Here is a 72,089-nt window from a genome sequence, read left to right on the forward strand (position 1 = left end):
GGATAGCATGAGCAGCAAACTCCTTCCCACAGTGAGCTATGAAGACAATGCGGGTTTCTTGAAACTCAGAAACTTTCGCAACCGGAAGACGCATAAAGAAAACCTAACATTTCTGCAAAGAGATGGATCATCGCTAAAATGCTTGAAAGAATAATTGAGAAATGGAAAAATATGAAGTTTGTGTAGTTACCTGTCTTGTTCAATGAGGTGGAGTCTTTCAACCAAGAAATTACAGTATTCTTCAATCATCGCATACATACCCAACATATTCTCCTTTTTGATCACATTTCAAAACAAATAATTAATCAGAGAGAACTCTATTCCTACTTAGCTAATTATATATAGATCACCTGACTTGTTAAAAGGAAAAGAAAAATAAGCATATATATATGCACACACACTCAAAGGAGAGCATGTTGATGGTGACCAAGTTGAAGAACATGGTGAAACAATATGAGAGTGAAGTAAGTTTTTATCTTGCTTACATGAGAGGAGAAAGCAACCGACTGCCCTTTTTGTTTTCCCTTACTGAAAAATCATATTCACCCTTACTAATGCTCCCATGAATTGTCCTGGGCAAGTTAAATAGCATTCGAAATCCCTGAAGCACTCCTTGAATAGATCTAATCTTCTTTGTGTAAGCCTGTTTACATAAACAAAAAATCCAAGCAATCACTATTCATCCAAAAAGACATGAACCTATTTACATATAAACCAAAACAAATCAGATTAGTTATTTGGAAACATGAATCAGTAGAATAGCTAACAATGCTTAAGTCATAAGAACCATACCAATAATTTTTTTGTCCAAATCTGAAGTTAGCAATTCTAACAACAAGAGAAAATAAGAATGATCTATAAAGTGCAAGCAAATAGTAAGAAACCAAAGCGAACAACAACAAAAGAAATAATATCAAAAGAAGAGGGAACACAAAGTTTACCTCTAAAGTTTTTTTTTTTTTTTTGAGGAAAATGCTTGTAATTTCATTAGAAGAAAAAAGAAGTACAACAAGCAAAATGTAATGAATAAAACCTCACACAATTACAGGCTAAAACCAGTAAAATATCCACGAATGGATGAAAATGACTACACAAAGAGCAAAAAAACCCATAAAAGGCATAAAAAACACACAACAACAATAGAACATATATTTCTCGTAAATCCAAATCAGCAATCCAAACTTCATCATTTAGACAATTCTGAACATTCGGATTTGAGTCCTTTTTTGTTGTAACCATGTAGATTTATTGATCTGCGTACAAGATAAACCATTTCTGCTCTTCTTAAATCCGAAAAAAGCATAAGCGACAGAAAAAATAGAGAGCAGATAAAGAGTTTCTATAAAATATATGAACACTAGTACAGAAATAGCCTATGGCCACGGTCGTTTACCGTCATTAGCCACGGTTGTACGACCGTGTCCAAAGGGGGGCGTGGGAAATGTTTGGCGTCTTTAGCAATGGTTGTTCGACCGTGGCAAAAAGGGCATTAGAGTCGGTTTTTACATATAACCGACTCTAACGCCTTACATTTTTTCCACGGTTGTTACAAAAAACCATGGCTAAAAGGGCCTTTAGCCACGGTTGTTTGTAACAATTGACTCTAATGCTCTGATCACTAGAGTCGGTTGTTGTAACAACCGACTCTAATGCTCTGATCATTAGAGTCGGTTGTTCTAACAACCATGGCTGATGTCAATTACATTAGAGTCGGTTGTTACAAAGAACCGACCCTAATGTTATTGTTTTTAGCAATTTTACATCAGCAGATTCAAATTTAACCTACTATATTTTCTTTTCCTACTGTATTACAGTAATTAACGGTAAACGATATTTGTTACCCGTAACGTTTACCGTAATCAAAATTTTTAAATATGATTGACAACGTATTAAAGAGAATTGAAAACAGGTCAAATATCTTTAGATGTAGGCCATACTAATCCTAAAACAGATCAAATATCTTTAGATGTTGGCCATACTAATCCCTCGAGGACATTGCATTACTTCCACAGTCTACGAATACAATACAACAGAATTACACTTTGTCCTTGCCTGCACCAAAACAAACCATAACCAATTTGACTACCAACAATACGTAAATATTGATAATGCATCCTCCTATATATTTAACAAGCACAAAAACCTCTAAATTGCAGTTTCAACAAGCTCAAGTTCAAACTTCAAACCACAAACATATATTTATAGCTTCACTAGAAAAATATCACCACTTGCATAAAGCATCATTCATAAATTACACTGAAACTAGCGTGTCATGCTTAAATTCTTACACCTTTCATTTCTGCTACATAGTAATTGTCTGTTCTGAAACTGAAGCCAAACCTTGCATCAATCTAACAATTTCAGTTGTATCATCCAGATAATATTTAGCCTTACTTGGTTTGTTCCCAATAGTACATGCAAATACCCCTGCCCTTGGAGCAATTGATGCCTCTGCCATTGAACTTATTATTACCTTAAACATATCTTCATCCGATCTGCCATCTCCTATGCACAATACAAAATCGGGCGATGATCCCCTTCCTTGCATCATTGAAAGTAACCTTTCACCACCAGCCCCTTGCTTACTCCCTACATTGTATACTTCTTATTAGAATCAACTCCAATAGTATAATGCATGAAAAAAAAAATGGTAATGGCTCCACTCGAATATCAGCCTACAAATTTACACTCAACCATTTACCAAATTCACATTAATGATAACGGCTCCACTCAAATATCAGCCTACACATGATTACATCATAGAGTAGGGAAAAATTGAAAACTTTATTAAAAAAAAATATCTGGTGCAAACCTGAGGTTTAACTTCCACTGTATTTTGACCACTCTTGACTGTTACAGGTTCGCTAAGACGCTCTCGATATGATCTAGAAGTTCTTTAACTTGGCACGAACCAAAATCTGGATTTGCATCCTCATACGACCATACCAGTGAAGTTTCCTTATCCTCAATAGTGGACCCATCAGTTGTTTCAGTATAAAGTTGCATCACCAGTTCTGCAATCTGCTTCCAAGCTGTGTCTGTTACAGGCACATATGTTTCCCATTCGGAGTCTCGCATTAGCCTGAAATCAAATGATATTCAAATCATATTGCAAGTCCAATAATAATGATAAGTTTAAAAATTCAAACCAATAGACCTAAGGAAGTAGCCATGTTCTGCAGCTAATCCTAGATTCTCACACTGAGAAAACCATTCAGTAAGAGTTTTACAGCTACTAGCACTAAGGAAAACAATATTATTCTCATCTCTACATAAGTTATTTAGGATGTCAATTGTTTTAGGAGGCAGGCTCTTATCAATCGAAGCCTGAGGCACATGAAAGCTCCCATTCAGCTACAAACGGAAACCTAACCACTCATTTCTAAAAGACCGAATTGTCATCGCCCATGATATGCTTTCGAGAAGTGATGAATACTGGATATTTAGTAATAGAGTCAAGGCGAATTAGTTCTCGAGATGTTGCAAGAAAGTATATCCCTACAACAGAAGATAAAGAGCTTATTAGTACTTTATGACAAAGTAAACTCCAATACAGGCACTTAAAAGTATCAATAAAAAAAAATGAATATTGTCTACAAGATTATCTGAAGGTTTTTTTTGGGACATATTCTAATTGATCTCATATACAGCAGGTACACAACAAATACTGGTGTTCTTTTCTTGAAGAAACTGCAGAGCATAGGTAAAATGAGGCATCATACCCTGTACCAAAAGTTCAGCCAACCGAGTGGAATTAACAGGAATCCAGTCGGCCAAGCATATTGACATATGATAATGATGATGATGGGCAGCGTGATGTACATGGCAACTGTAATGCTTAAAACAAAGGGTGTGAAAAGATCGACATTGGATTGATCGGAAGAAGCTTGAAAAGCAAACAAAAGAAGTACAGAAAGTCAATTTATTGTTATTAGTCTGAGCATCTTTTACAGTATCAGGTACTAAATAACTATAAGCAAATAAGATAATATAATTGTCAATTTATCAGGTTTTCACTTCAAATGGTCACATAACATGTAATAATACACCAAACAACAAGAATTCTAACATATACGCGAAATATAATGTATATTATTAAAACATGGAAACTAGAGTTCAATATAAACATGTTCAATGAACTAGGATACCAGGACTATATTTTACACTTCAATTTTCATAGTTAAAAGCATTGAATTTCTTGTTTTTTAATGAAATGTTCACTTAAATGTTCAGGAGAAGATAAGATGAACTGATCCAAATTAGTCCTATGTCATACTCATACCTATCAAACATTAAAATTCTTTTCCCAACAAATTTGAACTCAGTTTAACAATACGAGTTTACAACATACATAAAAATAAAATTAACAAACTAAGCATAGATTCCACCTAAATGAAAGGGTAATTACCCTTCCATCCATGGCCTTATGTGCTTCATCCTCTGAATTAAAAGTTATGAACCCAAATCTTTTAGGCTTTTGAGTTATTGGGTCCCGCACTAACCTAGCTAGATTTACACCAAATTTAATCAATAGTGCATTCATTGAAATTCCGAAAGTGCAAGGTTACCTTCCCTTACAACTCCAAATGGTGAAAATAATTTTTCTAATTTCCGATTCATCGTGTAGGGGGATAATCCTATTGACAAAGCAAAGCATTAACTGAAAAAGAAGTTAAAGAGAGTTAAACTTATAGACAGAGAAAGGAGACATTACTGCTAACAAAGAGTTGCGTACCGAGCCTTTTCGCCATTTTCTTCGAGTGAGTTATCGGAGCTTTGTCAAAGCTGTTCGGCGTTAGGCTGTGTTTCGTAAGAAGATCGACTCCTTACAGGCTTCAAACAACCCTCTCTCACTCTCTTTCTGGACAATTTCACCTCTGCTGCTCACATCATCAGCCTATGGCGATGACACGAACTGAGGCAAGAGGTGAGACTATTGGAGAGCTGCAATTGGCGTTCAGGTCATGTGTGGAGAGCCACAAAGAGAGGCAAATCGTGTTCATGTGAGGTGGACAACCGAGAATAGAGGAGATAATGTTAGGGATTGGGTTAGGCAGGCATAGAGGTGAAGGGTTTAGGATGGAAGCCGAGAAGAATTGAACTCTTAGGTTTAGGGTATGGATCTTAATTGAAAAGCTTCTATAATTAATCATCTTTGGAGTCGGTTTTATATGAATGTGGTCGACGGAATATGGTCGACGAAATGTGGACTGAAGGTGGTTGCTGATGAGTCTGACGGTGAAGGAAGGGAATCAACGAATCCATTACTGCGGCTAGATGAGAAAGAGATATTCTGTAAAATGTTGAATTAGGGTTGTCCCCGTATATTAGTAATTTAGTATTAAATAATAAATTTTAATAATATTTATAAAAACCGTACCCAATTCTAAAATTTAAAATAATTGGAGACAATAAATAATGTGGGTACCCAATATGAATTTAAAAATAAGATTTGAGGTCAAATTTTTTAATTTGTCCCCCAAGTTTGTACCCAAAGGTCAGTTTTTTTATAGTGCATATAATAACCCTTGGTCTTTTTTTCCCACAGATAGAAAAATAATGCCAAGCTTCAATTGCCAGCTTGAATCAGGTATCAACATGTTGAAGTTGGGGATTTATTTACTTGGTAAAATTCATAACTTTCATAATTGGTCACTATTACTTAATATCCACATTATTTTTGTTTCAATTGGAGGTATATTTTTCTATTGATGTTGTGTTTCTTAAACTCTGTGTAAAGTAAAGCTTATTCAGAATCCAAAAGGTTTGCCAACTCTTTCTTTCCTTTATATAACAGACGAAAGACACTAGATTTAGAAGAATCTCTTCTTCAATCGGTAATTTCCTTTCTAATAGATAAATGTTATTTCTTTATCTTATTGCTGCTTATTTAGTGTTTCTGTTGCTGATTATAAATTTGATTGTTCATAAATGTTATGAAGGTGTTGCCTATGTCCATGGAGCAAGCCTGAGATTTTATGGCTGAGGTTTATGGCTGAGGTTCAGGAGACTTTGTTTGCATTTTTCTTTTTCATTTTGTTCTCCTTTCTCAAGTTGAATTTTTGCATATAAATATGTATATAGTTTATGATATGTGGAATCTTAATTGGGTTTGTGCTATAGGACAAAGCTGGACATTCCTTTCCAGAAGAATGGTTTATTCAGTATTTGTTATCTAAAAGGTCTGGTTAAATTGGATTCAAGAATGACTAAGATGTTGGAGTTTACGGAGAAAGTGTTGGTTGAAAAAGTTGGAGATTTGTTTCATAGAAGAAGCCCTTATCCAATTAATTTGGACAATCAGAAGTTAAATGAGCCAATGAGTAAAGGGAAATAAAGTCACGAAGATATGGAAATTGGGAGTTAAAGGATTTATATTTGTGCTTAATTAATTCGAACGGTCTTTTATTGTGTAAAGATAAAAGAGGTGGTTGTTTGGAAAAGTAATAATTTTGTATCATGAAGATTAAGATGTATTAATATTGATTTGAAGAAAGAGAATTTAGTACCTAATTACATACATTGACGTGCTTTAAATGATGATAGAAACTGAATCAAGTTATTAAACTAACATGTGTTTGTTTGAGGTTACAAACATGACGAAAAAACTTTACAATTTAAGAATGTGTTTGGATGCACATATTGCCAATTTTCTTTTTTCATGCTGAATTAGAATATTTTAGTTGTTTATTTTACTTTTTCCTAGCCGATTAAGCGTTGTTACTGTTTCTTTGCTGTAGCTTTACTCTAGAAAGCACAATAGCAGGGAATGTGAAGTGGAAAGGAAAGAACTGAACCTCTACAATTGTAGATGATAATTACACGGACAAAGTAAAAAGTGGAAATGAAAGAACTGAAGCTGCAATTACAAGCCAGCCATGATTGGTTTGAACCAATGAAGGTCTTATGGGATTTGGTTCGTGCATATATAAAGATGAAAGCAATACAATCTTTCATACTCAATTGCAATCTCATTCTAATCTTGAAGATCTACACACATACCCAATAAATATTTGGGATAATGTACCAAAATAAGTCTATGGATTTTAGGGTAGTGTCAATTTAGGCTCAACGTACAAAATAGAATAAATATAGATTTAATAATTTAAGTCACGATAACGGAACGAGACACGTAATATATTACTCCGTTAAGTTCTGCCAATTATACGTGGAGGGAGAAATCAAAACTTAACGGAGTAATAGGAATGACGTGTCCAATCCGTTATCGAGACCTAAATTGGTACTTTTTTTAATCATTAAGCCTATATTGATACTATTTTGTACGTGGCGCCTAAATTGATACTTCTCCAAAAATCATAGACTTATTTTGATACCTTATCCCTAAATATTTTAGACAACTTCACAACAATAATTTGTAATTAACTTATATATCTTAAACATAATCGATGTTTCGAAACTCTGATATAACAGTCAAATCAGTCTTTTCAATTTTTTTTTGTAACAAAAGTCTAAACTTAATCTTGCTTAGAAATGTTAAAGTTAAATTTGGATCATCTTATACTGTAGGTCAAATAATACCAGGGTTATTAAGAAGTTATTGAAAAATAATAACTTAATTTCACTCAATTGTTGGGGTAAAATTGCATATTTTAGAAAGTATAAGTAAATTAATCCTGACTGTAAAGTTTAGGGATATTTTTACATCTTATCCCTTTATTTTTAAACTACACTTTTAATGTAATTATATATTTTATATTTTTCTTTAGTTGCATTAATGTCAGAGACAAAATTGTATTTTGGAGCCATTACTTTTTTGAGATTCAAAGTACATATGTTTGGAATGAAATTCCAAAAAAAAAAAAACGTAATAAAATAATGAACCCATAAATAGTATATATAGATTTATATTTCAAGAGTTATTTTAAAATTAAAATTGGTAAATTTTATATACGGATGATTTTTTAGATAGATTGATGTTTATCTTTTTTTTTTAATTTAAATTTATTATTTTTCACAAGTTTAATCCATATTGACAGTTATATTTTTTTTAATAAAATTATCTTTTTCTATTAGATTGATTAAGTGGGAAGTAAAGTCCAAAAAAGATAGGAAATCTAACTAATATATATCTTAATCACATGTTTGATAGATTGATGTTTATCTTTTTTTTTAATTTAAATTTATTATTTATCTACATTGATGGTTATGGTTTTTTTAGGCAAAAAATATTATTAGGCCCTTAATCTTTCATTTTTTGGTTTATTAAGTCATTGATCTTTTATTTGGATACATTACACCCCTGATCATTTATTCTTGGTTTCATTAAGCCACTGATGACCTAATTAGTAAGTTTTGAACATTTAATTCAGTTAAAAATACGTTATTAACTTCACCTGTATTTGAAATTATTAAAAAAAAAATTTTAACAGTTTGAATTAACGTTTTTACAGTTTTTCTATAACCACATTACACGTCCAAAACTGCTTTCTAACAGTGAAAAAGTATAAATTTCGAATGTAGGTGTAATGAATAACAGTCTGTTAACCAAATTTTATGTTCAAAATTATTTTTTTGGTCATCAAGGGCTTAATGAGACAAAAAATAAATGATCAGGGACTTAATGTATCTAAATAAAAAATCAAGAGCTTAATGGACCAAAAAATAAAAGATCAGGAGCCTAATAATGCTTTTTACCTTTTTTTAATAAAATTAATCTTTTCCTATTAGATTAATTAAGTAGGAAGTCTTTCAAAGTCCAAAAAATTAGGAAATCTAACTAATATATATGAAAAGATAATCTGATGCACATCCATCTTTTCCTATTAGATTGATTAAGTGGGAAGTCTTTCAAAGTCCAAAAAATTAGGAAATCTAACTAATATATGAAAAGATAATCCGATATTTTATTTATTGCAACAAAATTTATACTTACACACTGGCTTCTCAACTGCTCCTTTCCACGTTATATTTTAAACATTTACTTTCACCACTTCCTAACTCTTCTTTCCCCACTCCCTTAATCTCCGACCTCTCTCAATTATGCACCCTCCTTGCTCAACTTCTTCTTCTCTACATATCCCATTAACGGAAGAACATATGCTGTCCCTTGAATGGTGTTCCCTTCCCTATACCCCCAATCATTAAATTACATGTAGAAAATTTATCCTAATCAGTATTTAAATTTATTAAATCTGTTAACCACAATTAACTCTGGTTAACCAACTTTTACGATCCACGTCTTTGTCTCTCTCACAGTAGAGTCTTCTTCTTGTGTTGTTTGAATTATGCAAACACGATTTTGCTTTGATTGAAAACATAGTCCTATGCCATTTTTCTTCTGCTCCCAAAATCAGTAATAGGGAGAGGAAGAGAAAGAGAAAGACCTAATCCTGAATTCAAACAGAAATTGTGTATTATGATAATTCTATTCATGAAGCTGCAATTCTGGATTATATATATTAATTTTTCATCTTTGGTTTAACGATGAAGTTTATTCCATTAACTCTAATTACTTTTGTTCCTTCTCCCCTTTTCTAAAATTGCAGACAATGAGCAAAATGGCGTTTCAGAATTAAATAGCCAAAAGAATTAAATAGCCAAATTTCCATCTTTAAACCCAATTAACTGAATGATACCCCTTTTCTCCATGTTAAACACTTTACTCTCCACATGGTTGATCTTTCTCTAGAGAAAAATGGAGTTTCAGAATTAAAAGAAAAGAAGAAGACTCCACCAAGAGAGACAAAGACGTGGATAGTAAAATTTGGTTAGAAACAGTGTTAAGAAAACATGGTTAACCAGAGTTAATTGTGGTTAACAGATTTAATAAATTTAAATACTGATTAGGATAAATTTTCCATATGTAATTTATTGATTGGAGGACATGGAAGGGGACACCATTCAAGGAACATCAGATTTTCTTTCCCCATTAACTGCTAATTGGATTTCTTGCTTTAATCTCTTCGATTTTTGCATGTGCTCGCCATCCCTCTCTTTCCCTGAGTGTTTCAGATTCAACTCTAATACTTGCTTTTCTTTCGGTTCATCCATAAGTGATTGAATTTTCTTAAGTTTTGTCTGTAGATATGATTTTTTTATGTCTTTGATTTCTTACTTTCCATTATGTTTTGTTGTTCTTGCAGTATGAAAATGAAGATTCTCTCACCATTCGGGTTTATCTGTAAGTGCTTTTCCATTCAATTTCCTTATGATCTGTAACTCTTCAAAAGGTAATTTTTATTTTCTCCTAAAAGTTTCTTATGTGCATCCATTTTCTCAGAAATTTTAAATAGTTACTTTGTTTTTCTTTTTATGTTTCCCAGTAATCCCCTAATCACGATGATAACTCCTTTGTTTGTATATGCTCCCTTGATTCCCTAACATATTTCTCACCCATCCACTTAATTCCTCAACTGGTACACTCTACTTTGTTACTCGCTCTGTATTCATCAAATGCTAAGGCCTCTGAATTCTTTTTTATTGCAGCAGGAACAGTTACAAATCATTGAGGTTCATGGTCCACTTAATCTCATTTGGGATTCACTTACTGCGTTTGGTCAATATACTACATTTTCATTAATTGGGTACTGGGTCTATTTTTTATTGTTTCAATTTTTGCAGTTTCTAATAGGAAGATTTAGTTTTCGATCTTTCATTTATATATTCTCATTCTTGAATCAAGGTCCATGGGCTCTACATCTAGTTTTCTTTCCTCAATCTGCTATTTTAGAAATCCTCCTAATTTGTATTTCTAAATGACTTGATTTGGAAAATTTAAAAATGGAGAAATCAGAACTAATTAATTATATATATATATATATGATTTATTTATTTATTACGTTATTCGGTCTGACCAATCCGAGTCATCCAATCCGATCAAATGACCCTTGATCCAATCACAAATCTGGTTTGATGTTCCATCCGGTTCTAATAACATTGATATATATAATAAGTCTGAATCAACCAGTCCGAATCAACCGATTGAACCTATCGACCCTTAATTCAATTGTCAATCTGGTTCGACTTTCAGACCGGTTTTTAAAACATTGATCAAAACACATAATAAATAATTATACTAATGGAATCTTTATATATACAAAATTGATAAATCATATACTAACAATACCTGTGCAATGCACGGGCCTGTATGAGATTATAAAAAATGGTAAGTTACACATCCAACATGAATTTGTTACTTTACACATGTATAAGATTTATCAACAAAATTTTAAAATTATCACATTTTTAAAATTATAACCTACTTTATACAAAACGTGATAACCCTTTTAAAATGAGTTTATTAAAAAATAATGGATACTTAGTTGTAAAATAAATTCTAAAACTGACTTCCTATGTAATTTCCTAGAAAATAATGTTTGATTTTTTTTTAAAATGTTGAGTTCAAATCCATAAATAATCTAGATAAGTAATCCAAACTAGCCCAAACTCTTATTGGACCAGATAAATAATCCAAACTAGCCCAAACTTTATTCTCAACATTTACATGAAGCCCATCCAAAAAGTTCAAAACCTTCACCTGCTATCCTGCTATGTTTTTATTTAGCAGACAAATAAGTTTATCTTCATTATTTAATGGCTTAAACCATATGCCCCCAATATTTGAATATGTTGAAATTGTACGATAACATAGGAAAATTAATAAATAAGCCTATCAATTAATAGATAGCTAAGATCATAGATATTTACAACAACATATGAAAATTAACAAATAAGCCTTTAAGCTTCTAACTTTTTTTTTTTTTGAAATTTAAAAATAGCAGTAATTAACATGAATGAGATTTTTTTTTTTTTTTGCAGAATGTTTCCAAATGACCAATCTCTCGCAATATTGGAACAAACTCGTCTTGTTAGATTGAAGAGGAAAAACAAGTTGACTGAGAAACGCTCACACAATAAAATTTTAAAAACTAATACGTCACAAACTGGTAATTTTAATAATTTAAATATATTGAATTAAGTCTATGATTGTTTTGTTATTATTAAGTCAATTTTGTTAATTGCTTTTTTAGATTAACAATCTTCAATATATTTATTTATAGTTGCAGATCTCTCCAATGTCGGCTCATCAACTAGACAATTATGTTAGAGATAATATCAGTATTATCTCTACAGATAATTATCTGCTCACTAAATAGAATTGTAGTCTATTCACAAGTCTATTAAGTGTGCAGAGATAAGATTCTAGTCTATCTAGAATTAGGTCTTAGAGTTGTATCTAAACTATACAACTAATTAGGGTTTAGCAGAAACCTAATTACTATAGATTTATATGTCTGTAATATAAATACACGAGATTTATACGAACCCTAATTAAGGGAAATCATTCAATCATCTCTCTCTCTCTAAGTATTTCGGCTCTCTCTATCTCTCTCAATCCGAAACACATTCAACATGGTATCACGAGCAGGAAACGGTTCCACTCCGCCTGGCTCGGCTTCCGCATCAATCCCGTTTAATTCCCTTAATCAATCGACATCACTGTCTCAACCGATGTCGTCGATTTTTCTGTCCGATTCAGAACCACTATCGGCAAATAATCAGCATACGGTGGTATCCCCGGCCGTGATCATGTCAATTGCGGAAACAGTAGAAGCCGCGAGCTTCGTTACTCTGCCACCAGTTACAGCAGCAGCTCGGTCGAACTCTAACCGAAGCTTTGCCACGGAATACACCGTGGATACGGCGTCTGCGTCGTCGCTTCAGCCGTCGTCTGGCTGGAGGTTCGACTCTCCGTTCACCGCCGCACCAATGTCGACAGTTACCTCCACGTACCTGTTCGAAAATTATGATGGAGGAAGTTTTCCTTGGCCGCGGCAGCAAGAACAGATACCGCGGGTTACTGTACAGCAGCCATCTCCACCATTGTTTCATCCTCCAGGTAATTTTTCGCAACCCGTTACAAGGCCTGGCTTTGGACCTCCCCCGTCCTATCATAGTTCTCAATTGCCCTCTACCTTTTGCACTCAATCTAATGATCAATTCTATGTGCATCCACCTCTAACCCGCCCCTCAAATCACATTGGTACCTCTAATTACCAAACCTACTCCACACCGAGCAGTGAGTCTGTTCATCAACCCCGTCCTCAATCCATGCATACACAGACTCACATAAAACTAACACCAAATAATTATAAAGCATGGAGGATGGCCATTGTGTCTACCCTCAAACATCATCACTATTTTGACCACATCACAAGCAATACACCACCACCACCCAAATTTCTATCTAGGGGAGGTTTTCTGTCAAACAACAATGATGTTATACTCAATCCAGCCTACACTGTGTGGGATGAATTAGAAAATGATGTGATGTCCCTGCTATTACATTCAATTACAGAGGAAGTTTAAGAAATTATTACTTGCTTTCATTATTCACATGACATCTGGGTTGCACTTGAAAACGTGTATGGCGTCATTACTGATGATAAACAGTTCCAATTAAGCATTCAGTTACATGAGTTTGAACAAAATGAGTTACCAATTGGTGAATATATGCAAAAACTTAAAGCTATACTTGATGATCTGGCTGCATCTGGCAATCCATATCCCATGCATCTTCTACCGTCATTACTTTACAAGAATGTTGGGGATCCTTTCAAATCATGCATTCAGAATTTAATGACTCAGAAGGGGATCCATATTGATTACTATCAATTGTTGAGCAAGTTAAAAACCGTTGAAGGGATGATTAACTCCACAAAAAAATCTGCTTTCACACTTCCGGCATCACAATTGAGTTCGCATGAAGCAAATGTGTCATCTGTCTCCTCTTCCACGAATGCAAAATCCAAAACGAAAAAGAGGAGAAGCGGCAAATGTTTTAACTGTGGTGATCTTGATCATTGGGCGGATAAATGCAAGAGGCCAAAAGGATTTGCAACACGTCAATCGCAACCCAATGCTCAGGCTTATATGGCATGGCACAACCCTGTAGACCCATTCAGTGGGCCGCCGTAACCCTGGTATCCGGACACGGGCGCCACCAATCACATGATGGCTCAGCCAAGTCAACTACAACAAATGCACCCTTACCCGGGCAATGATACGGTTCAATTTGGAAATGGGCAAGGTTTGCAAATTTCTCATCTTGGTCAATCTCATATCAAACATCTTAAAATCTCTGATATTTTATTGGTACCCAAGCTTACTAAATCATTATTGTCGGTTCAGAAATTCACTCGTGATAATGCATGTTTCTTTGAATTTTGGCCTAACCATTTTCTTGTGAAGGATCAAACTACTGGGGCAATCCTGTTGCGCGGTCCGAGTAAGGATGGGCTCTATGTGCTTCCACCCAACTTGAAAGAGGCGCTAGTCGGAGAGAAGGTTTCCTTCGAGCGGTGGCATGCACGGCTTGGTCATTGTCAGAATCAGACAGTCAGTAGAATTCTGAAAGACAATAATTTATCTTCTTCTGCACCTACCAATAATTGCTCCTTTTGTCCTTTAGGAAAATTATCTCAAACTTCTTTACCTTCAATTGTTCGTTCTAGTACTTTTCGATTTGAAAATTTACATTTGGATGTTTGGGGCCCTGCCCCTATTCTCTCCTTTAATGGACATCGTTATTTTTTTATTATCATTGATGAATTTACTCGCTTTAGTTGGTTATTTTGTCTTAAAAATAAAAGTGAAGTAGCTCAAATATTTCAAAACTTTCTTGCAATGATTAGAAATCAGTATGATGCCAAAGTTAAAAACTTCTACTCAGATTTTGGGGGTGAGTTTCAAAAACTCCAGCCGTTTCTCCATGAACATGGGATTGTACACAAGATTGCATGTCCTCACACACATGCTCAAAATGGCATCGCTGAACGAAAAATTCGACATGTAGTAGACACATGTCTCACCATGTTAGCCAATGCTAACTTACCCCTTAAATCTGGAATTATGCCATGGTTCATAGTGTACGCATGATCAATATTCTTCCTACCAAAACACTTAGGAATCGCTCTCCTTTCTTTATGTTGTTTCGCAAGCAACCTGCTTACTCGTTCCTTCGAATATTTGGTAGTGGCATTTATCCACTTCTACGACCCTATAACAAAAACAAATTTGATTTTCGTTTCAAACTCTGTGTTTATCTTGGACCGTCATCCAATCACTCGGGCGAGTTATGTTTAGACATATCCACAGGAAGAATTTACATCTGTAAATTTGTCAAGCATGATGAAGGGGTCTTCCCGGCAGCTCAATCGGTCAATCCGCCTCTTTCTACTAGCGCAGGGTTGGAAGCAACAACACTAGAACTACCTTCACTCCTCGGACCGTATCCAGGTATTCCTCGATCCACTAGCTCTGTCCCTCATTCATTACCCTCGTATATTCCTGTGGAACCCATGGTTGGCCACACAAACTCTATTGTCCAGAATGACTATACAAATCTGGCTCCGTCCGTTGCCAATTTGTCTTTTGAAGATCAGCAGTATGCGGCATTGGAACCGCAAGCTGAAAACAACGGCGCTACCGCATCAGACAGTCAGGCAACTATCAGTGCGGCAACACATCACCGCGACGATGTGATGGGGGTCTCGCGGGCTGATCCAACCAGCACCATCCGACATGCCTCGCCGTCTGGCGTTTCGACAGCCGAAAATTGTCATGATACGGCACAAGAGCAGTGCGCGGCTCCAAGAGCAGAAAATTCACAACTCATCGACCAAGAGAACATCGCAACTGCCCCAATGGTGCCTGTGCAAACGCCATCATCACAAGCATCGTCTGCAAACATTGAATCCGACGCTGCACGACGTCACACAATGCAACTTCGGCAAACAACGCTGCACTCTCGAGGTAAATTCGCGGCACTACTAGCAACACATGAAAATGGAGTGATCGATCCTACGTGTTTTAGCAAAGCAAACAAATTACCTGAATGGAGACAAGCTATGTCCGAAGAAATAAAAGCACTTCTTGACAACGACACTTAGAAATTGGTCCCACGGCCCCAAGGAAGACATATCATTACATCTCGCTGGCTCTTCCGCACAAAGAGAAAGTCGGATGGATCCATTGACAGATACAAAGCGCGACTAGTGGCAAGAGGATTCACTCAACAATCGGGCATTGATTACAAAGAAACGTTCAGTCCGGTGGTAAAAGCAACCACCATACGCACAGTTTTGGCCATTGCTGCGTCCAAACGGTGGTTCATTAATCAGCTTGATGTGTCGAATGCATTTCTTCACGAAAATCTCACTGAAACAATCTATATGGAACAACCGCAAGGGTTTCGTGATCCGGATCAAGCTGATCATGTGTGCTTGCTGCAGAAGAGCTTATATGGGCTAAAACAGGCTCCGCGAGAATGGTTCACTCGTCTACGAAACTTCCTTGTCTCTCTTGGATTCAAAATGTCATTGGCTGACAACTCCCTCTTTGTTCACACAAATGGACAAATTCAAACATACATCTTATGTTATGTGGATGATATCCTTATCATAGGTAATTCGCCAGCTCACATTGTCCGTGTAATCTCTTCCATTGAAACTGAATTTCCCATTCGCAATCTGGGACGTGCGGAATAATTCTTGGGTATTGAGATTCAGTATTCAAAAGATGGAATTCACTTGTGTCAAGCAAAATATGCAGCTGACATTCTTGATCGTGTCAACATGGCTGACGCCAAACCAATCACGACATCCATGAGCACCACTCCTACATTATCAAAAAGCCTTGGCACTCCGCTTGCATCAGGAGATGAATATCGGAGCATTGTGGGAGCTCTTCAATACCTTCTTCTCACTCGCCCTGACATTGCATTCGCAGTCAACAAGCTCTGTCAGTTTCTTCACTGTCCCACGGATGAACACTGGAAGAGTGTAAAGCGGGTGCTCCGGTACCTTCAAGGAACTCTTGAATATGGCATACTTATGTCACCCAAACATATTTCGCATATGCATTGCTACTCGGATAGTGATTGGGGAGGATGTCTGGATGACAGACGATCAACGGGAGCGTTCTGTGTCTACATTGGGAATAGCATTGTGTCGTGGCAAACAAGAAAGCAACCCACCATTGCAAGATCGTCCACTGAAAGTGAGTACAAAGCAGTTGCAAATGCAGCAGCGGAATTACTCTGGCTAAAGTCATTGCTGAAAGATCTGGGATTTCACATCCCGCCCCCCGTTCAACTATGGTGTGACAATGTAGGTGCCATTTATCTCACTTCAAATCCTGTATTTCATGCTCGTACAAAACACATTGAGCTGGATTATCACTTTGTACGAGAACAAGTCACAAATGGCTTTCTCAATGTCAGATTCATTCCTACTGATGACCAAGTAGCAGACGTGTTAACCAAGCCGCTACCTAGTCTACGCTTCACGCAGCTACGCTCTAGACTGTTGGTTTCTCCATGGCATCGGCTTGAAGGGGGGTGTTAGAGATAATATCAGTATTATCTCTACAGATAATTATCTGCTCACTAAATAGAATTGTAGTCTATTCACAAGTCTATTAAGTGTGCAGAGATAAGATTCTAGTCTATCTAGAATTAGGTCTTAGAGTTGTATCTAAACTATACAACTAATTAGGGTTTAGCAGAAACCTAATTAATATAGATTTATATGTCTGTAATATAAATACACGAGATTTATACGAACCCTAATTAAGGGAAATCATTCAATCATCTATCTCTCTCTAAGTATTTCGGCTCTTTCTATCTCTCTCAATTCGAAACACATTCAACAAAGTAAATATAATTTATGCACATTATAAATTATAAATCAGCCATTTATAATAAATTTATATATGCACATGTAAAGCTTATTTGACTTTTCTTGTGTGCTAAGCAGACACCAAATCATCTGTTTTTCCTATCACAAGAAAATTCTCACTTGCAAAGCCATGAGGCAAGGATGAAAAGGAAGAATAAATTGCAAGAGAAGCGTTCCATGAACTTAAATTCCAATATAAAGGAGTTTCGATCAAGTAATTAATAGATTTTGAATATATCGATATTTTTACATTTAATTATTCAACCAAATATCTTGCAAGTTAATTAAAATCATTGTGTCAAAATCTTAAACTTATTTTGTATCGTAAATTTTATTTCATATGAGGGTTAAAATGATGCATTATGTTTTATAGATATGTGATTTATTGTTTGAAAGCAATTATAATTATTTGTGAATTAATAAACATTTTTTTTGAGTTGAAGGTGTTTCATCTACGAGTATAAAGAGTTTTCATGCGAATGAAGATAGAAGGATTTATCTACAAGACATTACTAATGGTATTTCATTAATTTTATGTTACGAAGTTATTATTTATTCAAATATTAGTCAATTTCATAATAATTTATAAATTCATATGTAGGAAACATTAATTTCTATTTGTAACCCACTCACCAGTTCGTGAAAAGCGTAACCCAAACACCACCACGTTGGATGGTGTGCATATTACTATTGGTATTACATTTATTGTCCATAAATATATTATTTTCTATTTGTGTTGAAATTAATCACAAAATTTATATGCATCGTTTTAATATTGTATTTGAATGTTTTTATTCTATTGATCAATATACAATATTTAAATACAATAAGTAATATACTTATAATTTTTTTAATAAACTACAAATTATGCAAAATGCAGATATATTGGATTTTGGAGTTCTCGAATATATATGCTCTTTTTGTGGTGCATTATTTTGGTATGAAGAGCGAATTCATAAGCAGCGAAATTCCAGTGTACCTATATTTACATTATGTTGTGGGGTTGGGAAAGTAAAATTACCCTTAATGAGGGATCTCCCAGATACATTACATAATCTTTTGTATGGGAGTGACAGTCGAAGTAAATCATTCATTGAAAATATCAGAGCATATAATATGATGTTCTCCTTTACATCAATGGGTGGTAAGATTGATTCTTCACTGAACAATGGAAATGGACCATATGTCTTCAGACTTAATGGTTAAAATTGCCACTTGATTGGTAGTTTGCTACCACAACATGGATCACAACCAAAGTTTGCACAACTTTACATACATGATACATAGAATGAGATTTCTAACAGAGCGGGATCTTTTTGGTACGTTATTATATGTTTTATCATTACTGTAGAAGAATTAATTTTTGTTTATCTAATTGTTACTTTTTTCAATATATCAATCCAGCTCTCGAAATTCGAAGAAACGTTTTGAAGAATCCATCATTAAGGACCTAAAAGTTATGCTGGACGAGTACAATGTTTTAGCACAGTCATTTAGAGTAGTCAGGAATAGATTGGCTAGTGATGAATATCCAGAGGTAAAATTAAGATTGATTGGAGGTAGGAAAACAGATGGGCGAAGGTACAACATGCCAAGTGCTTCGGAAGTTGCGGGTTTAATAGTTGGAGATGTTGATACTTCAGAAACATGCAGAGACATTATAACCGAGACTAAGAATAGTATGTTGAAGCGTATTAATGAGTTACATCCATCTTATCTGCCTATGCAGTATCCATTGCTTTTTCCATTAGGCCAGGATGGATTTCGAAAAGATATTTTGTTTAACAATAATAAGAATGGAAAAAGGGAAACAATTAGTATGCGGGAGTTTTTCTGTTATCGAATACAACAAAGAAACAATGAACGATCATCTATTTTGAATTCACGGAAGTTGTTTCAGCAATTTTTGGTTGATTCTTACACAATGATAGAGGCCGAAAGGTTGAGCTACATTAGGAACAATCAAAAAAATTTGAGAGAAGATTTATATAAAGGGCTATCAGATGCAATATTGAAAGGCGAAACCAACCCATCCTCAAGTGGGAAAAGAATCATTCTACCATCATCATACGTTGGTGGTGCAAGGTGCGTGTACTCTTAAATTATAAAAAAATTCAAAATTTAGTTAATGTTTTTCAAAAGCTTTTAAATTTCAAATATTACATATAACATTATCCAACAAAATCTTAACTAATATAAGTGTTTGATATTAACCTTAGGTACATGATGCAAAATTATCAAGATGCGATGGCAATATGTCGTTGGACTGGATATCCTGATATTTTCATCACTTTCATATGCAACTCAAAGTGGGTGGAAATACAAAGATTCATTGATAAAGAAGGCTTAAAAGCAGAAGATATACCAGATATAATAACAAAAGTTTTCAAGATAAAGTTGGATAAGTTGGTTCATGACTTGAAAAATGATAAAGTATTTGGAAGGATAAAAGCCCGTAAGTCCTTATTTTTTATAATATTATAATTTAGAACATTTCAATAATGAGTATTCTTACAAATGTTTGTACATGACAAATTTTCCAGTTATGTATACAATTGAATTCCAAAAGCGTGGCCTGCCACATGCACATATGTTGTTGTTCTTGCATCCAGGAGATAAGCATCCGTCGGGAAAAGATATTAACAAGATCATTTCAGCAGAAATTCCAGAACCGGGTGAGAATCCTCAATTACATGAGTTGGTTAAAAAGTTCATGCTTCATGGCCCTTGTGGTGTTTCAAATAACAAATCACCATGCATGAAAGATGGAAAATGTTCCAAGCGCTTTCCAAAGAAATTTAATAAGGAGACAAGTGTTGATGGAAATGGATATCCGTTGTACATGAGAAGAGATAATGGAAGAACAATATTGAAAAACAAAATTCTTCTTGACAATAGATATATTGTGCCATATAATCAGCAGTTGTTATTGAAATATGATGCGCATATTAATGTGGAATGGTGCAATCAACATAGAGCAATCAAATATTTGTTCAAGTACATAAACAAAGGGAATGATCGAATAACTACTGCTTATTACCAACAAAAGGGAAATGCTGGTGATGGCATCGAGGATGAAGTTAAAATGTATTATGATTGTAGATACATTTCTCCTTGTGAGGCAGTATGGAGAATATTTGCATTTCATATTAACTACCGTGAATCGGCTGTTGAAAGACTCAGTTTCCATCTTCCAAATGAACAAAGTATTGTGTTTAATGACGCTGAGCCAATTGATGATGTTGTTAGAAGAGGTAATGACGCTGGAACCATGTTTTTGCAATGGATGAGAGCAAATGAAGAATATACAGAAGCGCGAGAGTTAACTTATGTTGAATTTCCAAATAAGTTTGTGTGGAAAGAAGTGGAAGTAATTGACCCTACATCCAGTATAAAAAAGAAGATCAAGAAATGGTGTCCTAGAAAGCGTGGGCTAAGTGTTGGAAGAATATTTTATGTTCATCCAGGAGCAGGTGAGTTGTATTATCTCAGAATATTGTTGAATATTGTGAAATGCCCAACCAAATATGATGACATAAGAACTGTGAATAATATCTTATACCCTACTTTCAAAGATGCTTGCTTTGCATTGGGTTTACTGGATGATGACAAAGAGTACGTATATGCAATTCAAGAAGCATCCTTCTGGGGAACATGCCATTTTCTTCGTTTATTGTTTACTTCTCTATTGTTCTCAAATTGCATTACAAGTCCGGAATCAGTTTGGAATCAAACATGGCATTTACTTTCCGATGACATCCTATATTGCCAACGAAGGCTCATTAATAACCAAGGTAATACATTTATAATGTATTGCTGTAATTTATCTATACTTATATTTAAATTCAAAAATTCCACATAAAAACATAGTAGGATTGATATCAACATTGCATTGTTTATTTAGAAAATCAAAATGAATCAAATATATGATAATAGAAATGAAAACTATGATCCAATAAATAACACTTTTATTTTCTGTATCATGTTTTGTTTTTTAGATTTGCAAATGGATGATGAGCAGTTAAAAAACTTCACACTTTCTGATATAGAGAAAAATTTGAATAGAAATGGGAAAAGCTTAAGAGATTACCCTTCATTAACATTCCCAGATGCATGCCTAATTGAGGAAGGAAGAAATAGTCTCATTCAAGATGAACTTAGTTATGATAGAGAGTTGTTGGAAGAAGAAAGTGACCATCTTATATTGTCTTTAAATAATGATCAAAAAATGGTGTTCGAAACAATTATCAAGGAAATTGGATCGAAAAATGGTGGTTTCTTTTTTGTTTATGGATTTGGAGGAACTGGGAAGACATTCATATGGAGGACTTTGTCATCTTTCCTTAGAGCTAAAGGTGATATTGTCCTAACAATAGCATCAAGTGGAATTGCGTCTCTCCTTATGCCTGGTGGTTGAACTGCACATTCTCGATTTGGTATACCCATACTAATCACTGAAGATTCTACTTGTAACATCAAACAAGGAAGCCCATTAGCTGAACTACTCATTAAAGCACAACTTATTATATGGGATGAGGCTCCTATGGTTCATAAACATTGTTTTGAAGCATTTGATAGGACTTTACGTGATATCATGCGCTTCCAAAATAGTAATAGCATGGCTTTGCCTTTTGGTGGAAAGGTTGTTGTTTTGGGTGGAGATTTCAGACAAATATTGCTTGTTATTCCAAAAGCTAGCAGACAGAACATAGTATCATCTATAATAAATTCATCTTACTTGTGGAGATATTGTAAAGTACTTCAGTTAACCGAGAACATGAGGCTTCAAAATCGAGATTCAAATACTGATACAAAAGAATTAAGATCTTTTTCTGAATGGATCTTAAGCATTGGTGATGGAACAATTGGTGGGGAAAATGACAGAGAAGCTACATTTGATATACCCGAAGAATTACTCATCAAAGATGTTGATGATCCTATTGGAGCCATTGTCAAAAGTACATATCCAAGTATCATTGAAAACATTCAAGATCCAATATACTTACAAGAACGTGCAATTCTTGCACCTACATTGGATATTGTTAACAAGGTGAATGAGTATATGTTGTCTGGATGGCCAGGAGAAGAAATATGTTACTTGAGTTCAGATTCTATCTGCAAAGTTGAAAGTCATTCAAATAGTCATGAAGATGTGTATACTCCTGAATTTTTTAATACTATTAATTCTTCAGGATTGCCGAATCACAAGTTGACATTAAAGATTGGAATACATGTTATGCTACTTCGTAATATTGATCAGACTCTTGGGCTATGTAATAGTACCCGATTGGTGGTAACACAATTGGAAAAACATGTGATTGAAGCATCGAAAATTATAGGTTGTAACATTGGACAGAAGGTTTTCATACCTCGGCTTACTTTGACTCCATCAGACATCAAATTGCCATTTCGATTTCAACGAAGACAATATCCCTTAGTTGTTTGCTTTGCTATGACTATCAATAAAAGTCAAGGCCAATCACTTGCACATGTTGGATTATATCTTCCACGTCTTGTTTTTAGCCATGGTCAAATGTAGGTTACGGTTTCAAGAGTCACAGCAAAAAAGGATTGAAAATTCTTATTTGTGACGATGAAGATAATACATCTAATTGTACCCAAAATGTAGTGTTTAAAGAAGTATTTAATAATATAGACTGATTCTTAAAATACAATTTATTGAATTACTTTTATTTAGTGTACAAATAATTTTAAATTATTGTTTAAATAAATAAATTTAAAAAATTTATACATGAATAATTTTAATAGATAACATAATTGATTTTATAATTTATTTTTTAAAAAATAAAATCTGTGCATTGCACGGGTCTACAGCTAGTATATACTAGAAAACACCTATTAAACATGTTTTTTCCGTATTTTTATTCACTAGTACAGAAATGCTCACTTGTGTCGCACCTCTTGTGTCGCGCTTGAAGAGAGAGCGACACAACAGAGTAACTAGTGTCGCGCGTTCTGTAAACGCGACACAACTAAGTATTCTGTGTCATCACTTGTGTCATGCTTGAAGAGCGTGCGTCACAAATGAGTTACTTCTTGTATCGCTTGTCTTATAGTGTGACACAAGAGCAAGCTTGTGACGCGCATTTACCAAAACGACACAATGAGTGTGTTATTTTTGTGACACGCTTTTATAAAAGCGACACAAGTAGTGTGTTATCTTTATGTCGCTCCTTTTTAAAAGTGCGACACAACTAACTCGTTTTCTTTTATCACGTTTTCTCGTTTTTCTGCTTGTCCATTTTCCATCCTTTTCTTTTTTCGTATTTTTTTCATTTTCCACATTTATTTCCATTTGTCACATTTTTTCTTATTTTCACGTTTTTTTTGTATTCTCTTCCTTTTTTTTCTAAATTTGATACTATTGAAAAAATTAGATTTAGTGTGAATTTAAATAAAATTGATTGGATTATTTAATCTAACTAAAAAATCGGTTTGAGTGAAATTGGTCCTTGGATTGATTGTTAAAAACCAATACAATCTAACTCTATTTATGGATTGAATTTATTTACAACCAGTCCATGAATTTCTTTCTTTATTGAATTGGATTGGTTTTCTTTATCCAATAACCATTGAAATTGATCCATTAACACCCATAGATGCAAGTCTGCCACCATAGGATGCTACGTAGTATCTTTCACTTAATAATCATTACTTATATGTAAGCACAATAGTCGAATTGCTTGGCATGTTCCGGGAGGAAAGTACGGAGCAATTCTCGATCTATTATGTCAGCCGAGTCTTTCGAGATGCTAAGAGCAGATACCCCAGATTGGAGAAGTTGGCATACATAATGGTAATGACCTCACAGAAGCTCAGACACTACTTTTAGAGCCACACAATCATCGTCCGGACAGACTCCCCACTCCTTTAGGTGCTGCAAAGACCAAAGATATCCGAGAGACTAGAATAATGGACCCTCAATATGAAGGAGTTCGACAACTAGTATGAGTAACGAAAAGCTTTCAAGTCTGAGACATTAACATATTTTTTGGTCGAAATCTTGAATTATAAGTATATGCTTTTTTATGTAGCTCTACTCATAATTTTATACTTTATAAAATATTTTTCATTCATTTCTTAATGAAATAGATTCTATGTTGTTAAATTAAATTTCTACAACAACAACAAAGCCTTAGTCCCGAAATGATTCGGGGTCGGCTAACATGAACCATCATATAAAACCGTGAAATCAAGTCGTGTCAGCGACACAAATTCGCTCCCTCCACTCCATCCTATCCACTACAATTATATAAAAATTATAAATTAATTACTATATATTAGAGCAATTATGTTTATATTGAAGAAAAAGCATAAAATTGGAAAAAGGTAAATGTTTTACAATTCTAATTTATAAATTATCGTAAAGGGTAATATTTTTAATTTAAACTTTATCTAGTTTAATTTGATAATTCAATCTGACATAATGATTAAAAAATTGACAGAAACAAAATTGATGGATTATGTATTTATTTCAATGATGAAGAATGGATTACAACGGGTTTTCAATAGAATTCGACTTACTAGAATAATATGATTTCTATTTTTATTGTATATGTACCTTTTATGGCTCTTTATAGTCGTTTTATTGCTTTTTGTAGTCTCTTTTTCCTTTATGGATTTTGTACTAGATGTAGCCTGTATGTGTGTGAGGTTTTTATTCCTCTTAATTTTCGTATTGTATTTGTACTTTTAAATCTAATGAAATGATATCTGATATTTTTATAAAAAAAATGAATAACACGTTGTTAATCGAGTTTTATATTCAAATATGACTTTTCTAGTTTATCAAAGGCTTACTATGAACAAAAATAAGAAATCAGAGGCTTAATGGTTGAAGTGAAAAATTATGAGGCTAATCCATCAAAATTATAATCATCAGTAGTCTCAAGATGTTTTACAAAAATAAAGTTAATAAACCACCATATAACCACGTTGTGGTATCTTCTTAATGGTAGCCCATACAAGATCGAAATACAATGGAAATTGTGCTATAGCAAAAAAGGTGACTGGCAAGCAAGTCACTGCATAAACTGGAAAAGCTGCAAACTTAAGTTCATCTTTTAGGACAAAAAAATGTCCAGCACAAAATGACACCAATATGGCGGCGATTGAAATGAACAATGATGTTAAACCTACCAAAAGCCTCCTCGGTAAAATTTTACCAAAATCCTTTTCTTGGTACCGTGAAGTCAAAATCGCAAGAAACATCACAACTGCAGTTACTGAGAAGCATAATGCCACTAGAGATGCAATAGCAAATGCATTAAATGCAGGCTGCTTTTCCAAGGTTGGTGTACCTTTTTTCTCATCAACCCCACCTGGAACGGTGGATGATGTGGCAAAGGCCACTGTGGCAATTAGTGCAGCCACAACAGAGCATGATTCAGAGGTATGTGTTAGCCATTCACCGCCACTTTGAAGTAATTCCTTATGTGTTTCAGTGAATATGTCTTTAGCTGTCTGGCTATGGTGGTTGTAACGAGAAAAGAAATTGTGAGGCATAGAGTTTTTGACAAACTGCATGAATATTTTTAATTTGTCAATGTAAAATTAGAATTTTTATTCTTATAAAATTACCAATATATATGTACATACCTCATACCACTTGATCTCCCATTGCATTTGTAAAGCAGCGCCAGGAATGCGCCAAGGCTTATAATTGCCAAGCCTGGCAGCAAGGTGGAGTGCGCTATTGCCTTCTTTGTCTGTTCTACGAAAAATGCTATCTTTCATTACTTTTCTCTCTAGCAAAAGTTGATAGACATGAGGTTGTCTATTTTCCACTGCCAGTAACACAATATTCTTTTTCTCTGAGTTTATGTCATGAATTGCAACTGGGAATTTTTCTAATATTTTCTCTACTATTTCAGTTATTCCATTCTTTGCTGCTAGTAAAATTGGCGACTCTTTCATTGCTGTTTTAACCGTCTCTGGCTTTTCTGTCGCCATTAGTACTATATTATCTCTATCCAAATTCTTTTCTCTTAATAAAGGGTAATATTCTAAGATCTTTTCTACAACTTGACTCACACCTTTCTTTTCTGGATATAATACAAGAGTCTCCTTCTTCGCCATCTTATTATGATCCCCTGAAAATAAAAATAAAACATTTTGAGGCCTTTATCTTTTCTATTTTTACATACTCGAGCTTTCAATTTAACATGTTGATTTAACTTTGAATCAATTATAATCACATAAACTACGCTCATAGTTAATAGGTAAAAGTAAACAAACAAAGAAACAAACACAAAAAGATTAAGATCAATATGTTTTTTTTTTCAATAAATAATGCACAATATATACCTGTGTCGAGGAATTCAGTACTATTTTCGGGTTGTTGGTTAAGTTTGTTGTCTATGTTGTTGTGTTGTGTTTGATCCCATATATCCATGTTGTGTTGAATCTCACCTCCAATTCCAAACGTGTAGGGAACTTCATCGTTAGGAATTGTAAGTTGGGGACTTTTGCCGGTATGCTCATACTCGTACATTACAGCACGTTGAAGAACTTCCTCCATAATCTGCACACACCATGTGTGTTTTTCTTTCTTGTCTCGCAACTTTTTTATCTCCAATGACCCTTACGTTCATAGAATTGCAAATGTTTAAGGATAGGAATTATTATTTTTATCCATAAGTAAATATGTGGATTAAGATTTTTTTTTTGTTTTTTAATTAATTTGATTAATCAATTTGAGACTCATCAAACATTTTTTGGACAGATCATTTCCAAGTATAATTATTGTCTATACTTAGACTCAAACTCGATATCTTTAATTTAAACAACAAATTCATTTACCATTCAAACTTGATATCTCTAACTTAAGCGATAAATTCTTTTACTACTTAAGTCAACTTTAATTTGTTGATCACCAAATAGATTATTAAAAACATGAATTTCTAAGTTGACTTGTGATTTTCATTAATTATTTAAACATATAATATATAAGGAAAAAAACGAAGTATAAGAAATCAAAACCTAATCCGAGTATGACTAACATAGCCTTGGATACAAACTTGAAGATGTCAAAGCATGTATCATAATTTGGAGGAATCAATAGATGTCTTGACCGAGTTCCTGTACACATACAACATGTTATGTTATCAATTGATAAAAGATTAATTGTAAAAATATAGGCAAACCAATATTTTGGACACACATAAGTGTTTGGTTAATTTTTTTTGTTTGGTTACACACTTAATTCTAATTTTATGAAATTAATTCTTAAATTTTACTTTCTCCATTCATTTTATGTGTTAATTTTTTTGTTTATTTCCTATAAATTAATTTTAAATTTAGAATTAAATACAGTTGATACTGACTAAGTTACCCTTATTTTTACTCCCAAAACTGCTTAGCGACTTAAATCTAGTTGGTTGAATAATACTCCACGCTAATGGATTAATACTGAACAACAAGAATATTCACATGGACTTTAATTACCAAGTGAATTTGGTCATTCACCGTTAGCTCTAGGCTATTAGAATACAATAGTTATTCTGTATATTATCCTTTTGTATTTATCTGTAAAGATATCACTTAACTAAGTTCCCTATTGTTTAGCCTAGATTATAGGATCAGTCATTAACTCCTATGTAAACTATATGATGTATATATATCAGTTTACTGATCAATAACAATTACGAAGCTATTCAATCTGTTACATGGTATCAGAGACCAATCACTAACCTATCTTCTTCCACCTTTATCCTCCAAAAACCGCAACCCTAACCCTAGTTCGGCCGCCGCCGCCGACTCTCTCTATCCCTCCGACCGCCGCTGCTTCTTCTTCCACTACTCTTCACAACCGCAACCATGACAAACACCTCAGCCAGCTCTAACGCCGAAACACCCCAGTCCGAAAAATCCCGCACCAACAACACAAACCCGGACAAATAGAATATTACTCATCCCTCCCTTACCGTTTCAAATATCTCAACATTTATCAAAATCACACTCGACAATGAAAAAGGACCCTATCCCACCTGGGCTGCCCTGTTTAAGCTTCACGCCACTGCATTTGAAGTCCTTGATCACATAATTCCCTCCACTTCCGTTGAATCCATGATCAATACAAACCCTGCACTATGGTCTCGCATCGATGCCGTTGTACTACAATGGATATACAGTACAATTTCCATTGATCTCCTTCACACTATAATTGTACCAGACACCACCGCAGCTAAAGCCTGGACTCGCCTACAAGAAATATTCTCTGACAACAAGCACTCTCGTGCTCTGTTTCTTCAACAGGAATTCTCCAAAATTAAATTGGATGATTTCTTAGACATCTCATCCTACTGTCAGCATCTCAAGTCTATTTCTGATCAACTGTCCAATGTCGACTGTCCTGTCACCAATGATCAGATGGTTTTACAACTTATTTCTGGGTTAACTGATGCCTATGATACTGTCGGCACATAAATCCGCCACGGTGATCCTCTTTCGGCCTTCTCAAAGGCTCGCTCTATGCTTATTCTTGAAGAGACAGCCCGAGCCCGGAAATCTACCCCAGCAGCAGACACGGTCGCTCTCACAGCCGCGACGTCCGGTCCCAGTATCAGCCGCAATCCTCTCCGCCTACAAGGCCGCCGTACTACCGCCCCACCCATTCCTATCGCGGCAGACACCACGGACGATCTGGCCACGGCAGACACGGCGGGCGTTACCCTTCGCGCCACTCCAGCACAGGGTATCGCTACCCGTCCAGTCCCTCCTGGACTCCTTACACTCCTTGGCCGCCCCAGCAACTATGGGCCTCTCCGCCATGTCCGTATCCTACAACCTCTTGGGCACCTCAACCACCCTCCGGACATCAATCTCAGCAAGGAATTCTTGGACCACGGCCTCCCACTCCTCAAGCACATCTCACTGTCGACAATCACTCCTATGCTCCAACTGATATTGTCGCTGCTGTGCACACTATGGCCATCACACCACCTCCTGATCAATGGCACATGGACACAGGAGCTACGGCTCACATGATGGCTCACAAAGGTACGCTCACTTCTTATTTTCCTACGAGCCTCAATGGTAATATTGTTGTTGGTAATGGTCATTGTGTTCCTATTTGTGGCTCTGGTAATGCAACTTTGTCTACCAAACACCATCCCTTGACTTTGAATAATGTTTTGCATGCCCCTAAGCTCATTAAAAATCTTATTTCCATCCGTCAATTTACTATCGATAATCAAGTTTCTGTGGAATTTGACCCTTTGGGTTTCTCTGTGAAGGATTTACAGACGGGGATACTTATCATTAGGGGTGCACACAAAAATCCGAAAATCCGAAAAACTGAAAAACCAAACCGAAACCAAACCGAAAATAAGGTTAACCGAAATCGATGGACTAGTGTACGGTTTTTAATTTTAAAAATAATGGTTAATGGTTACGGTTTTCTTATTCCAAAAACCGCGGTTAACCGAAACCGACCGAATCTCAATTAAATATTAAAAAATAAGAATATATTTATTTATATTTATATAATTATATATTATCCAACTATATTAATTATTAATTAGTTAAATAATTAATTATACTTATCTAATTAACTATATACTTAGTGATGTTTGTTGAAGAAAAAGGAAAGAACATACGAAAAACGAACTTTCAAAATAAAGATAATCTCGTAACAAAAAAATAAAGATAGAACAATAAGATACTTAAATCATATAATAAACAACATACACAATGCCCGAGATTATCAAAATAGAAATAAGAAACTTATCCAATTCTAGCGTTTATCTCATCCAATTTTGCAGCAGAAACTTATCCAACATAAACAACATACACAATGCACGAGATTATCAAAAAAATATGAACCAAATAAAAATAAAAATAAGTTTCTGAATTAAAATTGAATCATATTTTTATTTTTATTTGGTTCATATTTTTTAGTTTCTACTACCATTTCTCCACCTCATTCACTCTCTAGTGCATAGTTCACACATACACAATGCACGCATATCTCTCTTTTCGCGATTAATCTCCAACTCGCTACTGATCCACTATCCCACTCACAATAAAAATTAGAATTATTTAATTATTTTTATTTTTAGTTACTAATGGTTAGAAACCGAAATAAAAGGTTAACCGACCGAAATAATTGGTTAACCGATTAATGGTTAACCGAATTAAGTGGACTAGTGTATGGTTAATGATTTTAAAAAACCGATCAAATGGTTAACCGACCGAATTAAGCTTAATGGACTGGTTAACCGACCATGTGCACCCCTACTTATCATGAGATGTAATAGTACGGGAGACCTCTATCCAGTCATGTCCACCTCCTCCACCTCACCACAATCTCATTCTGCACTTACTGCTTTGTCTTCTGAAGTTTGACACAGTCGTTTGGGACATCCTGGACCACCGATTTTGCAAAATTTGATCAATAAAAATCTGATTTCTTGTAATAGGATTAAGAATGTTTCTGTTTGTTCTTCTTGTGTTAATGGAAAACAAGTAAAATTACCGTTTCAGTCCTCGTATAATTCTGTTTGCATGCCATTTGATTTAATTCACAGTGATATATGGACATCTCCTGTCGTAAGCTCTAGCGGTCATCGTTACTATGTAATTTTCCTCGATAATTACACCAATTTTCTATGGACTTTTCCATTAGGTCAAAAATCACAAGTTTTCTCTGTGTTCCTTAATTTTCGTTCCTTTGTCCGCACTCAATTTGAACGTGACATTAAGGTCTTTCAGTGCGACAATGGGAGCGAATTTAATAACAACTCATTCCGTCAGTTCTGTCAACTTAATGGTATTCAATTTCGGTTTTCATGTCCATACACTTCACCTCAAAATGGGAAATCGGAACGCACACTTAGGACTATAAACAATGTTATACGTACGGTTATGAATCATGCCTCTGTCCCGTTTAATTTCTGGTACCATGGCCTGGAAATCGCCACTTACCTACTTAACATTTATCCGCACAAAGTCTTAGGTTACCATTCTCCCACCAAAGTTCTCTATCAAAGGGATCCCTCTTATTCACACTTGCGTATTTTTGGGTGTTTATGCTTCCCGCTCATTCCCTCTCCGTCACGTCATAAGTTAGAAGCACGATCTTATCCATGCGTCTTCCTCGGGTACCCGTCCAATCACAAGGGTTATAAGTGTTTTGACCCATCCAAAAACAGAATTGTAGTGTCCCGACACGTCGTATTTGACGAAACCACTTTTCCATTCTCTAAACACTCAACTGATCGTAATCCGCCACCTACGTCGTTGAATTCGTCCGATGGGCTCCTAATGCCTATCGCAAATTCCACTTATCCGTCTATCAGTCCTCCGCTCGTCGCACCGATTCCCACCAGTCCAGCGTCCCGTCCATCCATAGCGTCATTCCCGTCATCGCATTCACCGTCGTCTCCTTCTTCCGTGTCGTCAGCCCCTGTCCTATCCCCAATCTCTCCCGTGTCATCTCCCTCATCCCCTCACTCCATTTCCATGACTCTCCCATCCTCACCTACCCCATCGCAAAACATCAGCCCCCCCTGATCGCTCTCCTCACACAATTTCGCCTACAGCACCTTCAATCCCCAACATTCCTCCGCCCGCTGCTCATAAAATGACCACACGAGCACAACACGGTATTCACAAGCCACGTCGTATGCTTAATCTTTCCACTTTTGTATCTCCCCACATATCTCATGTTCCCAAAACACCAGCACTTGCATTGCATGACCCAAATTGGTCACATGACATGACTGATGAGTTTGAGGCTCTTATTGAAAATAAGACGTGGGTATTAGTACCCCGTCCAAAAAATGCTAATGTTATTCGTAGTTGGTGGATTTTCAGGCACAAGGCTAAAGCTGATGGCACTTTTGAAAGATATAAAGCGCGGCTAGTCGGCAATGGGTCCGGACAATTGGCAGGAATAGACTGTGGCAAAATTTTTAGCCCTGTGGTCAAACCAGCCACCATTCGAGCTATCCTTAGTATTGCACTTGCCAAAAATTGGAACCTTCGCTAATTGGATGTCAAAAATGCTTTCTTGCATGGCAACCTCAGTGAGACTGTTTATATGCACCAACCATTGGGGTTCCGAGATCCACAGCATCCTGATCATGTCTGTCTGCTTAAAAAATCTCTATACGGCCTCAAACAAGCCCCACGGGCCTGGTACCAACGCTTCGCCACCTACGTTACTTCTATGGGTTTTGTCAACAACATCTCTGATCACTCACTCTTTGTTTATCACCACGGCACAGACACGGCTTATATTCTTCTGTATGTTGATGACATTGTACTGGTTACCTCTTCTGATAAACTTCAAACCTCAATCTTCTCCAAATTGAAATCAGAATTTGCAATGAAAGATTTGGGCCAACTGAACTACTTCTTGGGTATTTCTGTCACTTACTCATAAGGTTCTATATTTCTGTCTCAACGCAAGTACGCCTCAGAAATCATTGCAAAAGCCGGTCTTGAATCCTGCAATCCAGTCAGTACTCCTGTTGACACCAAACAGAAGCTCAGTATCTCATCAGGCTCCGCCTACCATGATCCGACAGAATATCGAAAATTAGCCGGTGCTCTTCAGTATCTCACCCTCACCAGACCTGATATTTCTTATGCTGTTCAACAAGTCTGCTTATTCATGCATGATCCCAAGACATCACACATGGCTGCCCTAAAGCGCATTCTTCGGTATGTTCAAGGTACCCTTGATCTCGGCCTCCATCTCATTGCCTCATCTCCTGGTCAATTAATATCATACACAGATGCGGATTGGGCGGGCTGTCCCGACACTCGTCGATCAACCTCAGGCTACTGTGTCTATCTCGGTGATAACCTCATCTCTTGGTCAGCTAAAAGACAACCGACACTATCTCGCTCCAGTGTAGAGGCAGAATATCGCGGGGTTGCAAATGTGGTATCTGAAACCTGTTGGATCTGAAACCTTCTACTTGAGCTCGGCTGTCCCATTCAGAAATCCACCGTTGTCTACTGCGACAATGTCAGCACGGTTTACCTCACAGGTAACCCAGTTCAACATCACAGAACAAAACATGTAGAAATGGATATTCACTTCGTGCGAGAAAGGGTTGCCAAAGGTGAAGTCCGAGTTCTTCATGTTCCTTCGAGGTATCAGATTGCTGACATCTTCACAAAAGGACTCCCCTCTCCCCTTTTTGAAGATTTTCGCACTAGTCTCAATGTTCGGCCTCCGAACACTTCGACTACGGGGGAGTATTAGAATACAGTAGTTATTCTGTATATTATCCTTTTGTATTTATCTGTAAAGATATCACTTAACTAAGTTCCCTATTGTTTAGCCTAGATTATAGGATCAGTCATTAACTCCTATGTAAACTATACGATGTATATATATCAGTTTATTGATCAATAACAATTACGAAGCTATTCAATCTGTTACATAGGCTTATTAAATCTAAGCCGCAGGATGCTTTGAATCTCCATCTTAGGATTCTAATAAGCCTAGATCTAATGGTGAATGACCAAATACTGTATGGTCATTAAGGTCCATGTGATCAAAACCGGTGAATGACCAAATTCATTTGGTCATTAAGGTGCATGTGAACATGACTAAAATCTACTAGACCACAAAATATATTTTTACTTTCCCCAAAAATTATTATAAAAATAGATCTGAAAAATAAACTGCTCAACTACACAAAGTAGTGTAATCTTTTTATATCAAATCTATTATATATATATAAAGTGTGGAACAAAAGTAACACATGACATGATATTAAGCTATCAAATATTACGTGGCACAATAAGAAAACAAGAAGCTTATTTATCAATTTAATAGAATTTTGATTTAATTTTGATTTAATTTTTCCGAACATCTATTATTTTCCTTTTTAAAAGGATTTATCCTCCAAGTTACCCACTCTCCCTCAACTTCTTCTCTTCCACTACTCTGCAATTTTCACACTCCTCAAATATTCAAATTTCTAACTGCTTCATATCCTTTATCTCTTCTTTCCCGTAACAGCCTGCTATTATATTGGCTTAAATTCTATTCTGTATATTACATTAGGGTTTCAGTAGAGTTGTATTAGGACTAAACTTCAATTAGGTTTTCCTAAACCTATCACAAGATTTGTATATATACATACAACATACCGTGTATTTCAGATCAGTAGAGCAGAAGCAGTTGGCTTCTTTCAAGGTTCCGCATCGTGCATTTGTGATTTCTTTTTTTTTTCCATTAACAAATCACCATTGTTTTTTTTCCTTTATGTTTTGTTTTCCGTTATTATGTTCAATACAAACCATGTGGTGGTTTCAGCGACAGCAATTCTTCACATGTCTCTTCCTCAAGACAGAATCCTCTCTTTTCTTATAGTTGGTTTGTTGTTTTGCAGATACGTTTCCAAATTTGGACAATTATGAGAGTGAAATTTTGATGTATATCATCAGGTAATAAGCTAAATTACCTAATGCAAAAGGTTCAAGCATTAAAGGCCATTGGGATTTTGTTTTTATTCCCTTTAATTTTTGTTTTTAATTTCCCATTGCTTTTGGATTTTAATGTCTTCTTCTTTCTATGGTATGTGAAAAATCCTATCTAGGTAATTTTGTGAACCAGGAAGTCAAAATTATAATAGAAAATTTAATTTCAAACCAACTTTAGTTTTACTACAAGAGCTTATAACATGCCACTGAAACATTATTTGCTTATAGAGTTTTTACTTTTCCATTGTGTTTGCTCTTTGCGAGGAGATCCAAGATGATCTCGAAAAGTTATATATATTTACATAACCTGCTGCTTTAATGTGCACAAATATTTGTTTCAATTGCCTGTAAAAGCTAAAGCTTCTCATTTAGCAAAATATAGCTTTGCAAGTGGGCAGTTTCGTGGAAATGAAAGAACTGAAGATGCAATTACAAGCTAAATGCTACCAGCCATGATTGAAGAATCAATGAAGTTCTTTTGGGATTTGATTCATGCATAAAGATAAAAGCAATACAATCTTTCATAGTCATTTGCAACCTCATTCTAATCTTGAGATTGCAATGATTGTAATGAATCATATATATACATGCATCTATAGAGATAAGTCTTTATATTTTTATAATGAATTATGTATATGCTTTGCATGGTTAATAGTGGTCAAAATTTTCCATATTAGTCATTACCAAACTACATTGCAATTTAGGTTTGGATAGTAATTGCCAATTTTAAGAAGGCCATGACCTTTGTGCTTTTGTAAATATGTCAAATATGTCCAATTATTTTCAGCAAATTGAGTTATCATGTATGTGCTGAATACATTCATATTATGGAAGGCACGATTCTAAATTAGAAAAATAATAGGACAGAATGTATGATGGAAGACAATTGTTTTTACCTTATTATGTGTAGTGCATGACAAAAAAGAGTCATCTTTTGTGGAGGCTCTTTGCTGATATTAGACAGCAATCTAAAATGATTGTAGAGAATTGCAAACTTCTCCACTTATTAGTTAAATAGTTAATTCTTTTCCTTCTCAAAAGAAAATAAAATCGAGAAACTTTGAAGACGATTATAAATTTAATATATTGATGAGTTATATCCATGTAGAATCTACTTTATAATTTACATTCTAAAAATCCAAAAATATTAAACATACGAATCTTTTTTTTTTTGTTGATATGCGAATATGAATATGTATGATCAGTAAGTGGTATTTATAATAAGGTGTAATTATCATTATTACATAACACTTTATGATTCTTATCCTAAATAAGAAAAATGTGACATTTGACAATTATTTTTTTATGTCAATCATTTCAATAGTTTACATTATTCTTTTTATTGATCTGATTATTGGACATTATTAATAAAAATGTGATATTTGATTTAATGAAGTATTAAAACTATTATAAAATATCAGTACTCTTCAAACTTTTTATTTATTTAATATTATATCAATAAAAATCAATTAAAAAATGATTTGAAAACAAATCTTAAAAAGTCATTCATGTATTTATAAGATTCTAGCATAGTTTTAACATAGTTTATAAATAAGGTTGAGTTTGGAATAATAAACTCAAGTGATTGTTTTTCTATCTAATTTATATAGAAATAAATTGTAGGTTATATATATATATATATGTACTAAGTACGAGGTCCTTCACATATACACATTTTGACATATGTTATAAACTAATAAAAAGATATATGGTTATTGATGATATATGAACCATACATGTAAAAAAAAAAAATGTGAATAAAATCATCCATTAGATATGAAAGAGTGAATATTTAAGTGTTTAGTATATTTTCAAAAAAGTGCAAACAATAAAAGCAACATTTTACTTTTTATCAAAGTATAGCTAACTCACGTATTTTTTGGTTTTCTGTATCCGCTGGCAATTCTCCCCAATTTTGAGCCCAACGCTTGGCTGAAAACATTAATATTTATATAATTAGTAGGTGATTAAAGGTGCAGAGAATTGGAAAGTGAAATTAGGTAGTAATATATATACCCAAAGCATATGCCTTGTTGGGCAACTCAAAAAAACTGGTGCATGTCTGGTAATTCTGTGGAAAAAATGGTTTCTTATTATTGATGGATGATGCCAGTACTACATACGGCGCTTCATTGGACTCGTACATTTCAACCGCCTTAAGCTCATCAAGAAATATACCTTCAAAACACACCTCAATTAATTGATTTCCATGCATGATAATGATTTAAAAAAAAAAAAACAGTGAATTTGTAGTTACAGTAATATATGAGCCTGTGGTAGCCGGCGACGTGGGTGCCACTTCTAAATGCATTGGGTTTAGTTGCTAAGAGATGGAGAGGACTTTCTCCTCTCTGGTTGAAACTGTTTACTAGTTCTTCATACAAATATATTATTTGAAATGCTAATTCTGCATAATCAATATCACAATATTAATATATATTCTAAGATTAACTTCATCATATTCTCAACATACTAAATGGCGCTGACCGAAATATTCTCCGATGATGGCGACGTGAAGAATAGTATCACCGTCGGTACCTCTCCGATAATAAGAACGAGCAGCAGTAAGTCCAACAAGAGTGTGTAAACAAAGGAAGGCATCTGTCTTACCATACAATGCAGTAAAAAAGAAAGGAGTCTCGTTCTCGTGATTCCTGGCACCCACCAAAGACGGATCAAATTTAGCAATGAAATAACACATTCTGACGTTCCCAACAGCAGCTGCAATATGAAGAGCTGTATTCCCTTCATCATTGGCCATTTTAAGGGCTTGTTTGGCTTCAAATGGGTGCGCAGACATTATATTTACCAGCTTCTCAACAACTTGATCTTGGCCATCGCGGACTGCCAGGTGGAGAGCTGTGTCACCTGCTTTTGTTATTTTAGCTGCGTAAGCTCGAGGGTTATCATGGTAAGTCTCCACCACTTTGTCCCATTCACCTCTCATTGCGGATTTAAATAAATTGGTCCTTATAAAGCCCATTTCTACATCCATTTCAACTGTACCTAATGGAGACCCCATATCATATATCTTTTCTTTATGATTTCTTAATTTAAACCAGAGAGTGAGTGTTATAACTTATATGTTATATATAGAGATGAATTGGGTCCTGTGGAAGGGAGTGGGACCAAATAATAATATATAATACTTGGTTCTCAAGTATAGTATTCTTCTCGTGAATAACGTTGGTTGGTGAGTCTTGCTCAAGTTTTCTGCAATGGAATTTCATCTTTTTCTTTTGAAATCTTCAGCAGCTTTTTTTTTTTTATTATTATCAAGGGGCCGGGGGAACAACAATTGTATGAATGTTTTACAAGTGTAGCTAATTCAGCTTTAATTACAAGATAAAAATGTAAGAGAGCATGATGTCGGTTATAACTTATAATTACCCTTTTACTGTGTCCAAATGATTAAAGGACTAGTATCTTTTTTCTGCAGTTAGCTAGAATTGTATTTGCTTATGGGGGAGACAGCTAATATGGGCCGAGTTCTTATATGCATTGAAGGTTTTATGTTTGATATGGAGTACATGCTTCTAACCCTCGACTAAGGAGGAGTCTTTACTCACCACAACTTCATGATTTAACATATCAATTATAAAAAAGAAAAAGTAAACAAATCTATGTAGCATATCATTAAAGTCAAGGTGTTGTGTCATTAAAAAGATGAATTTTTTTTATTATTATTAACTTTGAAAATATATACCTTGTATTTCAAAAAAAAAAAAATCCAAATTTATTTGCTTGTAAATTAATCAGTGGCGGAATCAGGACCCCGGATGACCCGGGACATATTAAAAATGAATTAAAAAATGAGGTTGAAGGGAGTCGAACATAGTACTTCTAAAATAGAAGTAATCATTATCCATCTCATATACCTTTAAACATTGCAATAATACTATATAGAATCCATATAATTCTCTCCAAAATATTACTAGACACCATTACTAAAAAAAATTTTCGTAAATTTTGAAAACGAATGGTCCCAGAACTTGCCATGTCCTATTGCTGTGATATTTAATGTTGCTCACCTTTAAACAAGTTTAAAAAGCTATTAAAACGTTTTAAAAGTTTAAAAAACCAAATGATAATTTTGTTATATGTCTGACGTATTATGTTATCGGTGCGTCAAAGTAATAATTTAATATCACATTACATTAAATTGTATACTACCTTCGTTAAGCACATGAATAACGTGGTTATTGAAAGATAGTGGGGTTAGGTGTCATATACAAAATAGTGTAATGTTAAATCTAATGTTTGACATAAGACGTAATTTCGAATCATATTAAATTAGTTTTTTTTTATTAACAATAAAAGGGTCTTTGTATAATTTTATATAATTTGATTTAATAGAATGAGATTAGAGGGAAATTTCTGATTAATTTCTAAAAATTCAATTGAGAGAATTAATGTTAAGGAAAACTCAATTTAATGAAATATGTATTCCTATAATTTTTGACTTTTCATAAAAGTAATACCCACTTTTTGATTAATTTCTCAACAACACAAATGCCCATGCAAAGGCAAATACCCATACATGAGGATGGGTTTTTCTGAATATTTTAGAATCTCACTACACCCACTACTCTCTCTCACCAGCACACACCCATTAAATTAAATAATGTTTCTCACTTCACTTACTCTCCTCACAATACATCTATTTATATTAAGATTGGTTAAATTCTAACCACAAACTAAGTAGAAAATCTATCTCAATTATTTTAGATATTTTGCTAGAACTTTCAAGAATTTGGGTGGTGAATAATTGACTTTCTAATAATTAATTAAAAAAGAAAAAATAATTAAACTTGGGCAAGGTTCGCGTAGGACGGTTTGAACTGCACCGGACGAAGCTGAACAGGAGCAACAGAAGGATGTTCCACAATAGTCATATACTCCCCATCTTCACCTTCAAAATAAGCATCTAAAAAGGCCACAATAATCCCTCCCGCAGTTTTCCTCATGAGCTCCTTAGGATCTTCACTACTCTTGCACAATGAAACTGTCAATTTCCCAACTACATCACTAATATTATCATTCAACACATCCATATGACCATAATCACTCGCAACAAAATGGGCAGCAGCAGGAGCTTTTAACTCGTCGAAAAACTCCTGATGGTTCACCCCATCAGGTGCACAGGAAGGGCAAACTAACCAGCATACGGGTTGATTACCCAACCCAGATCCAATTACAACTACAGGAATTGTCAAGTTAAGAGAATTAGGTTCATAAGTGAGAACCTTAGGCAGAACTGGGCTGCTTTTACTTGATCCCTCGACAGGGCCTAGTCCTGCTAGTGCAGATATTTTAAGGCGTAGAGGAGTTTCAGCGTATCCAAGAGCAAGTGCAAATGCAATCTTTCCGCCTCTACTGTGGCCTCCAACAGAAACCTTATCAAGATCTGCTATAACATTTTGAGGCAGCACTGCCTGCAGGCCTGAGGCTAACCAGTTTAGTATCTGTGCAGCGTACTCAAGCTCTGATGGTCCGCTTATAGGCAGCGTAGGTATTAGACCATTTGAGCAGGAATATAGCTGAGGAGCGACAATTATATATCCATGAGAGGATATATGTTGGAAGAGATTAGTGTAGAAAGAGTTGTGAAGGCAGGTGCCATGGAGAAATAACAGAACTGGGTATGGGTATGGGTATCTCCCATTTAGAGGAGTAGGCGTGGGTGTGGGTGTGGGTGTGGGTGTAACAATTAACAAAGGTTTAGGAGATGATTCATCTACTTGAATTTGATGAGAGGATAGTTGTCCTTTTTGAAATACACCAACTGCTTCTGAATTTCCTACAAAATATGCAGCAATTACCATTAATACTTTTATCATTACCACTGGACTCATTCTGCTCTTCTGTATGTATGGATATATATCCTCTTCTCTCCATCTCCTCCCTACGTATTTATACTGATTAACTGGACAATTGATTTTCATTTTGACTTTGATTTTCATTTTTTGCACGTTTCTTTTTTCTTTTTATAATTTTCTGCACGTAACATGAAGAAATCTACGAAAATATATTCCTTGTAAGGATTTGGGTGAGCCGCCTAGCCAATACCAGAATTTGGCATACGGAACTGTCCATTATCCGTATATGACTACTAATTTGTCCTCAAGATATTTTATTATTAGTTCAATACTTCATATTAGTTTAAAAGGCGTAGGCTGTTTTTCACCTTTTGATCTAAAATCATGTGAATACTAATGTTAACCTGCTACCTATTATCCCAGTTCAGTCTTTCTCTTTTTCTTTCTCTTTCTCCTTGCTCTTCCACATCTTCTCAACTCCTTCCTCAATTCTTCTCTGCTCCAATTTTCTCAATTAAGCGATAGCAAATTTGGATTGTGAATTATGTTTATCCCAATCGAAACTTTTCACCTAATTGATCGCTCAACGCCTCAAATTTGGATTTCATTTATGCCTTGGAAAAGGAACGAGGGAGTCTGAGTTCAATAGAGAACATCACGAGATGATCATGCTAGATTACGTTATGTTAGCAAGACTGCTGGCTACCATAGCTGAACCTAGGTAAGCTAAGAATAGTATTGAGTTTAAATTTAAAATTTTCTTCATTTCAGCATGTTTGGAATAAGTGGGTTACTAAACCCAGCCCCATATTCACACTTCCAGCCCCGAAAAAAGACCTAACCGCCCTTTGAACAAAAACTAAAAAATTGAATCCCTCCCAAACTCTCTCAAAGTCATTTTCATCCGAATCAAAGACAACACGTTTGATGGAAGACAATCCGTTATCACCGAGAGTAGACAGGAGTGATGCTACGTCCGAATTCGAGGTATTTTTCCGATTTAACTTCCTTGCATTTCTGTAATTTGAATTGGAAAAAAAAAATCTGGTTCGGAACTCGGGCGTGTGAGCATCACGCCCCACCTCATGGTGGGGCGTATGAGTATCACGTCCCACCATGTGGTGGGGCGTGATAGCCACACGCCTCATCATGAGGTGGGACGCAATACTCATACGCCCCACCATGAGGTGGGGCGTGATATTCATATGCCCCACCATGTGGTGGGGCGTGATGCTCACACGTCCGAGCATATTTGTGGCTGTTTTTCGGGTTTAGACACTGAAATGCTGTAGAAATGTCACGTTTTGGAATGTAATGTTCGTTATTAATCATTTACAGGAGGTTTCGTAGGAAGAATTTGACGGAAACGGCATAGATTACAGCTCGCAGTTTTTTCCCAAACAAACATTTCAAACATATCATGAAGCTGTTAACTGGCAAAACAGACGGCAATTGGGATCCTGGAGATAGAGGACAGCACTGTCATCAGTTGGCTGTATATCGTCAGGGCTACAGACAGATGAGCGGACTAAGCCCGGCTTCCAAAAAACTTGTTCGTGAAATGAGTTCAGCTCAAGCTAAGCCTTGTGCTATTTTTGCTGCAATCAAAGAAAAACATCCGGAGGATTGCCCGACACAAAGACATATCTATAACTACAGGGAGAAAATCAGGACTGAGAGCTTTGAGGGTCGGGATGTAATCGGTCAGTTTTATCGGCTTGCTATAGATAAGGACTATATACATTGGACGCAAGCGGTGCCGGGCAGCAATGTCGTGACTCACTTATTTATGGCACATCCAACATCGATCACATTGTTCCGATCTTATTACTTGTTTGTTGGTATGGATTCAACATATAAAACAAACAAGTATAAGATGTCATTCTTTGAAATCATTGGAATGACGCCTTCAAACAAAAACTTCTTGATCGCCTATGCAATCATGAAGGATGAAACCGAGGGTAGTTACATGTGGGTGTTACAAAAATTGAAGCTTTTGCTCCAACCTGATGTGCATCCGACAGCCATTGCTACAGACCGGGAGTTAGGACTGATGCGGCCGGTTCGTGAGGTATTTCCTCATTCTCATCATTTATTGTGCACATGGCATATTAATAAAGATGTAGAGGATAGAGTTGGCAAGTTGAGTGGAATGAAGAAGTTTGGTGAAATTTTTAAGAATTTCAAATGGAAACGTATAACTGAAGCCCCGACAGAAGCTGAATATGAGGCGGCAGTGGTAGCCATGAAGAATACTACTGGCAACTGGCCTGGTGTGATTCAGTACGTGGAGACCACGTGGCTAGTGCATAAAGAGAAGTTTTGTTGAGCATGGACGAACAAGGTGTTGCACTTAGGAAACACCACAACCTGTCGAGTGGAGAGTTCACATGCACAGTTGAAACAGTGGTTGAATTCATCTACTGGTGCACTTGATACAGTGTGGGCGAAGGTGCACAATGACATTGAGGCTCAGATCGAGGCGATCAAGTAAGACATTTATTCTGTTATTTGCTTTAATCTTTTAAAATTTAATACATTAGTTTTGTAATCCTTCATTATATATAATCAGATACTCACTCGAGGACTCGAGAAGAAGATCTGCGGTGAATCACTATGGAGAACCTTTCACGTATCTCGACTTACACGTTTCACATTACTGCTTGGCTGTACTAAATGATGAGCTCAAGCGTATGCAGGGATTGAGTATGGATGTGGTAAGTGAATGCGGATGTGTGTTGCCCATGACTCATGGCATTCCATGTGCATGTGAGCTTAAAACATATATTGACACAAATGAATCGGTCCGTGTTGACCGCATCCATCCTTTTTGGAGATCTCTTGCGTTTGAAGGGTTGAGTGACATACCAGTTACTGCTCCAGTATATGCTGACGGGTCTGAGGATCACCGATTTTTTCAATCTCTTGTGGAAAAGGTTGAAAAATTAGATCCTTCAATGGTGCGTAGCATATCGATGATGATTCATGATCAGATAAACCCGGAACAAAGTGGCTTTAAAGAACCTGAGGTCAAAGACACTGTTAGGGGTAGACCAAAGGGAAATTCATCAACAAAATAAAATCCGAGTGCATGGGAGTACAGTCAGTCACCACGAGGTCGAGCACGGTCCTCAGGTTCGAGGAGTAGTCGTAGTCGAGGCCGTTCTTCATCCTCATCTGTGCATAACAGCCAGATGCCGGCTATATTTTATTTCATTTATATATATGTTGAAGTTAAAGTAAATATATTTTTATTGATAAATTTCATATATTAATATTTTCAGTCGGATTTGATGCGGATATCGCCAGTTACCACCATTTACATCGGGTTCAACGTCTCATCGTACCATTTATTACTAGATTCCATGATGTTGTAGCAGATGGTAACTGTGGATTTCGTGTTTTAGCCGATGCCATCATTTATAACCAAGAGGAGTGGAAGCTGATGAGAGTGCTCATAGAGAATGAGATGCGGGCAAACCGTGATCTGTATGCGCCAGTGTACGGGAACGGATTTGATGCTGCCCTCACACGTATTAAATGGACAGGAGCGGGTTGTGGTTGTTGGTCCCTTGTAGGGTTGCAAGTATAGTTCCAAGGGGGGGTTAGGAACTATTTAAACTTTTTCGCAACTAGGGCAAACTTCTTTTTCTAAGGAAAAAGGTTTTAACAGCGGCGCTGAGTAAACAGCAAGATACTGGCTTAGTCAACTGGTGACTAGGTCAGTTTCTTAACTTGAGTCAGGAGATAGCACTTAGAGTCTATTCCTGAGCTCAGATGTTCAACACGCACAACTCAACTTGACCTCTTTACTTGGTCAGTTTTTGGTTATTTTAAGCAAGCAATATATATAAGGAGTTAAAGGTAAGAAATACTTTACTCAGCAGATTTATCCAGGTTCGGCTTCTTCTAAGCCTACGTCCTGTCCCCGGAACACGTTCCGAGATTTCGAATCCTCTACTGAGCTCTTTAAAGGTAGAGCCTCAAACCTTTTACAATATTAGCAACTGAGTATGACAAGAGTACCTTCCTCTATACCTCTACTCAATCTTAATCTCTTGCTGAGTACTATAACCGAGTACTCAGCCTCTCCTTTCTATCTCTAAAAATGATAAGTGTTTGTCCTATACAATGATTTGCTAAGACACTTTAGACGATTGAAATAATCACTCTAGACTTTTACACAAATATATGAATTGTAGTGTAAGATTGTTTTGCTTATTTGCTTGCAGAACTTGTGTAGAAATTTTGTCAGCGTAATGGCTTGATCAAGTTCTGTGTCGAATGAAGCTTCTGATGGCACTATTTATAGAGACGTCTTGAGGCATCGGTCATTTCGAATTTTGAAATAACCGTTGGAGGGAAACGGCTTCCTGTCGTTGTCATCCTGACTTGCTCAGAGCTCTCGGTCAATCAGATTTGTGTATCTTCTGTCCTCGGTCAGCTCAGCAGAATGTCTCTCTTTTTATGGTAAAGTCAACTGGACAGCATACTGTGTCGTCTGAACTTTACCCAAAATGGAAATACTTTGTCTGGAAGTTTTCCTTAGCCAGCTGTTGTCTTGTACGCTTTGTCGAGTCTACTCAGCAGCTTCATCTTGAAGTTGTTCCCGAAGGTCTTCTAGATCCTTCTCTTACTGAGTTGCGTTTTGTCCAAAGCGACAACGTTTTAACAAACGCGGGCCGAGTTGTACTGAGTTGTTTGACTTGGGCTTTGACACTTGTATTGGGCTTGGGCCAATTAATTCTTGTGTCTTATAAACAATTTAACTCAACATTGAACAAACACATTAGTAGAATAAATCAAAGCTTTTAAACTTAATGTGATTAGAATATTTTACTTAAACAATTTTGTCAAATCAAAATTATGTGGAAAGGTGTTTCAACAAACTCCCCCATTTTGATGTTGGCAAAACTATTCAGCGAGGAACTCAGTATTGAGCTCCCCCATGATGGTTGACCTAATATACTTGGCATACTCCCCGTCAGGGTTGAGCTACTGACTTAGTTTTACTCTAAACATTTTAAAGGTTTAATCGAGTAGGTCTAAGGTCAGTTCTCGGATATAGGTCAGCTCATGGAACATATTCTATATTACTCAGTATTAAGCGGAAGGTTTTATCATTCAGAGGGCGCTGAGTAATTTTGGTTCAATGAGTTTTATAAGACAGTGTTTTATAAACATACAAGTCAAAGTTAATCATATTATAAGCATAGGATTAGTTTGAAGATACTTTAATTGACTTAATACTTGGCATCAGATAAAATAGCTCATAACTCATATAATGAACGATGCAAGTAATTATATAAATAGTCAGTGCATTAGAAATAAAAGAAATAGGTACAAAGGATAACATAATAAACAAAACGTTCTAGCCTATCTCTATTTCTTTTTCTTTTGCTGAGACTGACTACGCTCATGCTGAGCTCTAGCTGCTTGTTCTTTCTCCCCCATTTTGTCAGCATCAGGAGGAGGAAGTCTGAAGGCATCAGTTAAGACAGCACGAGTCAGTTCTTAGGACAACACCTTAAGTTTCTCAGCGCTTTCATTGACGTCGTCAAAAATTGCAACTCCATCAGTGGATACCTCTTCGGGTATGTTGAGTTCAGCAGCACTGATCATGTTGACATTAAACGCCTGAGCTTTGCCTTGCCAGATGAGTGCTTCAGTAAGACCAGCAAAGACTTGGTGAAAAGTCTTTAAAAGGGCTGTGTCGTAATACTGACGTTGAATATTGGTATGACGAATGTGGTTGAAGGTTTGTCGTGTGATAGACAGCATCTCATTTTGTTTCATTGCGTCAGTATCCATCTCTTGCTTATTCAGATTTAGCAAGCGAATAGCCTCGCCAATTTGCTCCACTGAGCACTGATTGTAAGAGACCATTTGCTCATTAGTCTTGAGTTGCTCGGTGTGAAGCTGAGCAAAGAGCATCTTGACTTCAGATGAAGTGGCATAGTCGGGGTTCACAGCTGACAAGTTCTGAATTTGTAGTTGTAAAGAGTTCAAGTGTTGCACAGTTGTCAGCTGGATCTCAGCCAGCTTGGCGATTGAATCCTGCTTAGCTTGCTGTGCTTGAAAAGAAATGATGACGTTCAGTAGGTCCTTGAGTCCCTTAACTTCGTTGAGAAGCTGAGTGACCTGGGAGAGCTGAATGGTCTCAATAGATGAAGACCCAGCAGCAGCAGGAGTGGATTGTTGAAGGTCTCTGATCAACGCTTGCACTGAGTCAATTATCCTTTTGCCGGACTCAGTGGCATTCATATAGCTTTGAGAGCCTGCAGGGACATCAGTATGACCGGAAGGAAGAGGAGTGAAATGAGTGATATGGTCAGTGACTGGAAGTGTTGTACCAATCTGCACTTGAGGTTCTGGGATAGTTGATTGATCGGCAGGGATGTTAATAGGAGAAGTAGAAATGCGAATACTGTATGTGCTGACGGGGGCGGATATGTTTGAAGTCAGCACCATGCTTGAAGAAATAGCATTGACAGTAATCGCCTCAACCTGACTTGTTGAGGTGGCAGAAGCATTTTGGTCGGCATGTTCCTGTTGAGAAGAAACAGAGGCTTGCTTTTCTAAGGACGCCGATGCAGTAGAAGTGGGTTGGCGTTTGAAAACTTTGAGCTTAACTGTGGAGGGGTCCTTGGTTGGCTTTGAAATAACAAAGTCAGGAAGAGTTGGTGGTGGCACAGGAGGTTCATTGACAGTCTTCTCACTGGCCTTAACCAATTTTCTTCTTCTACGTGGTGGAGTGTTACCGTGAATAGCATCTCCTGAGTGAGAAGGAGAAGATTCTTATTGCTCATCATTAGGTTGGTCAGTTTGCACTTGGACTTGATCAACATTGTGTTGGTCAAGTACTTGCTCTTCTCCAGCAGCCAACATAGTATTGGCATGCTCAGTCTCATGTTCACTGGCTGTCTCCTCAGAGTCCTCAGCGTCATCCTGACCGCTGGCCTCTTCTTCTTCTTCTTCTTCTGTACTATCACCATCGAGTTCTTCCTCAACTTGTGCAATGAACTTATCGTCCAAATGCACCTCATGTTCGTCATGCTCAGCTACTGTACCTTGACACTGGGTGAAGTGAGAGTCACCAGGTACAACAAAGTCTGTAGGTATGGTGTTGAGGGGAGTCAGTGTAGAAGGCTTCTGCTTCTTCTGAGGTTGCTCAGTAGTTTCCTCAGTTCCAGGCTCACCTTGCCTGCTTCGTTTCTCAGCTGGCTTACCAGCTGACTTCTGCCTTTTAGCTGGAGACTCAACATCTTTAGAAGGAGTCTCAGCAGCTTTTCTTTTCCGAGAAGCTGGGGCCTTAGTCCTTCTTCCTTTTTTTGGGACAGTAGTTCCCTCAGCTTGCTGTTCAGAAGTCGTAGCAGCAGCTTTTCCTTTCTTTAGAGGCTGACCGAACTTCAATGCTCTCAGCAAAGCCGCTGTGATCTCAGATCCTCTAGCTGTTTCTTCATCGGTCAGGTCTACCTGATGATCAATGAGGATCCTAGTGATGAGCGATCCTAGCCTCAGCGTACCAGTACTTCGTAGGAAGCCAGCGACAAGAAAGACTGTCATATTGATTGGTGTGTATGTCAACATATGCCATATAAAGCATTGCTCGAAGTTCGTTGCTGAGGTAGTGCAGTTGATCTTCGGATAGATGAAATAGGTCAGCAGATAATGAGCCATCTTTTGGTGCTGACCCATAGATGAAGCTGAGACTTCTCCTGAGTGGCCCTCAGGTTTGCAGAAGTTGACCTCGTACCCAGTGCCATCCTAATCTCCTGATCTCCTTAGCCTTGTTCCCTCAGTTTTTAACTGGAGCAAATTTCCTAGGTAGAGAGGGTTTATGAAGATGGTTTTCTCCTTCACCACGGTTACCAAGTAGTCCTGGTTATCATTGGCAACGCGAAGGTTGTGGTAAAACTCCTTTACCAGGTCAGGATAAGTATGATCCCTAATGGAAAATAGCCTAGTCCATCCATTCTGTGAAATCCACTCGCAGAAGGGTTGTTCGTTTTGTACGAAGGCTTCAGATACCCATCTTGAGGGCTCAACTTTCCATTCGCGGACGTTTTCGAAAACCTTTGTATAGGTCCTGACTTTTTCAGGCTTTTCTTTACCAGAGGTTTGGCCAGCTTTTCCTTTGCTGGGTGTGGGAGGATTCCTTGTAAGTTCACCGGAGCTGGACTTTTGGTGGCCGGCACCGGATATGTTGAAAGAAAGCTTAGTCATTGTTGAGGATGGGAAGGCTTAGAGGGGTTTTTAGAGAGAAAGAATTTCTTTGCCAGAGAGTTCGATAAGCGTAAAGAATAAAAATGGGGAATTACCCATTATTTATAGAGGTGAGGAATTGATCTTATCGAATCCATGTGTCAGTTTTGCCTCGGGATTGTGAACCGACAAAGATCTTGGCATTTATGACACATACGGCGTATACGTCATCCTAGGGCTATACGCGTGCTATTGCATTTATTCTAACGGATCTAACACTCAGCGTTTAGAATACTAAGCGTTTGATATTCTGAGTGGTCAGTATTGCATAAACGGATGATTTCTAAGTTTAAAACTAACTTACTCAGTATGCAAGTTTATTCAGTATTTGCTGTTTAATTAATTTCAATGAGTACACAGCAAAAGCAATCATTCAGCATAGTAATTCACTCAGCATGCATATTCATTTAGTTCAGGAATTTACTGAAGAGGATTAAACATACCAATAGCTTCTCTCAGTATGCTGAACTGCTCACGAGCCAGTGGCTTCGTGAAGATATCCGCAAGCTGTTCGTCCGTTGGGACAAAGGTCAGCTTGATCTCACCTTTGAGTACATGGTCTCTAATGAAGTGATGTCTGATGTTGACATGCTTCATTCTGCTGTGTTGAATTGGGTTCTTTGAAAGATCAATTGCACTTTTATTGTCACATTTGACTTCAATTGTCTTTGTTTGAGCACCATAGTCTTCGAGCTGTTGCTTAATCCATAGGACTTGAGCAACACAATGACCAACAGCAATGTACTCAGCTTCAGTGGTAGACAAGGCTACTGACGCCTGCTTTTTACTGAACCAGGATACAAGGCAGCTTCCTAAGAAGTGACAACCTCCAAAGGTGCTTTTACGTTCCAGCTTATCCCGTCCATAGTCAGCGTCAGTGTATCCGATGAGTGTGAAATCATGAGTATTGGGATACCATAAACCTGCGTTCACTGAGCTTTGCAAATATCTAAGGATTCTTTTTATAGCAATGTAATGAGATTCCTTAGGGTTAGATTGATATCTAGCACAGTAGCATACTGAAAACTGAATGTCCGGTCTACTGGCTATTAAGTAAAGTAGAGAGCCTATCATACCTCGATATAATTTACTGTTTACTGACTTACCATTCTCATCAGCGCATAGGACAGTGTCAGTGCCCATAGGAGTGGATATTGGCTTGCAATTTTCCAAATCATATTTCTTTAATATCTCCTTGGCATATTTGGCTTGACTGATGAAGATGTCATTCTTTCCTTGTTTAATTTGAAGACCGAGGAAGAAGTTGAGTTCTCCCATCATGGACATTTCAAACTCAGTCTGCATTTGTTTGCTAAACTCCTTGCACATTGATTCGTTAGTTGCACCAAATATTATATCATCAACATAAATTTGGGCCAGCAGGGTATCTTTACCCTTTCTCTTAATGAATAAGGTTGTATCAGCTTTGCCCCTGACGTAATTTCTAGTCAGCAGGAAAATGGTCAGCCTCTCATACCAAGCACGTGGTGCTTGCTTGAGGCCGTACAGAGCCTTTTTGAGTTTGTAAACATGGTTTGGGAATTTAGGGTCCTCAAAACCTGGAGGTTGATTAACATAAACCTCCTCGTTTATAACCCCATTAAGAAATGCACTTTTGACATCCATTTGGAATAATTTAAAGTTCATGTAAGATGCATATGCACATAGAATTCTAATTGCCTCTAGTCTTGCCACTGGGGCAAAGGTCTCACCGTAGTCAATACCTTCTTGCTGACTGTAGCCCTGAGCTACAAACCTTGCTTTGTTCCTGACTACATTCCCTTGTTCATCCATCTTGTTCCTGAAGACCCATCTTGTTCCAATGGTCTTTTGACTCTTTGGATGAGGCACTAGCTCCCATACATCGTTTCTTCTGAATTGATCGAGCTCCTCTTGCATTGCGTTCATCCAGAATTCATCGTACTCAGCTTCAGCAAAATTCTTCGGTTCTTGAACTGAGACGAAAGCAACATTGCTGAGGTACTTCCTGAGTTGATTTCTCGTCATCAGGGTATTCCCAGCAAAATCAAGGATTGCACTTTCTGAGTGCCCTCTTGGGATCCTTATCTCTTTAGGTAGATTCATGTCTTGTGCTGTCTGTGTTTCAACAATCTCTACAGAAGTAGATGGGTCAGTAAAAGTAATCTTAGGTTCACTCTTACTCTTGGTTAGCCTTTTAGTGAATGACTCAGTAGCTGGTTCTTGGTCAGCGGTGGTCACTGAGTGTGGATCATCTTCGGTCAGCGGCTGGTATCTACCTGCAGGGTTAGTTTCGTCGAACTCTACATGTACTGACTCTTCTAAAACTTGAGTTCGCTTATTAAAAACTCTGTATGCTTTGCTGTTTGTTGAGTAGCCCAAAAAGATAGCCTCATCAGCTTTTGAGTCAAACTTTGCTAAGCTATCTTTGGTATTTAAAATAAAACATTTACAGCCAAAAGCACGAAAGTATCCAATATTGGGCTTTCGTCCTTTCCAAAGTTCATAGGGGGTTTTCTTGAGTATAGGTCTAACTAGAGCCCTATTAAGAATATAGCACGATGTGTTAACAACCTCTCCCCAAAAATACTTTGGAAGCCTATGCTCATCCAGCATTGTCCTGGCTATTTCAACCAGAGTTCTGTTCTTCCTTTCTACAACCCCATTTTGTTGAGGTGTTCTAGGAGTAGAGAAATTATGGTCAATGCCGCTGGCTTCACAGAATTCAACAAACTTTTGGTTTTTGAATTCTCCACCATTATCGCTACGGATGTGAGCTAATTTTAGGTCTTTATCATTTTCAATTTTTCTAACCAAATTTGAAAATATCTCAAAGGTCTCATCCTTGCTAGTCAGCAAGATGACCCACATGTACCGAGAGAAGTCATCTACAATGACCAAGGAAAATCTTCTTCCACCCAAACTCAGCGGCTGGACTGGACCGAAGAGATCCAAGTGTAGTAACTCTAACGGACGCTTAGTTGAGACAATATTTTTGCTGTGAAAAGATTGTTTGGTTTGTTTTCCAGCTTGGCAAGCGTGGCATAATTGATCTTTTTCAAATTTAAGTTCAGGCAGTCCTTCAACCAATTGCTTTCTTGCTAGTTTGGCCAGGAGGTCCATGCTTACATGACCAAGTCTCTTGTGCCATAGCCAGGAATTCTCTTCCTTTGATACTAAGCACACAGTTTTTGAAAACTTTTTCTCTAGGTCTAGCATAAAGACATTATCTATGCGAGGGGCAGTTAAGATTAACTCATTTGTTTTACCCTCGTATATTTTACATCCAGAAGCATCAAATATAACTTTTCTCCCATTGTCACATAGCTGAGCTACGCTGAGTAAGTTATATTTGAGTCCGCTGACTAGGGAGACAGATTCAATAGTAGGATTACCTCCGATGGTTCCTGACCCTACTATCTTACCCTTCTTGTTGTCTCCAAAACTTACATTTCCTCCTCGTTTACGCTCAAACGTGATGAACTGAGTTTCATCACCAGTCATATGCCTTGAGCATGCGCTGTCAATATACCACATCTTTGACTTCTCGGCACATCTCAGGCTTACCTGCATTGTAACTAGTTACTTTTAGGTACCCAATTCTTTTTGGGTCCTTGCTTGTTAGGTGCAACAGGTAAAGCATCATATTTTATTTTATGGCGACATATATGGACAGTATGGCCATTCTTTCCACAGAAGTCACAGCTGACCTTCTGTTTAGGATGTTTCACTGACTTGTCAGCACCCCAGTACTGAGCGTGCCAGCACACCTTAGTGGTGTGTCCTTTCTTCCCACAAAAGTCACACTGGACTTTTTGCTGGGGATTCCATCTCTGCTGAGTACCTTGGTACTGAGTTCTTAGAGGACTGTTTCTTTCATTTGGAACCTTTAGTTGGTTCTGGATAGTTGTGACGTCCTTTTCTCAGTTTCTTTGAAACTGATTGGACTTCAGAGACAGACTCATGTATGATCTTCATGTTATCATGCAGAGTTGAATTGTCCTAAAGAAGGAATCTGAGGTCACTTAGTTTGACCTCTTCCACTTCGTCACAGCGCCTGCTGAGTGCTCTAACTTTCTTATTACACTTCTTGACAAGTGTGTAGAGATCACTCAGGGCATTAACCATATCGTTTCTGAGCTAGGGAAGAGTAATTACCTCATTTGATTGCTCTTCATCATCTGATGCAACGGATAGGTCAGCATGCTCAGAGACGCACGGCTCAGCAAGTTCGTCAGCCATGAAGCATATCTTCGCTGACTCGATGGCCTCAGTTTCTGTAGATGAAGACTCATCATTGTCGCTCCATGTAGCCACCATTGCCTTTTTGCCGTTCTTCTTGTCTTTCCTCAGTGTGGGGCAGCTTGACTTAATATGGCCGGTTTGATGGCACTCAAAGCATGTAATGGGCTTTGAGCTGTCCTTTTTGTATTTGCTGTCGCTTGAGTCAGCTTTATACTTATCAAACTTTCTATAAGGCTTCTTAGAGTATTTGTCATTCTTCCTGAATAGCCTTTTCATCTTCCTTGTGAACATGGCCATCTCCTCATCATCAGTTGAGCTCCCATCAGTGGAGTCAGCTTTCATGATAAGGGATTTCTGCTTCTTGTCTTCAGATTTTTCCTTCACCTCGAAGTTTTTCATAGATATCTCATGGGTCAGCAACGAGCCGATGAGTTCGTCATATTTGTAGGTGGTTAAATCCTGAGCTTCCTCAACAGCTGTCTTCTTTGCTTGCCAGTCTTTAGGAAGACTCCTGAGAATCTTTTTGACTTGTTCTTCCTCAATGAAGAATTTCCCAAGTCTCTTGAGCTCATTAATGATGTTGGTAAACCTTGCATTCATGTCTGAAATGCCCTCATCATTGTTCATCTCGAACAGCTCGTACAGTCTCATCTGCTGATTCACCTTGGACTCCTTTACTTTATTGGTTCCCTCGTAGGTGACTTCCAGCTTTTTCCAGATCTCTTGCGCCGACTCACAACCTGAGATTTTATTATATTCTGCAGCATCGAGCGCACAGTGAAGCATATTGATAGCCGAAGCATGATTTTGGAGCTTCTTAAGATCATCCTCTGTCCATTTGGCCTCATCTTTTACAACTGTTTGGCCAGCCACAACTTCGACAGGTACAAATGGGCCTTGGACTATAGATAGCCAGGCACTCATGTTTGTAGCCTGAATGAAATTTTTCATCCTATTCTTCCAGAAGGTATAGTTTGACCCGAAGAATAGGGGAGGCCTAGTAATGGACAACCCCTCAGGTAATATCTGAGTTGTTTGGTTTCCAGGGAGAAACCGATTGCTGTTTTCGCCCATGGTAAGGATCAGCTCAAGGTTGTTAGACCTTTTACAGTGAGCTTTTAAGCTCTGATACCACTTGTTGGTCCCTTGTAGGGTTGCAAGTATAGTTCCAAGGGGGGGTTAGGAACTATTTAAACTTTTTCGCAACTAGGGCAGACTTTTTTTTCTAAGGAAAAAGGTTTTAACAACGGCGCTGAGTAAACAGCAAGATACTGGCTTAGTCAACTGGTGACTAGGTCAGTTTCTTAGCTTGAGTCAGGAGATAGCACTTAGAGTCTATTCCTGAGCTCAGATGTTCAACACGCACAACTCAACTTGACCTCTTTACTTGGTCAGTTTTTGGTTATTTTAAGCAAACAATATATATAAGGAGTTAAAGGTAAGAAATACTTTACTCAGCAGATTTATCCAGGTTCGGCTTCTTCTAAGCCTACGTCCTGTCCCCGGAACACGTTCCGAGATTTCGAATCCTCTACTGAGCTCTTTAAAGGTAGAGCCTCAAACCTTTTACAATATTAGCAACTGAGTATGACAAGAGTACCTTCCTCTATACCTCTACTCAATCCTAATCTCTTGCTGAGTACTATAACCGAGTACTCAGCCTCTCCTTTCTATCTCTAGAAATGATAAGTGTTTGTCCTATACAATGATTTGCTAAGACACTTTAGACGATTGAAATAATCACTCTAGACTTTTACACAAATATATGAATTGTAGTGTAAGATTGCTTTGCTTCTTTGCTCGCAGAACTTGTGTAGAAATTTGGTCAGCGTAATGGCTTGATCAAGTTCTGTGTTGAATGAAGCTTCTGATGGCACTATTTATAGAGACGTCTTGAGGCATCGGTCATTTCGAATTTCGAAATAACCGTTGGAGGGAAACGGCTTCCTGTCGTTGTCATCCTGACTTGCTCAGAGCTCTCGGCCAATCAGATTTGTGTATCTTCTATCCTCGGTCAGCTCAGCAGAATGTCTCTCCTTTTATGGTAAAGTCAACTGGACAGCATACTGTGTCATCTGAACTTTACCCAAAGTGGAAATACTTTGTCTGGAAGTTTTCCTTAGCCAGCTGCTGTCTTGTACGCTTTGTCGAGTCTACTCAGCAGCTTCATCTTGAAGTTGTTCCCGAAGGTCTTCTAGATCCTTCTCTCACTGAGTTGCGTTTTGTCCAAAGCGACAACGTTTTAACAAACGCGGGCCGAGTTGTACTGAGTTGTTTGACTTGGGCTTTGACACTTGTATTGGGCTTGGGCCAATTAATTCTTGTGTCTTATAAACAATTTAACTCAACATTGAATAAACACATTAGTAGAATAAATCAAAGCTTTTAAACTTAATGTGATTAGAATATTTTACTTAAACAATTTTGTCAAATCAAATTTATGTGGAAAGGTGTTTCAACAATGGTGAGTCCCACTGGATGGTGAGTCCGGATGACTTATTTGCTGCTGCATCTGTATTAAACGCAGTAATTTTCCTCTTTACTACAGAACAATTAGGATGTTGCACTATACTGCCGATGCGTTCGGACGATGGAAGACCACCAGAGCGAGAGATTGTGATTTGTCATTTGGGGAGTTATCGTCACTACATACGTCTTTATTTACATCCTGCGTTTCCAGTGCCTCCCATTGCCACCTAATGGCGATTATTTTCTCATTAGAGTGTTCGTCACTTGGAGAATCTATACGCTGAAAGGAGAGAGGCTTGGACCAGATTATATTAGTTTTATATATTGTGATTAATAATATTTATTAATTAACTTATATTATTTTTTGGTTTTAAGTACAATTCTGTAGTTACGGGTTTAACGGACTATTTACGGGTTTAACGGCCTATTTACGGGTTTAACGAACTATTTACGGGATAAAAAAGCTATTTTTTTTGCCAATCCGACACACGGACGTGTGGCCATCACGCCTCACCTCGCGGTCGGACGTGATAGCCTCACGCCTCACCGCGTAGTCGGACGTAACAGCCACATGCCCGACCTTGCGGTCAGGCGGGAGGCTATCACGTCCTACCACACGGTGAGGCGTGAGGCTATCACGTCCGACCGCGAGGTGAGGCGTGATGGCCACACGCCCGCGTGTCGGATTGGCAAAAAAATAGCAATTCCCCTCCCAAAACCCATGAAATGGCATTTTCGTCCTTTCACGGGGCTATGGGTGGGAAAATGGGGCTGGGTTTAACAACACCCTTGGAATAAAGGTTTTCAATTTTTTGTATATTCTTCAAATGGGTTTTCTTGTTTTCTACAATATATACATTTTCCATCATTTCAAATGAATTTCATAAATTGGGTATTTTTCTTACCGTTGGTGTTTGCTGGATTTATGATATATTTCGGTTTCTGATTCACAAGTTTTATATATTTTGACCAGTCTTAGATTGTTAATTTCAATTATTTTTTAGTTTTAGCTAGAGATAAACTGATAATTAGGAACTTGATGGTTTCTATGGTCAAGTCTCCTTTCAGAGTTACTGGATTATGAACATATTTAGTTTTTGAAATGAGAGTAAGAATAATTTTGGACTCAGGAATTTTTTAGGAGGAGATACATGAACTGCTTTTGAATTTTGTTGAAGTTGGAGCTAATGTTTTGAGACTCAGAGTATCACTTAGTGAGTTTCTGTAATTACCATTACTCATTCAACTACACTTTTCTTCATCATTTTACCTGCTCACACTTGTTATTGAGTTTGTAAGGTATTTGAAAGAGGTGGACATACATTGCAGATGATGATTACTATGAGGACATAGATAATCAACTTGAAGAGATCAGAGAGTTATAACAACATGATTAATGAATCTTCAATTTTGGAATTCCTTCTGGATTCTCTAGAGCATCACTAGCTAGGACTGGTTTGTGGATGAGGTTAATGGGAAGCTTTTGGCTAATTTAGAGCATGGGGTTTTCTTATTTGTGGTTGTCTGCCATCAGATTTGGAAATGGAGGAATGAGGAGATTTTTGGAGGAGAAATGGTTGTTATTCCTAATGTTGTTGATTTCTTTTCCAAAAAGATTTGCACCTTGGTTGATAGCTTCATGGAGGATTCCTTGGCTAGGGTTATTCAGAGGAAAGAAGTCCATCTCCTAGGCTGGTGTAGGCCTAGTAAAGGTGTGGTTAAGCTTAACACTGATGGCTCTTGTCTAAAAGACGGGAGAATTGCTGCGGGAGGGGTTCTGAGAGATGAGGGTGGTGGTTGGATTTCTAGTTTCTCTCAGAATTTGGGCATGGGTTCGTCCTATTCTGCAGAGCTGTGGGGGATCTTGTCTGGCCTTATGCTAGCTAAAAATCTGGGGGTGAAGAAGATTTTGGTGGAATCTGATAACCTTAAAGCTGTCAGAATGATCTCGGAGAATAATGCTATTAGTTTAAATAGCCAAAATTTAATCAAAGGTATTAGAAGGATTTGCTCTTCCTTTGATTTTTTTAGCTTCGGCCACATTTATAGGGAGTAAAATTGAGTGGCGGACCGTCTCGCAGCTGAAGGTTCAAGGATGTTGGGTCTCTCAACCTTTTCTTCTCCTCCAGAGTTCATTTCGTCCCTGATCTTGGATGACTTGGTGGGGGTCAGCTTTCCCACGCTGATCCCGGGATAAGCGGCTTTGTTTGTTTGTTTTTCCTTCCTATCCTACAAAAAAAAAAAAGGCATTTTTTCCATGGTTTTTTTACCATTTGAGAGCTACAACTATAGCTTACAAATGAGAGAGCTTTTATTTAATGAATATTTATGAGGGCTTATTCAGTAAGTATTTTCTTGTACACCGGCTTTAATTGTGTATGTGGTTATTCTTGTGAATTTTATAACAAATTCTATGGGCAGTTAAATTACAATTGTTGCCTCAACATCTCCTACATCTTATGCAGTCACAATAGAATTTATAATTGGCCTTTAGAATTAAAAGGATCACATAATATCTTTTCACTGTATAATAGAGCACATATCCTTATTATAAATTCGATTTGCTGAGGATGGAGTAACTTGTTTATAGCAATTTTATTGTTAGTTTTTTTTTTTGTGTGTCATGGGCATTTGATATTTTACCGCAGACTGCATTCTTTAAGGGTTACTTCATGTTGCTTAAACTTGGTTTTTATGAACTGTCATATAACAATCTCCTTTCTCTAGTAGGCAGTTTTACTAAGTTTGAGGAGAAAGACGCTGAAGAACTGGGATGGATATTCTGTAAGTGGAGTTCTCAAACTTGGTGCTTCCATTTGTTACTAAAAATATTACTAGAATTTGAAAATGAATGAGGATATTAGTTGCTCGTCAGATGGCATTGACTGAGGAAAGAACATGGGAAATGCATTGTTGTTGGAAGCTTAAAATATAATGTTCTTGAAATGCATTATTGCATGAATATAGGATTGCAGATTGGATTTCCTAGCTAAATTCTTGCATATTTTAGGTAGATGTCAAATTTGAATTTAAATTCTTGGCACTTTGAAGTGTGACAGAAGTTCACTGATTTCTTGCTTATTTGCATAACATGTTTACTTGTTTCTGAACAACCAATTGATGAACAAAAAAAAAACGAAAGCTAAGTTCATACAAAATTCAGTTCCCGCAACACCCAAAGATCGGAAGGTTCTATCATAACAACCCTTATTGTCCTTCCACCATAGGTTGTATTATGAAGTTGCTTAGTGTCGTATTTCTTATTGATTCTACTCATTCCATTATGGTCTGTATATTTCTTGGGAACTCCCATGTTATTTGTGCAAAGGATTGCATGTTAAAAAGGAAAGAGTAAATAGTGTTGTGCCTATTATCTAAGAACACTTGGTGATGAGTCATGTATCTATTTAGATGTTCTTGTGTATTATTTTCAAGCAAGTTGAACATCAAAACTTAAATCTTGTACCTACACTAATAAGAGAACCGCCCATGGTCTGGAGTAATAATTTTCACAAAATAAATCCGATCATCCAACCTTAATTTCTCTATGGAAATTTCAGACCTTTAAAGATCATATATGCTTAGAGGTCAACGCACAGAGCAAATTCCGATATAGAAGTGGTATATATGCTTCAACAAGCTATAGGATGGGGATTCAACATTTATGTGATTAGTACATTTGTACTCCTCAAAATTGCTTGCCGTTCATTTAGAATTCATTATTAGGTTATGGGGTTTAGGAACAGGTCTGGAGTAACCAATATTTTGTAAGAATCAAGTTTTCACTTTGATTTTGGTTACAATATATATTAAGTCGTTGAACATCAAACAAAGATTTGTTAAGAACCGAGAAGTTGGAGATATAACATTTTCAGGGATGCCAGTTTAAACTCGTGTTTGAAAATTTCTCTTTTGGTTTCTAATTGTAGCTACCAAATAGGTTAGGTAAAATGCTTGCCCCTTTGTATTGGCATGATTACAAGAAAAAGTTTGGAAAGCTTGATGACTTTGTTGCTGGTCATCCTGAAGTGAGTTTCTCATATATTTGGGTTCATGTAAAAATTTCTCATATATTTGGGTTTATGTAAAAATTTCCCAATCATTAATTTGAGATTCTCTATTGCAATTTCAGATATTTTATTATCGAGAGAGATTATATCCAGCTCCGAGAAGGAGCTTAAGTAATGATAGCTGCTACTGTTGCTGTGGCTAAAGTCAGCAGTTGCTGCAGCATCTTCGCCTTACTCTTCATTTTTGCCTTCTGTGGCTGTTACTCCTATGTCTCAGTCTCACTGACTTAAGAAGGTTATGTCTATTGATTCCAAACATACTAATGGTGTTAATTATAGTGCTACTTGAGGCATCTCAAATTTGAAGATTTTGAGCAAACCAAAAGATTCTCAAGAACCAAGTGGACCAGAGTTTGATAGATCAAGTGTGTCGAGTAGTCAAAGCAGCAAGGGTTTGATTTACGGGAGGTCTAACTCAAATTTTATTAAGAAACAGCAGGGCAGGTTCGGTTTCTTTGTGGATGCTTGTGTCTGGCTATATTTTTGTGGTTTAGTTTACCAAATGATGAAAGGCTTACTTATTATGGTTGAAACTATTGAAATCATGCTACCATTCTCAACGGACTATTCCTTTTTTTTCCTGTTGTGGAAATGGAAATACACTATGTTGTAGAAATGCATTTGTACACACTATTCCTTTTCTGCTGTATTAAGACATGTGCCTTCCTCCAAGAGTTTGTACACACTATTCAATAGGCTCTTGAACTCTTGAACCTAACTAAATTTTACCTTACATATCAAAATTATTTGAGGTAGGCCAAATAATTGATCTCCATTGTCCTACCTGAAAATATGCCTTACCCCTTTTAAGAGTTATTAGTATTAATGATTCTCTACTGAATCAGTGAAATACAATTTTGATTTGATGAATTGAAATCGCGCTTATAGGTTTTGTGAAAATTAACAAAACGGAAATCCATTTTCAAAAAAACAAAATCAAAACGAACAATCCCATAATTTGATTCTTTGTTTACATTCAACAATAAAAAGCTATTTTTAATTTTTTGGTAAATAGTTTATTACTCTTACTTTTTGCCTAATACACGATATATACCTTTATTTTAAAAACAGATTATAAAGTCCTTATTGTTTGTCATTGTTAACCCTTTAGTCATTCTATCAATTTTTTTTAGATTTTTAACTGTTATATTTGGTATAAACAGACAGACAGAAAATAACAGAGTATCATGATCATTTTGTATATTCCTGAAAGCTTATATATGTACAATTATTTTTTTACGACAAAAGGAGCAAATGGTTAATATTTACAAAAAAAAATAGAAACCTTATAATATATTTTTTAAAAATAGATAGACTAAACAGTGTGTTATGTAAAAGTATGAACTAATAAATTATTTACCTTAATTTTTTTTAAATCAGAATGGATAAGTTGCAAATTAACCCAGATCATTTTTCAGGAAGTATATATTTATACGAAATGATAGTGAAATTTTGCCCCTATGATTATCAAGTAAAATCAAATTTACTCCTACCTATAAGAAAATTTAAATAAACCGTTTCACTATTACTTAAATCATTATTTTTAATTATTGTAAAGCTGTTTTAAAAAAATACAAACTTTATGAAAAATAAATTTAACGTAAAACTTTTGAACATCGCGTAAATCTTTTATTTTAAGACATAATTTACGTAAATTTGGACTAAATTTACGTAAATTGTATTTTTACAAAAAAAAATAATAACTTTGCAAAAAAACTGAGTTTTATGTAAAACCTTTCCATTTTATGTAAATATTTTATTTTTAAACATAATTTATGTAAAATGGCTAAATTTACGTAACTTTGTTATTTTAGGAGAAAAAAATCCACAAATCTTATGAAAAATAAAGTTTTATACAAAACCTTTAAACTTTACGTAAATCTTTTATTTTTAGACATAATTAACATAAAATTGGACTAAATTTATGTAACTTTGTTATTTTATGAGAAAAAATCCAGCAACCTTGTGAAATATGGAGTTTTACATAAAACCTTTGAACGTTATGTAAATCTTTTATTTTTAGACATAATTTACATAAATTTTGACTAAATTTACGTAACCTTTTATTTTAGGAGAAAAAATTCACAACCCTTATGAAAAATAGAGTTTTACGTAAAACCTTTGAATTTTACGTAAATTTTTTATTTTTAGACATAATTTACGTAAAGTTGGACTACATTTACGTAACTTTGTTATTTTAAGAGAAAAAAATCTATAAACCTTGTGAAAAATAGAGTTCTACATAAAACCTTTGAACTTTACGTAAATCTTTTAATTTTACACATAATTTAAGTAAAGTTTGATTAAATTTACGTAATCTTGTAATTTTGGGAGAAAAATCCACAAATTTTATGAAAAATAGGGTTTACGTAAAACCTTCAAACTTTACGTAAATCTTTTATTCTTAGACATAATTTACGTAACGTTGGACAAAATTTATGTAACCTTGTTATTTTAAGTGAGAAAATCTGCAAAGCTTATGAAAAAAACAAGTTTTACGTAAAACCTTTCAAATTTACGTAAAGTTTGACTAAATTTACGTAAAGTTTGACTAAATTTACGCAACCTTGTTATTTTATGAGATAAAATCCATAAACCTTATGGAAAATATAGCATTACGTAAAACCTTCGAATTTTATGTAAATCTTTTATTTTTTGACATAATTTACGTAAAGTTTGACAAATTTTACATAACCTTGTTATTTTAGGAGAAAAATTCCATAAACTTAAGAAAAATAGAGTTTTACTTAAAAATTTCTAAATTTATGTAAATCATTTATTTTTATACATAATTTACGTAAAGTTTGACTAAATATACGTAACCTTGTTATTTTAGGAGAAAAAATTCATAAATTCTGTGAAAAATAGAGTTTTACGTAAAAACTTTAAACTTTACGTAAATCTTATATTTTTAGAAATAATTTATATAAAGTTGGACTAAGTTTACGTAACCTTATCATTTTAGGAGAAAAAATTCATAAACCTTGTGAAAAATAGTGTTTTACGTAAAACCTTTGAATTTTACATAAAGCTTTGAACTTTAGACATAATTTACATAAATTTAGAATAAATTTACGTAACTTTGTTATTTTTGGAGAAAAAATCTACAAACCATATGAAAAATAGAGTTTTACGTAAAACCTTTAAACTTTACGTAAATCTTTTAGTTTTAGACATAATTTACGTAAAGTTTGACTAAATTTACGTAACCTTGTGATTTTAGGAGAAAAAATCCATAAAGCTTATGAAAAATATAGTTTTGCATAAAACTTTTGAATTTTACGTAAATCTTTTACTTTTATACATAATTTTCGTAAAGTTGGACTAAATTTACGTAACCTTGTTATTTTAGGAGAAAAATTCGTAAACCTTGTGAAAAATAGAGTTTTACGTAAAACCTTTGAATTTTACATAAATCTTTGAACTTTAGACATAATTTACGTAACCTTGTTATTTTAGGAGAAAAAATCTACAAACATTGTGAAAAATAGAGGCTTACGTGAAACTTTTAAACTTTACGTAAATATTTTATTTTTAGACATGATTTATGTAAAGTTGGACTAAATTTACGTAACCCTGTTATTCAAAAAAAATCCAGAAACCTCGTGAAATATGGAGTTTTACATAAAACCTTTGAACTTTACGTAAATCTTTTATTTTTGGACATATTTTACATAAAGTTGGACTAAATTTACGTAACCTTGTTATTTTAGGAGATAAAATCCACAAACCTTGTGCAAAATAGAGTTTTACGTAAAACCTTTCAAATTTACGTAAATCTTTTATTTTTAGACATAATTTATGCAAAATTTGACTAAATTTACGTAACCTTGTTATTTTTGGAGAAAAAATTCTTAAACCTTGTGAAAAATAGATTTTTACGTAAAACTTTGAACTTTACGTAAATCTTTTATTTTTAGACATAATTTACGTAAAGTTGGTTTAAATTTACGTAACCTTGTTATTTTAGGAGTTAAAATCTACAAACTTTGTTGAAAATAGGCTCTTACGTAAAACCTTTAAACTTTATATATATCTTTTTATTTTTAGACATAATTTACGTAAAGTTAGACTAAATTTACGTAATCTTGTTATTTTAGGAGATAAAATCCAGAAACTTTGTGAAAAATAGGGTTTTATGTAAAATATTTGAACTTTAAGTAATTTTTTTATTTTTAGATATAATTTAGGTAAAGTTTGACTAAATTTACTTAACTTTGTTATTTTAGAAGAAAAATCCACAAAACATGTGAAAAATAGATTTTACGTAAAACCTTGAAACTTTACGTAAATCTTTTATTTTTAGACATAATTTACATAAAATTGGTTTAAATTTATGTAACCTTGTTATTTTAGGAGTTAAAATCAGGAAACCTTATGAAATATAGAGTTTTCTGTAAAACCTTTGAATTTTACGTAAATCTTTTATTTTTAGACATAATTTACGTAATATTTGACTAATTTTTCGTAAGCCGTTTACTTTAGGAGAAAAATCCACAAACATTGTGAAAATTAGAGTTTTATTTAATACCTTTGAACTTTACGTAAATCTTTTATTTTTAGATATAATTTACCTATAGTTTGACTAAATTTACGTAACCTTTTTATTTTAGGAGAAAAAAATTCACCAACCTTGTGAAAATAGAGTTTTACGTAAAACCTATGAATTTTACATAAATCTTTTATTTTTTTGACATAAATTACATAAAGTTGGATATAATTTACGTAACCTTGTTATTTTAGCAGAAAAAATCCACAAACCTTGTGAAAAATAGAGTTTTACGTAAAACTTTTGAATTTTACGTAAATCTTTTATTTTTAGACATAATTTACGTAAAATTGGTTTAAATTTACGTAACCTTGTTATTTTAGGAGTTAAAATCCATAAACTTTGTTGAAAATATGGTCTTACGTAAAACCTTTAAACTTTATATAAATCTTTTTATTTTTAGACATAATTTACGTAAAGTTGGACTAAATTTACGTAATCTTGTTACTTTAGGAGATAAAATCCAGAAACCTTGTGAAAAATAGAGTTTTATGTAAAATATTTAAACTTTATGTAAATTTTTTATTTTTAGATATAATTTAGGTGAAGTTTAACTAAATTTACTTAACTTTGTTATTTTAGAAACCTTGTGAAAATAGAACTTTACGAAAAACATATACTTTTACGTAAATCTTTTATTTATCAGTCCCTATGTTAAATATCTAACATATTGTTTAGTTCTTATTTTTTTATTTTGATCAACAGTTTTGTCACTTAAATTTTTAAATTATTGAATAAATTAGTCCCTCTATAAGGGACTAAACTGTTGAATTGAGCTAAAATTAAGGACTGAATAATATATTATTAACATATAATGACTAAATAGTGATTAGATTAAAATATAAGAACTCATATATTATTTACCTTATAATTAATAATTTTTAAAATTTTCATAATTAAATATTACCTGCTATATAGCAGGTTACCTTTTTTATTAATTTTAATTAACATTATTTTTTTAACACATATCCAATTACTATTACTTTGTTTTCCAACAAAGTAACCATAAAATTTACCTAGTTTAAATGCACACAGAAATATAAATAAAGTTATTTCTTTGGAAAAAGTATTATGAAACCATTGATTTTTTTATTATTTTTAATGAATTAAGTGATTGTTTTTATTTTATTTTTAATCGTATTAACTTTCTGATAATAAAAAAAAATCATTTTTAAACATAAAATTCACTTAACATGTTATTTAATAGGATATTTTATCCTTATTTTTTATTACGGTTTTAAAGATTATTTAGTGTCTTTTATTATCATTTTGCTTAATTTAAATCGTTTTAATCTTTATTTCATCAATTTTTAATTACGTTTCTAGCATTTAGTGAATTTTATCAAGTATTTTGCTATTTTCAATAAAATGATTTGCATATTTAATTTAGAACTTTAATTGTGATCAATTCATGTGATTAACTTACGAAAAATATATTTCTTTTTCTTGTTATGGATAAAAGAGAGTTTCGTAAGTTAATTAAATAATTGGATAATTATCTATTTAGATTTAGTGAGATAATTGATAGATTTTCAAGAGATTCAGTAATTAGGAGATGTTTGACCAAGACCATGGACGATTCTGCGCCAGCCAACTCGTCGATCTAGCCATTCAAGCCAAAGTCTACGCCTGGCCTCCAACTCATCGAGCTGGAGAGCCGAAGCTTTCCCCAATGTTATTATTGTCCAGCTCACCGAGCTGGCCCCCAAAAATTTGTAGTCTTGCCTTTTTCTCCTTATTTTGAATATGAAATCTTTAGAATTTTTATGGTTGTTATGTATGATCTTTATTTCTATTTAAATACCTTGGGTTTGTCATTCTAAGACATCCAACATTTAATTGTTAGTGTACCTTCCCTTTTGAGAGCAATTTAAAAATTTATCATTTTCCATTACCATTTATAAAAAGCTTCCATCCTCCACAAGCGATCAAGGTTCAACCTTCAATTCAAGATGATTATTGCTTAAGTTGACAAAGCTTTAAAGGAAAATCTCCTTTTCCTTTGTTTTTGTTAATTTGTAAGATCTTTTTGGGTTTTGAATTGGTTGTATATATTTATACATTTTCATATTTAATCTGAAGTTTATTTAATTTCATTCTTTTGTTTACAATTCTAATTATTATTTGTGTTTGGATTATTGATTGAGTTTTTCATAAGTCTGAATATAATTTTGAGTTCATATAGTGAGCTTAACGCTATTTCATATCGAAAATTGCAGGTATTGACAACACCACAGTAAACAGACCCTGGTTTTTGAGCCATTTGAGTTAGCCATCGTCCGGTTAGGGAACGCGTGCTAAGACCATTCATATGATAAGTTGGTTCTATCTTTAATCCATTTAGGCATTAAGTCTCATAATTAAGTTTGATTATTGTTTCAAGTTTCTTATTACCGTTGTTAGACGAGGTGTCGCGGCCGAATCTCCAGGCGGATCGGGTGGTGGACACCTCATGGCGACGTAAGCGGTGATTGGCGCCGAAAGCAACCAATCGTGGAATCAAGCTGCTCGGCAGGACCGGAGCTCGGAGTATGGAAGAGTCGCCACCCATGAATGGGAAAATGAACACCGGTCCCTTGCGGGAGACCGGTGAGGGTTCGGGAAACTTAGGTACGAGCCGAGAAGGCTAGCTCCTTTCCGGAGAAAGGCTACTAGGCACCCCGACATCGCCCGGTTATGAACCACCGGCCTCCTACTCAGCGTGTTAGGCGATAACGGACTAATCGCATATTTCTTTAAGTTTAAAATTCATTTGAAACCTTTTCTTTCTCGTTTTGAAAACCGTTTTGAGCATATATTATGGAAAGCCATTTTGGTAAAGAACCACCCATTTACATCAGTTCAAAATACATAGGAGAGAGAGGGGGAGAAGAAAGAATTGATTTGTTTACAATGTGATTTATGCTTCGTATTACATACTAACTCTAAACTAAGCTCACTTCCCAAAAACGAGTTTATTTACATGGTTCGTACCTTAATCGCCGTTGGAACGATTTAGGTACGTTTCAAAACCCCGTTTAATGACGTTCACTCGAATCGCCGTTGGAACGACTCGAGCGTTTGAAAATGTTGAGATAAAAGCCTTAATAAGAAAACGTGATTAAGCATACAAGTCAATTTATTTTGTTAAAAAACCATTTAGTTAGGAAAACAATTCAAAAGCTCTATTATTTACAATTAAAAGCAATTTTAATTACGAGGTCCGCTTAATCCGTCGTTGGAACGAATTAAGGTTTTTAAAATGTGATGTTTTAAGAAATGGTGTAAAAATGTCAAGAAAACATTATTCACACTTTAGGAATATCTAGACAACTTTAAGTTTAAATAAGCAAATTAAACTCTATTTTTGTGATTTATTTTCCCATTTTCACTCAATTAATCCTTACTTGAATATAATTACAACAACTAACAAATTGAATCCAAATTCACCCAACCCAACATATTTAAAAAATATATACCTATAGGAAATCCAAATGGAGAATAAATATACATATTTATACATATATGTAAGAATGGTAAAATAGTAATAATATATATAGATCAAATATATGATAAGGAAAGTAATAATACATATATAAGTGAAAATAAGGATAAGGCTAATTAAGATACACTTTGATTTTTATTTAAGAGAAAATGTAAAGATAGAGGATAAAATTCATAAATAAGAAAATCAACTCTAAATCAAAATAGTTTTGTTCATAATAACATACAGAGAATAAACTCTAAATCAAATTGATGAAAAGAAATAATATATAAACATATTAAATAAATATATGTACAAAGTATTTAAAAATAGCTTGAAAGTATACATTACATAAATATACATATATATATAAATGACCAAAAGCCTAAAAGTTGAGAAGGAGGGACCAAAACAGCATTTTTTGCATTTCAGCAGCTTTACCGACGGAAAATCCATCGGTAAACAGCCTTTAGTGACAGAAAACGTAAAATTACAGAACTGCTCCAATAATTTCCAGATTTATTCAAAAGCTCTAGATTGGAGCTATTCTATCATTTCGGATCCCCGAACTACCAAAATTGGATCATAGTCTATAACGGAGAATCCTAAAACGATGTTTTATTTTAAAACATTATTTAAAAATATTTTTAAAACTTATAATTAAAACGTTTTTATTAATCTCGAACTACCTTTGAATCGGATCACGGTTCGTATTGGGATATTAAAACGAGGTTTTTTATTTCAAAACCAAAAACGAACGTTTATTTAATATGGGACAAAAATAAATAAATACGGGAAATTAAATAAGACGTGATAAATAAATAACTAAATAAATAAAAACTATATCCTAAAAAATAAAATAAGAAGATAAATTAAATGAATAAATTAATTAAATAAATAAAACGAGTCTAGTCCTCGGATAATACCTCAAGTTCGGTATTGACAGTTGAAGTCGGTTGATTCCACGAATCGTGATTTTCCGGTGTTTTTCGGTTTTTTTAGTAAAAATTTAACTTTTAGGAAATTCGGACTTTTTGAGAAAAAAAATATTTTTCTTAAAAAAATTCACTTTCTCTCTCTAAAAATGTCTAGAGTGAGAAAGCTCTCCCAAATTCCTCCCCCTTCTTGCATGGGGATCTGTGCCTTAAATAGGCAACAGGTCCCGGAAGTCTTTGGGCGACGCCCAAATAAAATTGGGCGTCGCCCAACCTAGTTGGGCGCTCGCCCAGCGGCTGCCGGGCGCACTCGCCCAGCGGCCGCCGGGCGTGCGTCCCGCGCTGTTGGGCGCGCGCGCCCATCGGTCGTCGAGCGCGCGCTCCGTGCTGCCGGGCGTGTGCGCCCAGCGGACATCGAGCGTGAACCCCGCGTTGCCAGGTGTTCGCGTCCAGCGGACGTCGAGCGTGCGTTCCGCGCTACCGGGCGTGCGTCCAACTGTCGTCGGACACGCGTCGGCTGCCGCTAGGCGCTCGCACCACGTCGCTGAGCACTTGCGGGCCGTCCACTTGACGATCGCGACTCCCACTAATTTCTTCCATTTTATTATATATTTTTGCTTTATAAACTTCCGGAACCAACCGCTTCAACCGTCTTGTCATAGGTTTTCGTCACAGGTCCTCCGACTCGGTGTCTACAGTTGCCCCTACTTTCCTATTTTGACAGTGATGTGTGTGTTTTGAAAACGTTTTTTGCTAACGCAACACATGCAATGTAAAACATATAAAAGTAAAAGACACGTAAAGAGTAGGAGGAAGAATACCTGACTTTTGCGCTGCGCGTTCCGGCGTCGTTCTCGATTCTTTCCGTCCTTGCCTTTGAATCGGCCGCCGGCGGATGTTCTTCTTACGGACCCTAGCCTAAGTTGACTGTGGGTAAAAATGGCTCAAAAGCAACCCTGGTTCACGACCGCAAGTAAAATGGCTCAAAAGCGACCCCGACCTACGACCGGGGGGTAAATGGCTCAAAAGCAACCCTGGTCTACAACCGTGGGTAGAATGGCTCAAAAGCAATCCCGGTCTACGACCGGGGGTAAAATGGCTCAAAAGCAACCCTGGTCCACGACCGCGGGTAAAATGGCTCAAAAGCAACCCTGGTCCACGACCGCGGGTAAAATGGCTCAAAAGCGACCCCGGTTCACGACCGGGGGTAAAATGGCTCAAAAGCAACCCTGGTCCACGACCGCGGGTAAAATGGCTCAAAAGCGACCCCGGTTCACGACCGGGGGTAAAATGGCTCAAAAGCAGCCCTGGTCCACGACCACGGGTAAAATGGCTCAAAAGCAATCCTGGTCCACGACCGCGGGTAAAATGGCTCAAAAGCAACCCCGGTCTACGACCGTGGGTAAAATGGCTTAATAGCGAAAGGTTCTTTCTAACAATTCTGAATTCTAAGACACTGACGTTTGTGTTGTTACTGGAGCTACTGTCTCGGATGTTTGAGTGGTTCGATAGGAACGTCTTTTTCGTCCGGAGTGATTCAAACTAACAATTATTTCTCTGTTGACTGTCGTCTGTATTTTGACTAGCGCCACTGTCCTGTAAAATTTGGCTGTCATCTGGAGTCCTATCTTGATATTTTTGGTCACTGTCTGGCAGAAACGCAGACTGAAACGGACTGCAAATCGGAGGTCTGTGCACCTGGTAAATAATTATTTACTTTTTACCTTTATGTCACATCGTACCTTTTTCACTATTTACGAGAATGCCATTCCATTTCCTTATATAAGGTGGTGGGGTTTCATTTCAACCCCACACCTTCTCTCTCTTCTCTCTCTCTCTAACTTCTGATTTGGATTATTCTCGGGATGGATTTGGATAAACATGATGGCACGAAGGGCATGGATGCGGGTTTTGTGAACCTCACTATAGTGGCCCCTTTCCAGGATCCTACCTCACATCTGAGCCGGACCCGCTCTAACCAGGTAAGTACTTTCTTACTTCCTCGTCTTTTGACTAGATTTCTAGGCTTTAGTAACCCTACTTTGAACATGATTTGCATGCTAAACTCTAGGTTGCTTTAGAAGACTTTAACTAGAAAACATGAATTTCTTTGCCCGCAAGTAACACTTTATTTATCTTTTGAAAGAATGTGAATTACATGCATGTGAATAGTAAACATACGAACAATGCATGCCAACAGTAAAAACGTGAATAGCACATGAATAGTGAAAACGTGAATAGCGCACGTAAATAGTAAAAACGTGAATAGTGCACGTGAATAGTAAAAACGTGAATAGTGCATGTGCATAGTAAAAACGTGAATAGTGCACGTGAATAGTAAAAACGTGAATAGTGCACATGAATAGTAAGAACGTGAATAATGCACGTGAATAGTAAAAACGTGAATAGTGCACGTGAATAGTAAGAACGTGAATAACGCACGTGAATAGTAAAAATGTGAATAATGCACGTGAATAGTAAAAATGTGAATAACGCACGAATTAAATGTTAAAATTGGATCGATCTCTTTGCCAATGCGTGCGAGAGTAGATCAAAGAATAATGAATTAATCAAATCATATACAAACAACCCTAAGAACGAGATTCCATAAAATGACAGTCCTAATTGACAAAGTGTCTCTAGGTTGGATTTGACCGAAAGAATAGCTAGATTAACGCGCTTTTATTAGACGCAAGCCTAGGAATAACACTTAAACTTACTTGTTCCGTCCTTTCCAGATTATCAGCATTTCTGGGACCACGGAGGACATTCATGTGTGGTATTCCATGCTTAGCGCATCGGCGAAAGCCCGTGTGCGGGAGTTAGGCTTCGAGCCCTTTATTTTAGCGTTGCCCCACGCCAACGGGGTGTGTGACCGCTTCGGCCTACGCGCCCTATGCGAGAGATGGGTTGACTCGACCCACACTTTCCACCTCTCGTTCGGGGAGATGACGATCTCGCCCCGCGACTTCTCCTTACTGACCGGATTGTGGGGGAGTGGTACTCTGGTTCCCTTCTCCTTTGATATGGTGCGTCCACGGGTTGACCGTGCCAGGTTGGCTGCTCTGATCGGACCAGGAGTCTACACGGGTGTCAAGTCCACCCCGGCGAAGTTCATCACCACTTC

General features: G+C 36.0%; 3 protein-coding genes, 1 long non-coding RNA gene and 2 pseudogenes across 4 annotated transcripts; 3 read left to right on the forward strand and 3 right to left on the reverse strand.

The window, feature by feature from the left end:
• Nucleotides 1-2,063: 2,063 nt before the first annotated feature.
• LOC136218236 (alpha,alpha-trehalose-phosphate synthase [UDP-forming] 6-like) lies at nt 2,064-5,307 on the reverse strand (annotated as a pseudogene).
• A 10,886-nt stretch (nt 5,308-16,193) lies between these two features.
• On the forward strand, nt 16,194-23,360 carry LOC136216989 (uncharacterized; annotated as a pseudogene).
• A 2,271-nt stretch (nt 23,361-25,631) lies between these two features.
• Nucleotides 25,632-38,198, reverse strand: LOC136216990 (uncharacterized). The gene is made up of 8 exons (XM_066003544.1): nt 37,656-38,198; nt 37,426-37,575; nt 37,185-37,346; nt 37,041-37,100; nt 27,702-27,800; nt 27,027-27,302; nt 26,319-26,812; nt 25,632-26,240 (listed from the first exon to the last, which is right to left on the reverse strand). The coding sequence occupies exons 1-8, from the start codon at nt 38,188-38,190 to the stop codon at nt 25,632-25,634; spliced, it is 2,385 nt and encodes a 794-aa protein (XP_065859616.1). The 5' UTR covers nt 38,191-38,198.
• A 1,416-nt stretch (nt 38,199-39,614) lies between these two features.
• On the reverse strand, nt 39,615-41,049 carry LOC136218237 (chlorophyllase-1, chloroplastic-like). Its single transcript, XM_066005025.1, has one exon. The coding sequence runs from the start codon at nt 41,021-41,023 to the stop codon at nt 39,974-39,976; it is 1,050 nt and encodes a 349-aa protein (XP_065861097.1). The 5' UTR covers nt 41,024-41,049; the 3' UTR covers nt 39,615-39,973.
• A 226-nt stretch (nt 41,050-41,275) lies between these two features.
• Nucleotides 41,276-60,606, forward strand: LOC136218239 (uncharacterized). The gene is made up of 3 exons (XR_010683710.1): nt 41,276-41,708; nt 58,676-58,729; nt 60,078-60,606. It is a non-coding gene; the product is annotated as an uncharacterized lncRNA (long non-coding RNA).
• LOC136218238 (protein FAR1-RELATED SEQUENCE 5-like) lies at nt 41,695-44,317 on the forward strand. Its single transcript, XM_066005026.1, has 3 exons — nt 41,695-41,974; nt 42,326-43,477; nt 43,560-44,317. Exon 2 carries the CDS (start codon nt 42,408-42,410, stop codon nt 43,314-43,316), a length of 909 nt encoding a protein of 302 aa, XP_065861098.1. The 5' UTR covers nt 41,695-41,974; nt 42,326-42,407; the 3' UTR covers nt 43,317-43,477; nt 43,560-44,317.
• Nucleotides 60,607-72,089: the final 11,483 nt, after the last annotated feature.

This window comes from Euphorbia lathyris, chromosome 2, assembly GCF_963576675.1.
Source record: "Euphorbia lathyris chromosome 2, ddEupLath1.1, whole genome shotgun sequence".
Classification (NCBI taxonomy): Eukaryota; Viridiplantae; Streptophyta; class Magnoliopsida; order Malpighiales; family Euphorbiaceae; genus Euphorbia; species Euphorbia lathyris.

Excerpts from the sequence above, each read along its gene's own strand:
- LOC136218238 (XM_066005026.1), top strand. The coding sequence starts at position 42,408 with ATGAAGCTGTTAACTGGCAAAACAGACGGCAATTGGGATCCTGGAGAT.
- LOC136216990 (XM_066003544.1), bottom strand. The coding sequence starts at position 38,190 with ATGGGGTCTCCATTAGGTACAGTTGAAATGGATGTAGAAATGGGCTTT. Across the intron at positions 27,303-27,701 it reads GTTAGTCATACTCGGATTAG|GGTCATTGGAGATAAAAAAG; the intron begins GTTTTGATTTCT and ends TATGAACGTAAG. Across the intron at positions 26,241-26,318 it reads GGGAGATCAAGTGGTATGAG|TTTGTCAAAAACTCTATGCC; the intron begins GTATGTACATAT and ends ATATTCATGCAG.
- LOC136218237 (XM_066005025.1), bottom strand. The coding sequence starts at position 41,023 with ATGAGTCCAGTGGTAATGATAAAAGTATTAATGGTAATTGCTGCATAT.